This window comes from Salmo salar, chromosome ssa23, assembly GCF_905237065.1.
Source record: "Salmo salar chromosome ssa23, Ssal_v3.1, whole genome shotgun sequence".
Lineage (NCBI taxonomy): Eukaryota > Metazoa > Chordata > Actinopteri > Salmoniformes > Salmonidae > Salmo > Salmo salar.
The window spans coordinates 41,965,169-42,037,257 of record NC_059464.1 but is presented as its reverse complement, the minus strand read 5'-3'; the positions used below and the strand labels follow the sequence as shown (position 1 = coordinate 42,037,257).

Genomic DNA, 72,089 nt, shown 5'->3' with positions numbered 1-72,089 from the left:
TAGACATGAGACATGACATTTTGACTTTCTGTCCCCTTTTCCCCCCATGTTGTAGACATGAGACATGACATTTTGACTTTCTGTCCTCTTTTCCCCCCATGTTGTAGACATGAGACATGACATTTTGACTTTCTGTCCCCTTTCCCCCATGTTGTAGACATGAGACATGACATTTTGACTTTCTGTCCCCTTTTCCCCCCATGTTGCAGGACATGAGACATGACATTTTGACTTTCTGTCCCCTTTTCCCCCTGTTGCAGACATGAGACATGACATTTTGACTTTCTGTCCCCTTTTCCCCCTGTTGCAGACATGAGACATGACATTTTGACTTTCTGTCCCCTTTTCCCCCATGTTGTAGACATGAGACATGACATTTTGACTTTCTGTCCTCTTTTCCCCATGTTGTAGACATGAGACATGACATTTTGACTTTCTGTCCCCTTTCCCCCCATGTTGTAGACATGAGACATGACATTTTGACTTTCTGTCCCCTTTCCCCCCATGTTGTAGACATGAGACATGACATTTTGACTTTCTGTCCCCTTTCCCCCCATGTTGTAGACAAGAGCGATGACCTTTTGACTTTCTGTCCCCTTTCCCCCCATGTTGTAGACATGAGACATGACATTTTGACTTTCTGTCCCCTTTCCCCCCATGTTGTAGACATGAGACATGACATTTTGACTTTCTGTCCCCTTTCCCCCCATGTTGTAGACATGAGACATGACATTTTGACTTTCTGTCCTCTTTTCCCCCATGTTGTAGACATGAGACATGACATTTTGACTTTCTGTCCTCTTTTCCCCCCATGTTGTAGACATGAGACATGACATTTTGACTTTCTGTCCTCTTTTCCCCCCATGTTGTAGACATGAGACATGACATTTTGACTTTCTGTCCTCTTTTCCCCCCATGTTGTAGACATGAGACATGACATTTTGACTTTCTGTCCCCTTTTCCCCATGTTGTAGACATGAGACATGACATTTTGACTTTCTGTCCTCTTTTCCCCCCATGTTGTAGACATGAGACATGACATTTTGACTTTCTGTCCCCTTTCCCCCATGTTGTAGACATGAGACATGACATTTTGACTTTCTGTCCTCTTTCCCCCCATGTTGTAGACATGAGACATGACATTTTGACTTTCTGTCCCTTTTCCCCCATGTTGTAGACATGAGACATGACATTTTGACTTTCTGTCCCCTTTCCCCCCATGTTGTAGACATGAGACATGACATTTTGACTTTCTGTCCCTTTTCCCCCCATGTTGTAGACATGAGACATGACATTTTGACTTTCTGTCCCCTTTCCCCCCATGTTGTAGACATGAGACATGACATTTTGACTTTCTGTCCTCTTTTCCCCCCATGTTGTAGACATGAGACATGACATTTTGACTTTCTGTCCCCTTTCCCCCCATGTTGTAGACATGAGACATGACATTTTGACTTTCTGTCCTCTTTTCCCCCCATGTTGTAGACATGAGACATGACATTTTGACTTTCTGTCCTCTTTCCCCCCATGTTGTAGACATGAGAGATGACATTTTGACTTTCTGTCCCCTTTTCCCCCCATGTTGTAGACATGAGACATGACATTTTGACTTTCTGTCCTCTTTCCCCCCATGTTGTAGACATGAGACATGACATTTTGACTTTCTGTCCCCTTTTCCCCATGTTGTAGACATGAGACATGACATTTTGACTTTCTGTCCCCTTTCCCCCATGTTGTAGACATGAGACATGACATTTTGACTTTCTGTCCCCTTTCCCCCCATGTTGTAGACATGAGACATGACATTTTGACTTTCTGTCCCCTTTCCCCCCATGTTGTAGACATGAGACATGACATTTTGACTTTCTGTCCCCTTTTCCCCATGTTGTAGACATGAGACATGACATTTTGACTTTCTGTCCTCTTTTCCCCCATGTTGCAGACATGAGACATGACATTTTGACTTTCTGTCCCCTTTCCCCCCATGTTGTAGACATGAGACATGACATTTTGACTTTCTGTCCCTTTTCCCCCCATGTTGTAGACATGAGCCATGACATTTTGACTTTCTGTCCCCTTTTCCCCCCATGTTGTAGACATGAGACATGACATTTTGACTTTCTGTCCCCTTTTCCCCCCATGTTGTAGACATGAGACATGACATTTTGACTTTCTGTCCTCTTTTCCCCATGTTGTAGACATGAGACATGACATTTTGACTTTCTGTCCTCTTTTCCCCATGTTGTAGACATGAGACATGACATTTTGACTTTCTGTCCCCTTTTCCCCATGTTGTAGACATGAGACATGACATTTTGACTTTCTGTCCCCTTTCCCCCATGTTGTAGACATGAGACATGACATTTTGACTTTCTGTCCCCTTTCCCCCCATGTTGTAGACATGAGACATGACATTTTGACTTTCTGTCCCCTTTCCCCCCATGTTGTAGACATGAGACATGACATTTTGACTTTCTGTCCCCTTTCCCCCCATGTTGTAGACATGAGACATGACATTTTGACTTTCTGTCCCCTTTTCCCCCCATGTTGTAGACATGAGACATGACATTTTGACTTTCTGTCCCCTTTCCCCCCATGTTGTAGACATGAGGCATGACATTTTGACTTTCTGTCCCCTTTCCCCCCATGTTGTAGACATGAGACATGACATTTTGACTTTCTGTCCCCTTTCCCCCATGTTGTAGACATGAGACATGACATTTTGACTTTCTGTCCCTTTTCCCCCCATGTTGTAGACATGAGACATGACATTTTGACTTTCTGTCCCCTTTCCCCCCATGTTGTAGACATGAGACATGACATTTTGACTTTCTGTCCCTTTTCCCCCCATGTTGTAGACAAGAGACATGACATTTTGACTTTCTGTCCCCTTTCCCCCATGTTGTAGACATGAGACATGACATTTTGACTTTCTGTCCTCTTTTCCCCCCATGTTGTAGACATGAGACATGACATTTTGACTTTCTGTCCCCTTTCCCCCCCATGTTGTAGACATGAGACATGACATTTTGACTTTCTGTCCTCTTTTCCCCCCATGTTGTAGACATGAGACATGACATTTTGACTTTCTGTCCTCTTTCCCCCCATGTTGTAGACATGAGACATGACATTTTGACTTTCTGTCCCCTTTTCCCCCATGTTGTAGACATGAGACATGACATTTTGACTTTCTGTCCCCTTTCCCCCCATGTTGTAGACATGACATTTTGACTTTCTGTCCCCTTTTCCCCATGTTGTAGACATGAGACATGACATTTTGACTTTCTGTCCCCTTTCCCCCCATGTTGTAGACATGAGACATGACATTTTGACTTTCTGTCCCCTTTCCCCCCATGTTGTAGACATGAGACATGACATTTTGACTTTCTGTCCCCTTTTCCCCATGTTGTAGACATGAGACATGACATTTTGACTTTCTGTCCCCTTTTCCCCCATGTTGCAGACATGAGACATGACATTTTGACTTTCTGTCCCCTTTCCCCCCATGTTGTAGACATGAGACATGACATTTTGACTTTCTGTCCCTTTTCCCCCCATGTTGTAGACATGAGCCATGACATTTTGACTTTCTGTCCCCTTTTCCCCCCATGTTGTAGACATGAGACATGACATTTTGACTTTCTGTCCCCTTTTCCCCCCATGTTGTAGACATGAGACATGACATTTTGACTTTCTGTCCTCTTTTCCCCATGTTGTAGACATGAGACATGACATTTTGACTTTCTGTCCCCTTTTCCCCCATGTTGTAGACATGAGACATGACATTTTGACTTTCTGTCCCCTTTTCCCCCATGTTGCAGACATGAGACATGACATTTTGACTTTCTGTCCCCTTTCCCCCCATGTTGTAGACATGAGACATGACATTTTGACTTTCTGTCCCCTTTCCCCCCATGTTGCAGACATGAGACATGACATTTTGACTTTCTGTCCCCTTTCCCCCCATGTTGCAGACATGAGACATGACATTTTGACTTTCTGTCCCCTTTCCCCCCATGTTGCAGACATGAGACATGACATTTTGACTTTCTGTCCCCTTTTCCCCCCATGTTGTAGACATGAGACATGACATTTTGACTTTCTGTCCCTCTTTCCCCCATGTTGTAGACATGAGGCATGACATTTTGACTTTCTGTCCCCTTTCCCCCCATGTTGTAGACATGAGACATGACATTTTGACTTTCTGTCCCCTTTCCCCCCATGTTGTAGACATGAGACATGACATTTTGACTTTCTGTCCCCTTTCCCCCCATGTTGTAGACATGAGGCATGACATGCGGAACATCAGGCTCACCCCGCGAGAAGCAGTGCAGGATCAACACCATCCTGAGCAAGGAGATCTGCTGGAAGTGATGTACTCTCTCACTCTGGGGGTAAGATATAATTTAAACATCACAGATATAATACATTTCCAACGTGCCCATGATAAAGTTAAAGTACATTAATTTAGTTGGCTGCTTTGAGCAAAACTTGAATGTAATATAACCTATTCTGGGAGCCTGGTGTGTGTGAACTATGTGGAATATGTTGGACCATTTGATTCCCTGAAAACAGGTACTGACAGGTGGTGGGACGAGAACGTTGATCCAGTGCCTCCCACCACCCAAAAAACCCCAGATTGGAATAAAACCTCAAGGTAAGAACAAAAACTAATTTGTGCAAAAACTATTTACAAGATATTTTACAGATGTTCACTGTTGCAGTGCCAACTTCGGGAGCATGCGGTCCTTGAACAACTCCTCTAGTCCAGCATTATGAGTCTGCCAGAGGTTGTCACGCTGGATAGGGATGGTGATGGAGGATTTGATGGTCCAACAAAGAAGCAGGTGTCCTTCCAGTGATGTGGAACTACCTGGTGCTAGTAAGGATGGTCTCCACGGAGGCTATAAGACCCTCCCTCTTTGATATAGAAATCCTTTGACTTCACTGCCTCTTCAATGGTCAGGTTCCTTGCTTGCACCATAGGGATACTTCACCTCCACCACTGCTGTGTTGCCCACCAGACCATCCGGTGAGGCACCCGGGATCCCAGACCCTGTGGCCCAAAGCCCTGACCCCTGCACAGCCATCCCTGTAGCCATTTTTAATGCCATCCTCTTTGTTATCTGTGCCCCACTTTACAGACAACACCCCATCCAACGACTAAACACCTTGAAATGCATTTGTTGTAAGAAAGGTGCTATAACCTTTATTTAACTAGGTAAGTCAGTTAAGAACAAATTCTTATTTACAATGACGGCTTACACTGGCCAAACCCGGACGACGCTGGGCCAATTGTGCGCCGCCCTATGGTACTCCCAATCACGGCCGGTTGTGATACAGCCTGAATTCGAACCAGGGTGTCTGTAGTGACGCCTCAAGCACTGAGATGCAGTGCCTTAGACCGCTGCGCCACTCTGCATTACAGCTGAAGAATATTTAAGTGCAGTTTTCCATAAACCTTTAATTGATAACTTGGGATTTTTGATAACTTGACATATCAATTATATATCGGAAAGGATCCTATACATCAAGACTGTGAATGAATGTACCTCTCCGAATAAATAAATACTGTGACTCTGAAGATTTGTCTCTGGCCAATAGTATAAATAAATACTGTGCCTCTGGCCAATAGAATAAATAAATACTGTGCCTCTGAAGATTTGTCTCTGGCCAATAGAGGCTGGATGTCTAAAAGTTCATTCTGAATGTCAATAGATTTTTTGATTCATTCTTATCAATGACAACATTCTAGAACTGAGTTATCACTCATCTAAGTCTGGTATCCTGGGTAATCTGGTTGGTGATTTTATAATTTATTATTAACTGTCTCTTCCCTTGTATAAATGTTGACAGCTGTACAGAACACATTGCATTGCTAAGATGCTCAAACTTAACTTAATAGCTACACTCACCAACACAGGATAAACTATATCCCTCATGCTGGCCCTGACCAAACTGCTAAGTTTCCCCTCACTATAGCTGCACTTCTCCACATGGCCAGACTTGGTAGTGGTCTTCTCACTTTGTAACGCTCTTACGCTCATCCTTGAAAAAATGCCATAAGATCTGAAAGACTCCAAAGACGACAGACATACTGTACAAAACAATTATCTAGGCTAGGTAAGTATCTACTGCTCTGCTAACTGGCTAGCTAACGTGTAGTCTGTGGCTAGCTAACGTGTAGTCTGTGGCTAGCTAACGTGTAGTCTGTGGCTAGCTAACGTGTAGTCTGTGGCTAGCTAAGATGTAGTAATAATGCCTCAAAATGTGCAATACTGGTGTATCTTACTTCAAGCAAAACTAAAACAAAGAAATAAAACTTCTGATGCTTTTTTTATTTTTATTCTTTCAAATCAGCACTTACATTCAATTACAACACATTTCAGACATTGTCCCTATTCTTTTCACTTATATCAAATCAAATGTATTTATAAAGCCCTTCTTACATCAGCTGATATCTCAAAGTGCTGTACAGAAACCCAGCGTAAAACCCCAAACAGCAAGCAATGCAGGTGTAGAAGCACGGTGGCTAGGAAAAACTCCATAGAAAGGCCAGAACATAGGAAGAAACCTAGAGAGGAACCAGGCTATGAGGGGTCTATGAGTCCTCTTCTGGCTGTGCCGGGTGGAGATTATAACAGAACATGGCCAAGATGTTCAAATGTTCATAGATGACCAGCAGGGTCAGATAATAATAATCACAGTGGTTGTAGAGGGTGCAACAGGTCAACACCTCAGGAGTAAATGTCAGTTGGCTTTTCATAGCCAATCATTCAGAGTATCTCTACCGCTCCTGCTGTCTCTAGAGAGTTGAAAACAGCAGGTCTGGGACAGGTAGCACGTCCGGTGAACAGGTCAGGGTTCCATAGCCGCAGGCAGAACAGTTGACACTATACATGAACATAAACTAAGTGTAAGTCTGTGCTGCGTGTTTTTTAGTCTGAATCTAGTTGGAACTTTGATCTCTCTACCTGATCTAGTTGTCTGACACGGTTGTAACTGTCTCTGAGGTGTGTCAGGCTCGTACATACAACACCCGCTCTGCCAGTCACATTCTGTTAAAGGTCCCCAAAGCACACACACATCCCTGGGTCGCACCTCTTTTCACGTTCGCTGTAGCTAGCGACTGGAACGAGCTGCAACAAACACTCAAACTGGACAGTTTTATCTCAATCTCTTCATTCAAAGACTCAGTCATGGACACTCTTACTGACAGTTGTGGCTGCTTTGTGTGATGTATTGTTGTCTCTACCTTCTTGCCCTTTGTGCTGTTGTCTGTGCCCAATAATGTTTGTACCATGTTTTGTGTTGCTACCATGTTGTTATGTTGTGTTGCTACCATGCTGTCTTGCTATGTTGTTGTCTTAGGTCTCTCTTTATGTAGTGTTGTGTTGTCTCTCTTGTCGTGATGTGTGTTTTCTCCTATATTTTTATTTTATAATCCGAGGCCTTTTGCCTTCTGGTAGGACGTCATTGTAAATAAGAATTTGTTCTTAACTGACTTGCCCAGTTAAATAAAGGTTAAATAAAACAAGTGTGTGATCTTGTTAGATTTTGACTGATCATCATTATCATCATCATCCACGAGTGTTTGTGATCCCAGAGTCAGCACTAATCTCTGACTCCGTTTGTGAAAATGCTTGTTCGCCCGTCTTCAGTATATTCTTCCATCCAGCGTACGACAGCTGGTTGCCACGTCTCCTCTCTGGAGCCTGAGGTATGTCTGGTAATTGTCTTGTTTGTCTCTCGTAGTTAAACTTTTCTGTTTAAGCTGTCTGTTCTTCAGCTTGTCGTGGATTTGAACGTTCTCTTCAGGAGTCAGTAGGGTGGTAGAGGTTGGCAACTTGTACTTCAGCCGTCGTCCCTTTAGTAGAAGGGGCTGGTGATAACCCTATGCCCTCTAGTGGTGCATTGCAGTACTCCAGTAGCGCTATGTAGAGGTCACTCTTTGTGCCTTTTTAAGCAGGTTCTTGACAGTTTGCACAGTTCTCTCCAACTGTCCATTTGACTGAGCGTGTCCTGGACTGGAAGTTGTGTGCTCGAACTCCCAGCTTTCAGCAAAACATCTAAACTCGGCGCTTGTATATTGTGGACCATTGTCGGAAACGACAACATCTGCTATGCCATGCCTGGCGAATCTAGACTTCAATGCTGTGACGACACCTCTGCTCATAGTTTCAGTCCGTTTGGTGATCTCTGGATATTTGGAGTACTAGTCGACACAGAAGATACTCTGAGACGTTGTAGTGAAACAGATCAGTGCCGATCTTTTCCCACAGTCTTTCTGGTGGATTGTATGGAAGCAATGGCTCTCTCGGGTTGCTGTTCTTGTTGGCGTTACAGACAGCGCACTGAGACACAATGTCCTCAATCTGTGTTGTTTTATCTGTCCTCAATCTGGGTTGACATACCTGGCCAATATAGAATGTCTTTTGCTCTTTCTTTGCACTTGCCTATTCCCAGGTGTGATTCAGGAACTCTATTCAGCATTTTCTTGTCTCAGTTGATTTGGTACAATGAGTTTTGCAGCTTTGAACATCAGTCCTGATGTATAGCTGATTTTCTCCTTGAAAATGTCCAGCATGGATGGATTTCTTTGGGAACCACACTCTTTCACTGGGCCATCCACTCATCGTTGTTACTCTCAGCAGTTGGATTGTGGGATCTTCTACTGTTGCTATCCTGAACGCTTGTAGCTTCTCCTCTGAGATTGGCAGCTGAGGTGTTATCCAGTTTACCTCCAACTCCTCTCCCAGCAGATCTTTGTGTTCGTTGAAGTAGGCTCTACTCAAAGCGTCTGCTATGTGCATTTCTTTGCCTGGCTTGTAGGTGACAGTGAGACTGTATCTTTGAAGTCGGAGCAACATCCTCTGCAGCCTTGAAGGAGCGTGATGCAGCGGCTTCTTGAATATGCTCTCGAGAGGCTAGTGATCACTTTCAACTTGTACCTCTCTGCCATACACGTACTGATGGAACTTCTCACATCCGTAGACTATGGAAAGTAGTTCCTTCTGGATCTGTGCATATCAACGTTGACAGTCTGAGTGATCGAGAGTCATTTACAACAGCTCTACCATCTTGGAGTATGACTGCTCCCATACCTCCTGAACTGGCATCTAGTGACAGTAATGGGGGTTTATTCATGTTGGCGCGTTTGTTGCCAGTCTTTTCAGTAAAAAATAAAAACGTTTTTATGTTTTTGTTCCCAATGCCATTCAGTGTCACTCTCAAGTAGCTTTCTGAGCAGAGCGTTCACCTCAGACAGGTTGGGAATGAATTTGACAAGATTGGTGTAGAATGCACATGAATCTCTGCAGTGCTTGTTTGTCTTCGTGTAGAGGAATCTGCAGCATGGCCCTCACCTTCTCATCATCTGGTTTCAGACCACTGGCCATTAGCATGTGCATCACGGCCCTCACCTCCTCATCATCAGGTTTCAGACCACTGGCCATTAGCATGTGCACCACGGCCCTCACCTCATCATCAGGTTTCAGACCACTGGCCATTAGCATGTGCATCACGGCCCTCACCTCCTCATCATCAGGTTTCAGACCACTGGCCATTAGCATGTGACCACGGCCCTCACCTCCTCATCATCTGGTTTCAGACCACTGGCCATTAGCATGTGACCACGGCCCTCACCTCCTCATCATCTGGTTTCAGACCACTGGCCATTAGCATGTGACCACGGCCCTCACCTCCTCATCATCTGGTTTCAGACCACTGGCCATTAGCATGTGACCACGGCCCTCACCTCCTCATCATCTGGTTTCAGACCACTGGCCATTAGCATGTGACCAATGTACTTTATCTCTGTCGTTACCATTTTACATTTCTTCCTGTTTAGTTTTAGATTGTACCTGCTCGCTCTCTGTAGCAGCTTGACCAGTCTGCGGTCATGTTCCTCCTTAGTTTCACCCCAGACCAACAAATCATCGATGACGTCGACTACTCCATCCAGGACCTTCAATTATCTGTGCCACGGATCTCTGGAACACCTCAGACGCAGATGAGACACCAAAGGGTAAACGCAAGAATCAGATTCAGATGGTTTAATAGTCACATGTACAGGGTTGCAGGTGTGATTGCAGGGTACAGTGAAAATCTTCAGCTTGGAGCTCCAACATGCAGGACTAACGTGAAGTAAAATAATGACAATGGTCCTAAATAGAATTGAACTAGAACTAATGGGTGTGTTGAAGTTACAGATCTTGGAACTTCTCAAAGTAAAAAGTTTAATCTGTCAGAACTCTTGGTTTGCGACCAATACAGAGAATATCTTGGCGTTTGGCATGTTGGATACAACTTCCTCAACAGTGAGCAGTGGGTAGTGTTCCTGTTTGATCGCTTTGTTTATTTTTTATTTTTTAAATGTATTTAAATTGCAGTCTTCTGTCTAATGTATTTTGCGTTATATGTCGGACCACAGTAAGACTAGCGGTCTCCATTGGCTAATGAGGATCCTAATAAATCACATCAAATCTATACATAGCCGGATCTTGTTAGGTTTGTCCACAGTGACCATACTACTAACCCAGTCTGTCAGTTCTGTCTGCTTAGTGATTCACTTCCATGTGTCCGTTCTGTTTAGTTCCTCAACGATCTTGTCTTTGAGAGGCACTGGAACCTTTCTCGGGGTGTGTTCAACTGGTGGGTCTAACTGTATATGATGTGGTCCTGGCATGCACCCTAGACCACAAAACAGATCCGAAAAGTCTTTCACTATGTCAATGTCTTTGACTGTGACATCATGTGTTCTCTTCACCATGCTTAGTTTTTGACATTGCTGGAGCATCTCTTTCAATAATCTGTAACTCAACCTTGTGTCTATGTACTTTGGGTCCCGTGTGGCTCAGTTGGTAGAGCATGGTGTTTGCAACGCCAGGGTTGTGGGTTCGATTCCCACGTGGGACCAGTACAGAGAAGAAATGTATGCATTCACTACTGTAAGTCGCTCTGGATAAGAGCGTCTGCTAAATTACTAAAATGTAAATGTTTGTACACACCAGTTCATGATTCCTGACCCAACGGCGACATCTGCTGGCTAGAATAGGTAAGCAGTTTTCAGTTGGACTGCTTCAACTTTTCTCTGTCCAAGCGAATTTAAGATATTACTTTACACACAGCACCCGTGTCAAGCGTGTATGTTACATCTTAGTTGTTTATTCTCAGTCCATTTCTTTTTGTCACTGTCCATATCTACTGACACCCTGGTTCGAATCTTGGCTGTATCACAACCGGACGTAATTGGGAGTCCCATAGAGTGGCGCACAATTGGCCCAGCGCGGTCCGGGGTTGGCCGGTGTAGGCCATCATTGTAAAAAATAATTTGTTCTTAACTGTCTTGCCTAGTTAAATAAAAGGTTAAATTGAAACAAAACATTTTTTTTTATATATCTGCAGTGACAGCATCAATGTGTTTTAATTTTCTAGTCATCTCAACTGCAACTGTGCCTAGGAACATACTGCCATTCTCCTCATTCTGCTCAACGGTGTGCATTCTCCTCATTCTGCTCAACGGTGTGCATTATCCTCGGTTGGCTCTAAGATTCTTCTTTTGGCAGGATTTACATACTTGACCATAGGCTGGGCATTTTCTGTGCTCATGCTTGCAACCACATCTGTTGCAATTTACACACATGTTTAGTTCATCTTGAGCTACACTTTTTATATTGTGTACTTCAACTTCCTCATTGACCATTTTTACCTGACTGGACGTGATTTCACTAGCACAACACACATGAATAGCTTTAGCCAATGTGAGATCTGCCTCTTTCAACAGCCTGTCTCCTTTTCTGTTTCAGCACGGCAATCTTGTCTTTCTCGCCTTCCGCAAATTCAAACCTGTTGCATACCTTGATTGCCTCCTCTCCCACCTCTCCTTTTCAGCAATGCCACTCGCGGTCAGAAACAATTCAAACTTTTGTATCCAAATCTTCCAGTCTTCAGACAAAAATGTCCTTGTAGACACAAGCTAGATGTTGGTTGTAACAGAGCCATCTTCTACTTTTCGCGGTTTATTCTGACACCATGTTATGTTGTTACAATATTAATGAGCCGGACAACAAAGATCTGTCTAGAAGTCTTCAGTTTACTGAAGTACAGTCTGCATACACATTAGTCATGTCACTCATTTTCAGCTACAGATACCTGTATAGTACATCACAGGCACAACGGTCTCTGACCGTTTGCTGGTGAACAGTAGCTGACAGTGTCGACTAGTTATGTGCAGGAGCTTCCTGGTGGAATTTGTAACGTTAGTCTTCATTTTATTTTAATTTTTTAGAGTAAATTGAGGCGAATATATTGAGAACTCACCTTGTCCGAGAGAGAATTGCATGGCTATCAAAACTATACACCAGGATAAGCCTACACGAAACTCACGACCTTAAATGAAGTCTTTCTAAAATCCCAGACGCAAAAATGAATGTGGAAAAAAAACCTTTGAAACCATTAACGGGTTTCACCGCTAGATTTATGGGTATTATGACGCGTCCACTGTGCCAGACTATATGATTCCCATCTCCTCAAAAGTACTGTATCTCCAAAATTATCACAAATCTTTAGTATCTCTGCCCCTGCCTGCTTGCCACAGGGTCATTGCTATCCGGGATCCTTTGGACGTCCATACCCGGCATTGAATATGAAATGTAAAATGGTTATGGTTACGGTAGGGGTTTTAGAGTAGGGACAAAGATATGTATAGCCCCGTCTGTCTGTCTCTGTCTGTCTGTCTGTCTGTCTGTCTGTCTGTGTGTGTGTGTGTGTGTGTGTGTTAGGGACGTCCCAATGGTTCCGGATAGCACTGACACTTGCCACAGAGGCTTGTAGCCAATGAAAACTACCTCGGGAGTTTAAATGTCCGTTGAGCAAACCAACGCTAAAATGGGGGAAAGAGGCTTGGGCTGTATTTGAAAATGTGTAAATTATGCAACAACAAAAAAATATTTGCAGTTTATATGATATTAGCATACATTCCTGATATCAATACAACGTTTGATATATACACTAAACCTGTACTATGGATTTCACGATAAGAACGTTTTACTTAACCCCCCCACCATTATCATGTTGGTATCTTCCCATGTCAAAGTTGACGTGCTTCACTGTCATGTCTTTGTTGCTTCAATGCTAGCAAGTCCAGTGCGAAAGTGATTGAACACAATCGTTTTTAAGAAAGAAAAAACAAATTCAACCATTTCTGTAATAGGTATGTATGCATTTTATGAATTACATATGATTTGTATTCATTTGACAACGAACCAGCTCATTGCTAGCTAGCAAGTCATTCATCCATGCTAATTAGCGAAATAGCTAGCTAGCTTGCTTGCTAACATAGTTAGCTAACGTTAACCAGCAAATAGCTATGCTATCTTGACTATCCATAATGACTTTTAATACGCCAAATCCAGTGGGTTAGCCAACATTGATGTTGATTTAAAGTATACAATAGACGAAGTCGGAGTTAGAATGTGTGTTGGCTGTTTACTTTGTTGACAAAGTAGCGCTGGTTGTCTGCTAACGTAAGCTAGCTAGCTGCCAAAGCGCCTCCACTTGTCTAGGACAAATATCCTTTTTGAGTTCTCTCCCCGATACACTGTTGCTAATTCTACAAAGCCAGGCAGTTTACAAGAATGATGTGCTATATCCAAATCAGAATATTAATGTCTCATCAACATGAATATTGATCTATCTAACAAAGTAAATCCAAGATGGAAGAAAAGCTGTATGGATCAGTGCCTGTCCCTTCGGAATATCTTCAACAGTGGTGAGTTCTTACCCCGTCAAAAAAAGAAGCCCAGGACATTTTGAACGAACTCCCCCCCCCCCCTGAATGGCAAAATGTTATGAATCTGAAATAACAGCATGTTTTTGTTTTGTTTGCATCTGATGGATTGTGCTATCTGAATCACCTAAATGCTTTGAATTGAGTTTACCACAGAATGACCTGTCTTTACTTGCAAGCCTAGATAATTGTGAGAATGAATTATGAGAACGAATTATGAGAACGAATTGTGCAATTAATACTATCAAGACAGTTATGATAAAAATGTGTGTGTGTATGTGTACACTGGCCAAACCCGGATGGCGCCGGGCCAATTTTACGCCAACATATATATTTTTTAAATTCTATTTCACCTTTATTTAACCAGGTAGGCAAGTTGAGAACAAGTTCTCATTTACAACTGCGACCTGGCCAAGATAAAGCAAGCAGTTTGACACATACAACAACACAGAGTTACACATGGAGTAAAACAAACATAGTCAATAATATATTAGAAAAATACATCTATATACAATGTGAGCAAATGAGGTGAGATAAGGGAGGTAAAGGCAAAAAAGGCCATGGTGGCAAAGTAAATACAATATAGCAAGTAAAACACTGGAATGGTAGATTTGCAGTGGAAGAAAGTGCAAAGTAGAAATAGAAATAATGGGGTGCAAAGGAGCAAAATAAATAAATACAGTAGGGGAAGTGGTAGATGTTTGGGCTAAATTATAGATGGGCTATGTACAGGTGCAGTGATCTGTGAGCTGCTCTGACAGCTGGTGCTTAAAGCTAGTGAGGGAGATAAGTGTATGTGTATACATACATACATACATACATACACACACTGGCTTTCCAGTCCAGTTCAGCCTCATCTAGGAAACTTTGAACGTGCAGGTGGTATAGGCAATAACTGGTTGCTTCTATGCTGTAGAAGCTGTGTCTACTGTAAGCTACCTTGTGAATATGGCGGAGGCAGGCCTACCTTTTCTGGACCTTCTGGTACCTTTGAGGAGTCTGGGATTCTGAATGTCCTCGAGGGCATGGTGTATTTCTTTTACAGGACTCACAAATATATTTACAATATTAATACTGGGGCTCTCACTGCAATATATTTTGGCTGTAGAATTAATACTGAGGGTCCTTTTCTTTTGTCTTCCTTGTACAGGATTCAGTCAGCTCAACAGCTTCAGGCTCTGCAGGGCCAGTATCCGGGCATCAACCATCACCACAGTCCTCACTACACAGAGGAACCAAGAGAGGAGAGAGTCATGGCGCATGCACATATGGCTGTCAATGATGAGCTCATGGCTCAGCAAGAACCTGCCAACTTAGTGAAAGGTACCCTGCTTCTTCATTTCCACAGAGCTGTATTTCAATAACAATAAGGACATGATCCTCAATGTATTGCTGGCCCAATGGATTTGAAGTTGATTCATTTGTGGGAGAAGTGTTCTTTTTGATGCATTTCCCCACAGATTAAAAACAAATGTAACTCTGTTGTTTGTGTTGAACTGCTTTGCTTTATCTTGGCCAGGTCGTAGTTGTAAATGAGAACTTGTTCTCAACTGGCCTACCTGGTTAAATAAAGGTGAAAAAAAAAATGCCTCATCAACATTGTTGGGAAGGTTAACACCAAGGTGATTGGGAGTTCTCTCTACCTCTTGCAGCTCCAGCGAAAAAGAGAGGGAGAACGGCACAACCAAAGGAACCCAAGCCACCCAAAATGCCCAAGCCACCCAAGGAGCCCAAGGCCAAACCGGGCCCCAAGCCCAAGAAAGGCAAGGAGGGTCAAGAGGCTGACGGCACGCAGGAGAAGATGGACGAGACCGTCCAGAAGGTCAGGAAGAAACGAGACCGATTCAAGGGCATGACGGAGGATGAGGTCATGAGCAGAACTCTGACTGACATCCTTGACTACAACTTGGACTATGTCATTGTGAGTTCTACCAGTGTCACTTTATGCCAGACATTATTATTAATGATATGAGACTGAAAATCAAGCTACCTTGATTTGTCCAATAAGAAATACTCATTTGTTTTCAGCTGCGTGCCCTAACGCAGTGTTTCCCAACACTGGTCCTTCAGTACCCACAACAATACACATGTTTATTGTAACCCTGGACAAGCACACCTGATTCAACTTGTCAACTAATCATCAAGCCCTCAATGAGTTGAATGAGGTGTGTTTGTCCAGGGCTACAGTTAAACTGTCCACTGTTGGTGGGTACTGTAGAACCAGTGTTGGGAAACACTGCCCTAATGAACACAACCCAGTAGCATGATGTGAATCTCTCTCTCTTTGTTCTAGATTGGAATCAACCCAGGACTGGTGGCAGCCTATGTTGGACGATGGTTCCCTGGCCCTGGAAACCATTTCTGTAAGTTGCTTTAGTAGATATTTAGTCATGATTTGGTGTGTGAACAGCTGTCAGGAACTCTTATTTTGAAAATATCTTTCATTACCTCGACACCGTTTATGAATCAACCGAAATCGCAAAACTTTAAATTCAAGGCATCTTAACTGCACTGTTTTCCTATGCTTAGGGAGCAGAGCATTACAAAGTTGACCTCAATTTCAGAATAATAATGGTATGACAAATTGAATGAAAACTTGTCCTCATCAGGGAAGTGCCTGTTCTTGTCTGGATTCACTGATGAGCAGCTCAACCACATGAGCGACACCAGCCTGCCAGCGAAATATAAGATCGGTTTCACCAACATGGTGGCAAGGACAACGCCTGGAAGCAAAGACCTCTCAACGTGAGCTTAGGAAGAAAATAATCAAATCCTTAAGTCAGTCAGCAATGTGCTGAGAAATGACGAGTGAGACAATACAGAGTAAATGTCAAACAGTGGCCACACAGCAAGCTGTATTCACATATAGATGGAATACAATGTTTGACTCGCATCTTATGTTAATTCACAGCAAAGAGCTACGTGAGGGTGCCTTAATTCTTGTCGAAAAGCTGAAGAAGTACAAGCCTCTAATAGCTGTTTTCAATGGAAAATGTAAGTAGCCACAAAAACCCTGCTAGAGAGGAGAAAATGCCAGTTGCAAGACCTTTCCATTGAAATTCCATATTAAGTGTTGAAATTGTTTATTTTCAGGTATCTATGAAATGTTCTGCAGAGAGATGTTTGGAAAAAAACCCAAGAAACTTGACTTTGGTCTGCAGCCACACAAGATACCTGACTGTGAAGTGGTAAGGGATTCTGCTTCCTGGTTGTCTGATGTGGTAAGGGCTCTGCTACCTGGTAGTCTGATGTGGTAAGGGGTCTGCTACCTGGTAGTCTGATGTGGTAAGGGCTCTGCTTCCTGGTAGTCTGATGTGGTAAGGGCTCTGCTACCTGGTAGTCTGATGTGGTAAGGGCTCTGCTACCTGGTAGTCTGATGTGGTAAGGGCTCTGCTTCCTGGTAGTCAGATGTGGTAAGGGCTCTGCTACCTGGTAGTCTGACGTACAAGACTTCCTGTTCGTGGTTTATTGGGGGTGTGGCTTTCAGTTAGTTATTTTTGGCCACCCATCCCATGAAAGTGAATGTCATTCCAGTGCACTGCTTGCTATGAATTCTATATGATGGTGCATGTTTAGGTAAAAAGACACTGACGAGTAGAGCGTAATATCTTTCTTTTTCTTTGGCTCAATCTGATTGGGTGGGCCTGACTCCCCAGTGGGTTGGCCCAGGCCTGTGCGGGTGATTATTAACCCCCAAGAGTTGATTGATGCACCGGTGCATCATAGTAACATAATAAAACAATGGCCATCTAAATCAGTTAGTTTATGGTAGAGAGATGTTGTTGCATTGTTGTTGCATTGGATCCGTCTCAATCCACCGCCGATGTGGAACTTCTGCATCCGCGGTGAAAGGTGGCGGAGCTAGAGCAGTGTTTGTCAGACCATGAGACATCCCGAAAATCACTTCTCACCAAAACGTATGTAGAATATTATTACCACTAATGTGATCCCACTGTGGAAAGGGGAGATTCTCACGAACAGTATGGTGTTCTCCGTTTTGCTCTAAGACCACCACAAGTGTCACGGGACTCGTCTGAAGGTAACCTGGTACCCGTTTATTTTTTTTATTTTTTTTAATGAATGGAAGTATCAATCAAATCAATCATTTATTTATAAATCCCTTTTTACACCAGCAGATGTCAGTGCTTATACAGAAACCCAACCTAAAACCCCAAACAGCAAGCAATGCAGATGTGGCTAGGAAAAACTCCCTAGAAAGACAGGAACCTAGGAAGAAACCTAGAGATGAACCAGGCTCTGAGGGGTGGCCAGTCCTCTTCTGGCTGTACCAGGTGGAGATTGAAGGTACCCAAAAAAGGGGTTAAATATGAGGGGTAAAAACTAAAATATTTCCTGAGCTTTTTTATGCCTCTTAGATATAGGACAAACACTTCAAAACCTTATTCCTTATGATACATTTTTTTACTGTCTTTTTTTGCCACTTTATGAATTCAATGCGTTTCTCTGGCGTATAGTAGTTAAAGCCAAAATCTATATTATCTTTTTTTACATTTTTATTAACTAAATGGGTCTTAAAATGTAAAATCGAATTACTCAATGATCCATAGTATGACCATCTTAAAACAATTCCATATGTCGGCTTTGAACACCTCACGGCTAAGACTTTTTAAAGAATGAACTATGATCATTGGTCATTGGGCATACAGAGGAAGTACAGTACCCTTCCCCTTGTTGAAATGACACCGTATAACCCTGCCCTCTCCCCTACAGGCGTTGTATCTGATGCCGTCGTCCAGCGCCCGCTGTGCCCAGTTCCCCCGTGCCCAGGACAAAGTACACTTCTACATCAAGCTGAGGGAATTAAGAGACCAGCTCAGGGGCGTGGCCAGAACGGACGACATTCAGGAGTTGGAGTACACCTTTGACCTGGGATTGGCCAAGGGTAAGAGAACATACTGCAGAGTGCTCTGAGTATTCAAATACATTTACATGAAGTACATAGTTAACATTAACATTTAAATTATTATAAAAAGGTACAATGTTGAAATGAAAAGCATCACAGTTCTGCCCAGTCTCATGAGCTGTATGAGAACAGTCTTGTTCACCAGATACATGGTAACAGTTTGTTTGTTCCATAGAAATACCTCAAATTTAATTCTGTGTTGTTTCTCCCCCCCCCCTACAGAGGACGCCAAGAGGATGGCGATTAAAGAGGAGGCATACGACCCGGGCTACGAGGCGGCCTTCGGTGGAGCATATGGCGAGGGTGGGCCTGGGCCTGAGGAGGGCCAGAGCAACGGCAACGGGCACTGTAACTTCTCGTCGGCTGAAAACACAGGTCAGCACAGAGATGCCTGGATGGACCATAGAACTAGGATTAGCAGTAACTAGTTCTATGGTATAGGCTCCCCACAGCAGGGTTCTCCTCCAGGATTCTTGATACACACCTCTGCTGAGTACGGCCGGGTGGAGGACCGGAGCGCCCCTCTTTTAACTCATATCTTTTCATTTTTTAACACCTGTAACTGTCATCATCTGCAATCTAGAGCAACAACAACAAATGTCCTGAGATGATAACATAAAGTAATGATTGTGTTCCATTCTTTGGGGAGAACCCTGCCACAGGACACTCGTCTTTAAAAATGGCACTTAACACAAATTACTAAAATATTGAAACATCCTCACCTTGAAATTAGTGTAGATTCCAGGAGGTATTGTGATCCACACACTGGATGTGTATGTACCCTGAATTCCTCCTCCCTGGACACTGTTACCTGTCTGTGTTGGAGAGCTGTCAGTAATATGGCTGATATTCTAGCCAGCCTATCAGAAGGAAACAGTGAAGTGCCATATTGTGTATTCCTGTCCAAGATGTTCAGCAAGTTAGCAAACTAAATGCACAGCTGGAGCCCTGAGATGGATATCATTTATTTGACACATCTTACATAGTTAACTTGTAGTTACAAGCAGTGGCGTAGTGCGCACCCCAGCGAGGTTGGGGGGGATGAAAATCATACCTTCAGTAATACCCTGGTATACGGTATATCGTCCCAGTCTATTAAAGAATAAGAGGACTGCTGTGGTCTGTAATGTACCTAGGAGACACATGCCAGAGACTACAGATGAAAAATGAGCTATCCAGCTAAATCTGGTGCAATGACATGTTGTACATGGTCCCTGACAAATAAACCATGAACACCAGGGTCCAGGGACAACCGTAGTCAGCCAGCCCAATAAACACCAGGGAATACCGTAGTCAGCCAGCCCAATAAACACCAGGGACAACCGTAGTCAGCCAGCCCAATAAACACCAGGGAGTACCGTAGTCAGCCAGCCCAATAAACACCAGGGACAACCGTAGTCAGCCAGCCCAATAAACACCAGGGAGTACCGTAGTCAGCCAGCCCAATAAACACCAGGGAGTACCGTAGTCAGCCAGCCCAATAAACACCAGGGAGTACCGTAGTCAGCCAGCCCAATAAACACCAGGGACAACCGTAGTCAGCCAGGCCAATAAACACCAGGGAGTACCGTAGTCAGCCAGGCCAATAAACACCAGGGACAACCGTAGTCAGCCAGGCCAATAAACACCAGGGACAACCGTAGTCAGCCAGCCAGCCCAATAAACACCAGGGACAACCGTAGTCAGCCAGCCCAATAAACACCAGGGAATACCGTAGTCAGCCAGCCCAATAAACACCAGGGACAACCGTAGTCAGCCAGCCCAATAAACACCAGGGAGTACCGTAGTCAGCCAGCCCAATAAACACCAGGGACAACCGTAGTCAGCCAGCCCAATAAACACCAGGGAGTACCGTAGTCAGCCAGCCCAATAAACACCAGGGAGTACCGTAGTCAGCCAGCCCAATAAACACCAGGGAGTACCGTAGTCAGCCAGCCCAATAAACACCAGGGACAACCGTAGTCAGCCAGGCCAATAAACACCAGGGAGTACCGTAGTCAGCCAGGCCAATAAACACCAGGGACAACCGTAGTCAGCCAGGCCAATAAACACCAGGGACAACCGTAGTCAGCCAGCCAGCCCAATAAACACCAGGGACAACCGTAGTCAGCCAGCCAGCCCAATAAACACCAGGGACAACCGTAGTCAGCCAGCCAGCCCAATAAACACCAGGGACAACCGTAGTCAGCCAGCCAGCCCAATAAACACCAGGGACAACCGTAGTCAGCCAGCCAGCCCAATAAACACCAGGGACAACCGTAGTCAGCCAGCCAGCCCAATAAACACCAGGGACAACCGTAGTCAGCCAGCCAGCCCAATAAACACCAGGGACAACCGTAGTCAGCCAGCCAGCCCAATAAACACCAGGGACAACCGTAGTCAGCCAGCCAGCCCAATAAACACCAGGGACAACCGTAGTCAGCCAGCCAGCCCAATAAACACCAGGGACAACCGTAGTCAGCCAGCCAGCCCAATAAACACCAGGGACAACCGTAGTCAGCCAGCCAGCCCAATAAACACCAGGGACAACCGTAGTCAGCCAGCCAGCCCAATAAACACCAGGGACAACCGTAGTCAGCCAGCCAGCCCAATAAACACCAGGGACAACCGTAGTCAGCCAGCCAGCCCAATAAACACCAGGGACAACCGTAGTCAGCCAGCCAGCCCAATAAACACCAGGGACAACCGTAGTCAGCCAGCCAGCCCAATAAACACCAGGGACAACCGTAGTCAGCCAGCCAGCCCAATAAACACCAGGGACAACCGTAGTCAGCCAGCCAGCCCAATAAACACCAGGGACAACCGTAGTCAGCCAGCCAGCCCAATAAACACCAGGGACAACCGTAGTCAGCCAGCCAGCCCAATAAACACCAGGGACAACCGTAGTCAGCCAGCCAGCCCAATAAACACCAGGGACAACCGTAGTCAGCCAGCCAGCCCAATAAACACCAGGGACAACCGTAGTCAGCCAGGCCAATAAACACCAGGGACAACCGTAGTCAGCCAGCCCAATAAACACCAGGGAGTACCGTAGTCAGCCAGCCCAATAAACACCAGGGACAACCGTAGTCAGCCAGGCCAATAAACACCAGGGAGTACCGTAGTCAGCCAGGCCAATAAACACCAGGGACAACCGTAGTCAGCCAGGCCAATAAACACCAGGGACAACCGTAGTCAGCCAGCCAGGCCAATAAACACCAGGGACAACCGTAGTCAGCCAGCCAGGCCAATAAACACCAGGGACAACCGTAGTCAGCCAGCCAGCCCAATAAACACCAGGGACAACCGTAGTCAGCCAGCCAGCCCAATAAACACCAGGGACAACCGTAGTCAGCCAGCCAGCCCAATAAACACCAGGGACAACCGTAGTCAGCCAGCCAGCCCAATAAACACCAGGGACAACCGTAGTCAGCCAGCCAGCCCAATAAACACCAGGGACAACCGTAGTCAGCCAGCCAGCCAGCCCAATAAACACCAGGGACAACCGTAGTCAGCCAGCCAGCCAGCCCAATAAACACCAGGGACAACCGTAGTCAGCCAGCCCAATAAACACCAGGGACAATCGTAGTCAGCCAGGCCAATAAACACCAGGGTCCAGTGATTTGTAGTGGACGGGTTTATCTATGGCCTAGGTAACATGGTCCAGTCACCTCAGAGGTTATTTTATTCTAGTTTCAGACGCTGTCGACAAGGCAGACACTTCCCAACTTCCTGCCTCCACCGCCGCTGCTACAGAGGGACAACTCCCGGACGGACAGTGGATGATGCAGTCTTTTGCTGATCAGATTCCAGACATTGGTGGCTCTAAAGAGCCCCAGGCATGGGCGGGCAATGTATAAGGAAGGTGATAGGGCTACTAACGAGCCCTATCTGGACGTACAGAGACCTCAACCCACACATCCTTAATCTCCTCCTTCAACAAGACGCTGCACCTCAGTTTGAAGACTCAAATTGTAGCCTTTTCATTATTTGTCAAGTTGTATTAGCCATTTTAGGGATTTACATGTTTAACTACTTGATAGATGGAATTTTCTAAATTGATAATTGAGGATTTTTTGAATATTAGCATATTTTATCCTGTTTTGTCATATCATGTGTGTTTTGATTGCCCTCAAGGCGGTCTTTTAAATATGTGAAATCAGGGACAATGATTCTTGATTGTCTTTGGAGATAGTCACCTATTTAAACCTTTTGGTTATTTTGTCACACTGTACTTGTCCACAGGACGGAGCAGTAGGTGTAAGCAAAGCGGGACACTGTTCTGATAGTACAAATAGCCCTAAATCAGACTTTTACACATGAACAGTCAGTCCCAAATGAACCTGTGGCAAAACACACACTGTATGCTACTGGAAGTCATGCATGGTGAAGTTTAGGATTAGCTAGTATTCTAATTGTATTCATTCTGTGCCTTTTTTGAGGAGAACAGGTACTGAGTGACATGTGAACAAACTAAACATGGTCAAAAAGTGATTCCACAGAGGGATGTTTTAGCAATTTCTTCAAGCCTTTTATAGGGGATTTACAATACTGAAGGAGGGTGCTGTTCTCTTGTTGCTTTATGACCGGTATGTTTAGTATGTTTCTGAACATTTTGTTCATTAAAGCTACACTCCTTAAAACGTTACATACATTTTTGGACTTATAAATGATTTATAGCCATTGATTCTTGAAGTATATAACTTTATAAATGCCTCAGGGGCTTAGTTCAACTGTCGTACCCCACCAGAACCCCAAATATAGGCTTGTTTTACTCCAATGTTCTTAAACACTGTATAGACTCAACCTGGTTAAAACTATAATTGTGATATTATGGATGGTCAGTCCTTGCATCCATAGCTCAGTCTATGAATTTGAGTGGATTCATTTCTTTAGGCCCATCCCTCAGATGTTTTTACCAAAACAGAGGCTGGGTGGACATGTTTTACATTAAGGATTTTTAGATGGAAATGATCCTCATGGACTTTTTCTATTTTACTTGAAGTTGTTTTGTTTAACTTTCCAGCCTGAAAAGATTTGGTCGTCTTGGTTTGGTCGGGTTCTGATGGTTTGACCGATGACCTTCCAGCACATCAAGAACTTTTCATCCGTCTGCATGCTAAATGAGTAAACCCTAGATCGTGCTTAGTTAGGAAAACCTTTTAAATGTGTTTGCAACGGATACATTTTGTTTTTGTTTCTCTTATTGGAAAAGCCAATCAGTTGTCTTCTGTTTGGTGCCTATTTGAACACGACCCTGTTCTTTTTTAAAAAATTGTTTCATATTGTACATTACAATACACTCTTTGCACAAGTTTTAACTTCTGAGATACTGCTCATGATCCCTCTGGGCAAATGTATGGCTACACGCTGTGAGAATAACTGTGTAATATGACTTTTTATTTGAAATGTGTAGCTGATCCAGTATGTCAGAAGTTCTAATACTTTAGCATTACAGTCTACATCAGTAGAAGTTTGTAGGTGTGAAGCTACTACAGCATCACAAGGTTTCTACCGTGAGATGGATTAGGGTTGAAATAGTTGTGGCAGCTACAAGCTACCTTACCTTTAATTTCCTCACCTTTAAAATGTTTTTTTCCTTTTATTCTGGACTGGTTTCATTTTTGTGACCAAAAGTGGATTTAAATAAAAGTGATTTTGCCAAATTGTGTGAATGGAATTGGTCATACATGCAGTTACTGTACGTAAATCCTCTTAGTTAAAGAGACGAAGGCTGGGATTCAATCAGAAACCAGGATTCTAGCTTTTAAAGGACATTTCCATTTGAGACATCTGCAGCATTTACCTTGAATGCGCTCTCCGTAAAAGTGGACAACTACAAAGACCTAGGTGTCTGGTTAGACTGTAAACTCTCCTTCCAGACTCACATTAAGCATCTCCAATCCAAAATGAAATCTAGAATTGGCTTCCTATTTCACAACAAAGCATCCTTCACCCATGCTGCCAAACATACCCTCGTAAAACTGACCATCCTACCGATCCTCGACTTCGGCAATGTCATCTATAAAATAGCCTCCAATACCCTACTCAATAAATTGGATGCAGTCTATCACAGTGCCATCCGTTTTGTCACCAAAGCCCCATACACTACCCACTACTGCGACCTGTACGATATCGTTGGTTGGCCCTCGCTTCATACTCGTTGCCAGACCCACTGGCTCCAGGTCATCTATAAGTCTTTGCTAGGTAAAGCCCCGCCTTATCTCAGCTCACTGGTCACCATAGCAGCACCCACTCGTAGCACGCGCTCCAGCAGGTATATCTCACTGGTCACCCCCAAAGCCAATTCTTCCTTTGGTCGCCTTTCCTTCCAGTTCTCTGCTGCCAATGACTGGAACAAACTGCAAAAATCACTGAAGCTGGAGACTCATATCTCCCTCACTAGCTTTAATCACCAGCTGTCAGAGCAGCTCACTGCACCTGTACATAGCCCATCTGTAAACAGCCCATCTATCTACCTCATTCCCATACTGTATTTATTTTGCTCCTTTGCACCCCAGTATCTCTACTTGCACATTCATCTTCTGCACGTCTACTATTCCAGTGTTTAATTGCTATATTGTAATTACTTCGCCACCATGGCCTATTTATTGCCTTAACTTACCTCATTTGCATTCACTGTATATAGACTTTTTGTTTTCTTTTTTCTACTGTATTATTGACTGTACGTTTGTTTTTTCCATGTGTAACTCTGTCGTTGTATGTGTCAAATTGCTATGCTTTATCTTGGCCAGGTCGCAGTTGTAAATGAGAACTTGTTCTCAACTAGCCTATCTGGTTAAATAAAGGTTAAAAAATGTAATTTAAAAAAAATATATTTTAAAGCTGCATTTCGTCTTTCCTGATGACGACCCACAATTCTTCTGTTGCTCGATGTTCGTTACACACTTCAGTCTGAGACTGCCATCGTTGAAGTCGTTTGTGGTGACGAGGGGTCTGAGGGGGGGGTTGTACAAAACAAAGTCAGCAGTTGTATTGTATGACGGCTGCATGGTCCCATGGTGTTTACACTTGCGTACTATTGTTTGTACAGATGAACGTGGTACCTGAAGGCGTTTGGAAATTGCTCCCAATGATGAACCAGACTTGTGGAGGTCTACAATATTTTTTCTGAGGTCTTGGCTGATTTTCCCATGACGTCAAGCAAAGAGGCACTGAGTTTGAAGGTAGGCCTTGAAATACAACCACAGGTACACCTCCAATTGACTCAAATGATGTCAATTAACCTATCAGCAGCTTCTAAAGCCATGACATCATTTTCTGGAATTTTCCAAGCTGTTTAAAGGCACAGTCAACTTAGTGTATGTAAACTTCTGACCCACTGGAATTGTGATACAGTGAATTATAAGTTAAATAATCTGTCTGCAAACAATTGCAGGAAAAATTACTTGTGTCATGCACAAAGTAGATGTCTTAACAGACTTACCAAAACAATAATTTGTTAACAGGAAATTTGTGGAGTGGTTGAAAAACAAGTTTTAATCACTCCAACCTAAGTGTATGTAAACTTCTGACTTCAACTGTATGGGTTGTATTTACAATGGTGTTTGTTCTTCACTGGTTGCCCTTTTCTTTTGGCAACAGGTCACCAACCTTGCTGCTGTGATGGCACACTGGTATTTCACCCAGTAGATATGGAAGTTTATCAAAATCGGGTTTGTTATTGGAATTCTTTGTGGATCTGTGTAATCTAAGGGAAATAAGTGTCTCTAAAATGGTCATACATCTGGCAGGTTAAGTAGTGCAGCTCAGTTTCCACCTCATTTTGTGGGCAGTGTGGACACAGCCTGTCTTCTCTTGAGAGCCAGGTCTGCCGATAGCAAGGCTATGCTCACTGAGTCTGTACATAGTCAAAGCTTTCCTTAAGTTTGGGTCAGTCACAGTGGTCAGGTATTCTGCCACTGTGTTCTCTCTGTTTAGGTCCAAATAGCATTCAAGTATGCTCAGTTTTTTTCGTTAATTCTTTCCAATGTGTCAAGTAATTATCTTTTTGTTTTCTCATTATTTGGTTGGGTCTAATTGTGTTGCTGTCCTGGGGCTCTGTGGGGTCTGTTTGTGTTTGTGAACAGAGCCCCAGGACCAGCTTGCTTAGGGGACTCTTCTCCAGGTTCATCTCTCTGTAGGTGATGGCTTTGTTATGGAAGGTTTGGGAATCACTTCCTTTTAGGAGGTTGTAGAATTTAATGTCTCTTTTCTAGATTTTGAGAATTAGCAGGTATCAGCCTAATTCTGCTCTGCATGAATTATTTGGTGTTTTACGTTGTACATGAGGGATATTTTTTCAGAATTCTGCATGCATTCTCAATTTGGTGTTTGTCCCATTTTGTGAATTCTTGGTTGGTGAGCGGACCCCAGACCTCACAACCATAAGGGGCAATTGATTCTATAACTGATTCAAGTATTTTTTCCCAGATCCTAATTGGTATGTTAAATGTTATGTCCTTTTTGATGGCGTAGAAGGACCTTCTTGCCTTGCCTCTCAGATCGTTCACAGCTTTGTGGAAGTTACCTGTGGCGTTGATGTTTAGGCCAAGGTATGTCGTTTTTTGTGTGCTCTAGGGCAATGGTGTCTACATGGAATTTGCATTTGTGGTCCTGGCAACTGGACCTTTTTTGGAACATTGTCGTACTGAGATTTATCAGGGCCCAGGCCTGGCAGTATCTGTGCAGAAGATATAGGTGCTGCTGTAGGCCCGCTTTCTCTCTCTCTCTCTGTCTGGAGTAGCAGCTCCACACAGTCCACAGTACCTCGTCTCCTCCAGGACTCCAGTCCACAGTACCTCGTCTCCTCCAGGACTCCAGTCCACAGTACCTCGTCTCCTCCAGGACTCCAGTCCACAGTACCTCGTCTCCTCCAGGACTCCAGTCCACAATACCTCGTCTCCTCCAGAACTCTAAAAAGGTAAGGGGCTGTTGCTCTGCTCGTGGCTGGGAAAGGATGCTCTAAGCTGGGGGGTTTCAGAGTGGTTCTTTGCAGGATATAATAAAATATGAAAGAGTTGTGTGTAGGACTAGGACAATCAGTGTTTGTTTTGTGTGTGTAGCTATGTGAGAAGGCAAATACTTGTTAGAAGCGGGGTGTTTTTTAAATCGGTTTAGTGAAAACAGCACCAGTCCCACTACCTTATTCTAACTCTGCCTTGGCGCCTAATGTTTGACAGTGCTGTTAGATGTGTACACACAGACAGCGCTGTTAGATGTGTACACACAGACAGCGCTGTTAGATGTGTACACACAGACAGCGCTGTTAGATGTGTACACACAGACAGCGCTGTTAGATGTGTACACACAGACAGCGCTGTTAGATGTGTACACACAGACAGCGCTGTTAGATGTGTACACACAGACAGCGCTGTTAGATGTGTACACACAGACAGCGCTGTTAGATGTGTACACACAGACAGCGCTGTTAGATGTGTACACACAGACAGCGCTGTTAGATGTGTACACACAGACAGTGTTGTTAGATGTGTACACACAGACAGTGGCAAACTACTTCACACACCAGTAAATTTGATAGCTAACCAAACCATTATATAATTTATGGGGAACTGTCCAGCTGTTCTGTGGGATGTTGGATTAAGGAAATGAAAATGAAACCTTGTGTAAATCTTTAACTGACTAGGGTGTGTGAGTTATGGTTCCTTCCCATGGTAAATGGGTATAGTAAAGGTCAGGGTTGGGGTCAATTTGAATTTAAGTCAGTCAGTTCAGGCCCATAGGGTAGTGTACTACTGTTGACCATTGCCCATAGGGTAGTGCACTACTGTTGACCAGGGCCCATAGGGTAGTGTACTAGTGTTGACCAGGGCCCATAGGGTAGTGCACTACTGTTGACCAGGGCCCATAGGGTAGTGCACTACTGTTGACCAGGGCCCATAGGGTAGTGCACTACAGTTGACCAGGGCCCATAGGGTAGTGCACTACTGTTGACCAGGGCCCATAGGGTAGTGCACTACTGTTTACCAGGGCCCATAGGGTAGTGCACTACTGTTGACCAGGGCCCATAGGGTAGTGCACAACTGTTGACCAGGGCCTATAGGGCTCTGGTTTAAAGTAGTGAATGACAGTATATGGGTAATAGGGTGTTCCCTCAAATGTTTTCATCCCTGAGCAAACTTCAGGTCTGCTGAGCACAAACTTCAACATTCTGTGCAACTTCTGGCGTGCGTTTACTGTGACCACTCAGACTGTACCCACTTTAAGTTAGTTCTAACCAGGGGTGCAAATTTCACTGGGGGCATGCCCCCCCCCATTCTGAAATTAAAATGTGTCCCCCCAGTTGTATCATTGGAATGTGATACAAAACGAGGCAACGGTGTGCTTTAGGACCATGCGGACCCCTCCGAGCGGTCAGGAAGGCTGTTTGGAGTGTTTATCTGAGTGGATAAAAATAATACGATTATGCCCCCCCCCCCTCCACTTCTAAAACCAAAGTTGCTCCCCTGGTTTTAACAGTGATCTAGTAGACTACTGTGTCTATGTGTTCATAATGTAGACCTGCCAGAGTAGTCTACCATCAAAAACATTGGTGAAAATGCATCCGTTAACATTGTAACATGGAAATAGCTGTTCTATCATTCAGCCTACAGTAGCAGCCAATGTGTGGTGTTCAATGTGGCCTACATTCCATGAGACTTCTGAAAAGAACATTCAGGGCTTGACATTCATTTGTTTATCCACTTGTCCTTACAACAAGGAGGTGACTGAAAATGTTGTTGAGTCATTTGATGCAAGAAACCATTTTATTACCATACCATTATTACAGAGAATCAGACAAATACAACACTGCCCCTTTAAGACAAAAAAAGCTCTTTACCCGACTCCCTTTTCAAAGATGTCTAGAAATGCACAGACGTTGTGCTTTTGTAGGAAGCAAACACTGCACTATTGCTGACTACAACTGATCTGTAACTGGGCTAATTACTCACTAACTATCAAAAGGATATGAACAAATGTGAACACGTTGCTACATGCCGCTCTCGCTTTGATCTCAAAACAAGCTCATCTACTACCGACGGCTGATTCTGTAAAGACAGTCACGTTCAAAGTGAACCGCACATATATGGCAATGGTTTATCTGCATATAGGCCTACTGCAGCTCTGATTGGTTATGGCGCACCGGTCTGTTTAGACTAGAGTTGTGCATGTCAATGCAACTGAATCACACTCTGATGCCTACAACAAAGTCTCTTGAATAGTTGGTTTTGCATTCTAAGTCTTGCATAGTTCGTTTTGTTTCGGTATGTTGCATTGAAAGTGACTAATATTGTGTTGATTCGATCACAATTCCCACAGTAAAGGGAAACGTTGATAGTGTTAAATAACGGGATAAAGTCTAAGAAGTTGAGTGAAGTTCAATCTCGTGCTTCTCTGCGCAGGCTGACATTTCTTCTGCGCAGCAGCAGTCCTCCACAACACACACACACACACACTCACACACACACACACACACACACACACACACACACACACACACACACACACACACACACACACACACACACACACACACACACACACACACACACACACACACTAAACAACTCTACTTCACTTCCTCATGATCCCGTGGCACAAAGTCCCACTGATAAGCCTTTGTTCCATCTTCACAACACCGCCATTGCCAACTACATGATGCTGTATAACATTTACTCATAGGTTTATATCCCAAATGGCAGCCTATTCCATATTAGTGCACTGCTTTTGACCAGGGCCCATGGGGAATAGGGTGTCATTTGGGATGTAGAAATACAGTGCATTCGGAAAGTTTTCAGAACCCTTGATATTTTACACATTTTGTTACATTACAACCCTATTCTTACATTTATTACATCGTTTTTCCCTTCATCAATCTGCACAAAATACCACATAATGACAAAGCAAAAACTGGTTTATAGAAATGTTAGCAAATGTATAAAAAACAAACAAATAAAAATATCACATTTACATAAGTATTCAGACCCTTTACTCAGTACTTTGTTGAAGCACCTTTGGCAGCGATTACAGCCTCAGGTCTTCTTGGGTATGACGCTACAAGCTTCGCACACTTGTATTTGGGGAGTTTCTCCCATTCTTCTCTGCAGATCCTCTCCAGCTCTGTCAGGTTGGATGGGGAGCGTTGCTGCATAGCTATTTTCAGGTCTCGCCAGAGATGTTCGATCAGATTCAAGTCTGGGCTCTGGCTGATATTCAGAGACTTGTCCCGAAGCCACTCCTGTGTTGTCTGGGCTGTGTGTTTCGGGTCGTTGTCCTGTTGGAAGGTGAACCTTCACCCCAGTCTAAGTTCCTTAGCACTCTGGAGTAGGTTTTCATCAAGGATCTCTCTGTACTTTGCTCTGTTCATCTTTGCCTCGATCCTGACTAGTCTCCCAGTTCTTGCCATTGAAAAACCGTAGGGTTGGTGCCAGGTTTCCTTCAGACGTGACAATTGGCAATCAGGCCAAAGAGTTCAATCTTGGTTTGATCAGACCAGAGAATCTTGTTTCTGATGGTCTCAGAGTCCTTTAGGTGCCTTTTGGCAAACACCAAACTCCAAGTCATGTGCCTTTTACTGAGGGTCTTCCACCTGGCCATTGTACCATAAAGGCCTGGTTGGTGGAGTACTGCGGAGATGGTTGTCCTTCTGGAAGGTTCTCCAATCTCCACAGAAGAACTCTGGAGCTCTGTCAGAGTGACCATTGGGTTCTTGGTCACCTCCCTGACCAAGGCCCTTCTCCTCCGATTGCTCAGTTTGGCAGGGCGGTCAGCTCTAGGAAGAGTCTTGTTGGTTAAAAACTTCTTCCATTTAAGAATGATGGAGGCCACTGTGTTCTTGGGGACTGTCAATGCTGCATAATTTTTTTGGTACCTTTACCCAGATCTGTGCCTCGACACAATCCTGTCTCGGAGCTCTACGGACAATTCCTTCGACCTCATGGCTTGTTTTTTGCTCTGACATGCACTGTCAGAGCAACTAAGCTTTAACTTCCTGACTGATGTCTTGAGATGTTGCTTCAATATATCCACATCATTTTCCTCTATCATGATGCCATCTATTTTGTGAAGTGTACCAGTCCCTCCTGCAGCAAAGCACCCCCACAACATGATGCTGCCACCCCCAGTGCTTCATGGTTGGGATGTTGTTCTTTGCCTTGCAAGACTCCCCCTTTTTCCTCCAAACAACAATGGTCATTATGGCCAAACAGTTGTATTTTTGTTTCATCAGACCAGAGGACATTTCTCCATGTGCAGTCGCAAACCATAGTCTGTCTTTTTTAGGGCCGTTTTGGAGCAGTGGATTCTTCCTTGCTGAGCGGCCTTTCTGGTTATGTCGATATAGGACTTGTTTTACTGTGGATATAGATACTTTTGTACCTGTTTCCTCCAGCATCTTTACAAGGTCCTTTGCTGTTGTTCTGGGATTGATTTGCACTTTTCGCACCAAAGTACATTCATCTCTAGGAGACCAAACGCGTCTCCTTCCTGAGCGGTATGACGGCTGCGTGGTCCCATGGTGTTTATACTTGCGTACTATTGTTTGTACAGATGAACATTGTACCTTCAGGCGTTTGGAAATAGCTCCCAAGGATGAACCAGACTTGTGGAGGTCTTCAATTTCTTTTGAGGTCTTGGCTGATTTCTTTTGATTTTCAAAGAGGCATTGAGTTTGAAGGTAGGCCTTGAAATACATAAACAGGTACACTTCCAAATGACTCAAATGATGTCAATTAGCCTATCAAAAGCTTTGAAAGCCACAACATCATTTTCTGGAATTTCCAAGCTGTTTAAAGGCACAGTCAACTTAGTGCATGTAAACTTCTGACCCACTTGAATTGTGATACTGTGAATTATAAGTAAAATAATCTTTCTGTAAACAATTGTTGGAAAAATTATTGTGTCATGCACAAAGTAGATGTCCTAACCAACTTACCAAAACTATAGTTTGTTAACAAGAAATTTGTGGAGTGGTTGAAAAACAAGTTTTAATGACTCCAACCTAAGTGTATGTAAACTTCCGACTTCAACTGTGTGTACATGTAAACTCTGCAAAAAAAGAATCAGACCTTGTTTCAGGACCCTGACTTTCTAAGATCATTTGTAAAAATCCAAACTTCACAGATATTCATTGTAAAGGGTTTAACCTGTTGGGGCTAGGGGGCAGTATTTGCACGGCCGGATAAAAAACGTACCCGATTTAATCTGGTTACTACTCCTGCCCAGTAACTAGAATATGCATATAATTGTTTTATTTGGATAGAAAACACCCTAAAGGTTCTAAAACTGTTTGAATGGTGTCTGTGAGTATAACAGAACTCATTTGGCAGGCCAAAACCTGAGAAGATTCCAAACAGGAAGCGCTCTCTCTGACCATTTCATGGCCTTCTTGATCATCTCTAACCAAAACAGGGGATCTCTGGCATGACCTGACATTTTCTAACGCTCCCATAGGCTCTCAGAAGGCGCCAGAAAGCTGAATGGAGGCTTTGCAGGCCATGGCTGAAAAACATTAACGCATTTTGTAAGTGGTCGATCTGAGAACAATGAGACTGGGGCGCGCATGCCCGAGCTGACACCATGTTTACTTTCTCTCTCTTTGAACGAAAACAACCACTCCCGGTCGGAATATTATCGCTTTTTTACGAGAAAAATGGCATAAAAATTGATTTTAAACAGCGGTTGACATGCTTCGAAGTACGGTAATGGAATATTTAGAATTTTTTTGTCACGAAACGCGTCGGGCGCTATTTGGATATAACTATGGATTATTTGGGACCAAACCAACATTTGTTATTGAAGTAGAAGTCCTGGGAGTGCATTCTGACGAAGAACACCAAAGGTAATCAAACTTTTCTAATAGTAAATCAGAGTTTGGTGAGTACCACACTTTGTGGGTGTCAAAATAGCTAGCCTGTGATGGCTGGGCTATCTACTCAGAATATTGCAAAATGTGCTTTCACCGAAAAGCTATTTTAAAATCGGACATAGCGAGTGCATATAGGAGTTCTGTATCTATAATTCTTTAAATAATTGTTATGTAACAACACCTGCACAGGATCAGTACATCTGAACATCACACCTGCGGGACAGGTACAGGATGGCAACAACAACTGCCCGAGTTACACCAGGAACGCACAATCCCTCCATCAGTGCTCAGACTGTCCGCAATAGGCTGAGATAAGCAGGACTGAGGCTTGTAAGCCTTTTGTAAGGCAGGTCCTCACCAGACATCACAGGCAACAATGTCGCCTATGGGCACAAACCCACCGTCGCTGGACTAGACAGGACTGCCAAAAAGTGCTCTTCACTGACGAGTCGTGGTTTTGTCTCACCAGGGGTGATGGTCGGATTCGCGTTTATCATCGAAGGAATGAGCGTTACACCGAGGCCTGTACTCTGGAGCGGGATCGATTTGGAGGTGGAGGGTCTGTCATGGTCTGGGGCTGTGTGTCACAGCATCATCGGATTGAGCTTGTTGTCATTGCCGACAATCTCAACGCTGTGCGTTACAGGGAAGACATTCTCCTCCCTCATGTGGTACCATTCCTGCAGACTCATCCTGACATGACCCTCCAGCATGACAATGCCACCAGTCATACTGCTCGTTCTGTGCGTGATTTCCTGCAAGACAGGAATGTCAGTGTTCTGCCATGGCCAGCGAAAAGCCCGGATCTCAATCCGATTGAGCACGTCTGGGACCTGTTGGATCAGAGGGTGAGGGCTAGGGCCATTCCCCCCAGAAATGTCCAGGAACTTGCAGGTCCCTTGGTGGAAGAGTGGGGTAACATCTCACAGCAAGAACTGGCAAATCTGGTGCAGCCCATGAGGAGGAGATGCACTGCAGTACTTAATGCAGCTGGTGGCCACAACAGATACTGACTGTTACTTTTGATTTTGACCCCCCCTTTGTTCAGGGACACATTATTCAATTTCTGTTAGCCTGTGGAACTTGTTCAGTTTATATCTCAGTTGTTGAATCTTGTTATGTTCATACAAATATTTACACATGTTAAGTTTGCTGAAAATAAACACAGTTGACAGTGAGAGGACGTTTCATTTTTTGCTGAGTTTAGTTAGAAGACCAAAGCTACAGTAATATGAAGTTGGGAGGAACACAAGAGATGCTTCATGTGACCATTTCTAATAAATAAACATTTGACTTGCATGAACACCTGGTTTTGTTGAGGCATTTTAGTTTGTTTGACAAAAAATATATAGTGAAAAATAATTCAACTCTGTTTCCAACTGCAGCTCATAATTTACCAGATTAAACTCCACTCCATGGTGAAGGAGGTTTCCCATCAAAATCACATCAAATTGTATTGGTCACATACACATGGTTAACAGATGTTAATACGAGTGTAGCGAAATGCTTGTGCTTCTAGTTCCGACAGTGCAGTAATATCTAACAAGTAATCTAACAAATTCACAATGACTACATAATACAAACAAATCTAAAGGGATGAATTAGAATATGTACACATAAATATATGGACGAGCCATGGCCGTGCAGCATAGGCAAGATGCAGTAGATGGTATAGAATACAGTATATACATACTATTCCAACTACAACTCATAACTTACCAGATGAAACTCCATGGTGAAGAAGGTTTCTGATGCAGTTCATTAGAAAATTACTTCTACATTGAGTGGAGTTTAATCCTCTACTCACAACTCTGTCTGAAAACACCCTAATATATCCAGATCAGTGATTCTGCACTTTGCCTTGCTCAATCTGATCCCCTTAAACTGATGTCTGTTTCTCACTATAGAGCAAGAGTCAAGAGTCAAGCCAAGCAGGGCCAAACTGGCCTGGTTACACATCCACCATAGTTTCTGGAACTAAAATATAAAATATCAGAGCCAGTACAGTTGGGGCCCTATTGTGTGAATCAGGATTGATTGTTGTTGTCCCCTGCAGGTGATGAGAACAGCAGTACCCTGAGGTCTCTGTATTACCCCCCGGTGAGGAGTGACAGGGTGAAGGAGGGCAAGGAGAACACTGACTACAGCAGCATCACCCTGGTCTTTCAGAGCCAAGAGGGTGGCCTGCAGGTAAACAAGACACCACTGAATCCTCTGGTCTTCTAGAACCAAGAGGGTGGCCTGCAGGTAAACAAGACACCACTGAATCCTCTGGTCTTCTAGAACCAAGAGGGTGGCCTGCAGGTAAACTAGACACCACTGAATCCTCTGGTCTTCTAGAACCAAGAGGGTGGCCTGCAGGTAAACAAGACACCACTGAATCCTCTGGTCTTCTAGAACCAAGAAGGTGGCCTGCAGGTAAACTAGACACCACTGAATCCTTTGGTCTTCTAGAACCAAGAGGGTGGCCTGCAGGTAAACAAGACAACTGAATCCTCTGGTCTTCTAGAACCAAGAGGGTGACCTGCAGGTAAACAAGATGCCACTGAATCCTCTGGTCTTCTAGAACCAAGAGGGTGGCCTGCAGGTAAACAAGACACCACTGAATCCTTTGGTCTTCTAGAACCAAGAGGGTGGCCTGCAGGTAAACAAGACACCACTGAATCCTCTGGTCTTCTAGAACCAAGAGGGTGACCTGCAGGTTAACAAGACACCACTGAATCCTCTGGTCTTCTAGAACCAAGAGGGTGGCCTGCAGGTAAACAAGACACCACTGAATTCTCTGCAGCTTCTATTAGGGCCAGGAGTTTTCCAGGCTACGTCTCCTGGCAGGAAAGACTTTGTCTCTAGTTATATTATTGTTCACAGTGAGTCCATGTAACTTAATATGTGACTTAAGTACATTTTTGCTGGACTATGTATGTTAACAGGATGTGTTCACCCCAATAGCAAAGTTTGTCAACAAAAACCTCAATATCTCGAAATACCATCTTATTAGATTTAGCCATTTCCCCCCATTAGTATGGGATTCAGACCTGCAGACATCTTGATTTCAGACCACTTTGGAGAAATGTTTCACAGGCAGTAAATCTATTGTAGAATAAATGGAACCTGGATCCATTTCATTCTATTAACATGGTTTATGTGTGTTATAGCAGTGATGGGGTTAAACTGATATTAAAATGACAACTCCATAGGTAGTACCAGGTCAGGGGAGTTCATCTCTGCTCCCAGCATCCCTGGGACAGTACTGATCAACATAGCTGACCTGATGCAGAGGTGGACCAGTGATGTTTTCCTCTCAGTGGTGAGACTTGCCTTTCCATTTGAAACACCTTTACCTGATAAGATCATACAAGATGTTACAGGCTTATTGTATGTGGAAACGGATCTGCGTTCAAATACTATTTAAAATAATGTTGAATACTTAATAAGCAGTGATTGATTCAGTTTGTTGTAATGGAACCAATAGAAGCGTCCTAAAAGTGCAAACATCGAAAACATTTCTTGCTCAGTTAGTCCCTCCCTGTTTCAGTTAATTTTCTTCAGTTTGGTGCCTAGTGAATATGACTCAGGTCTCTGTGGAAACATCAATGTAAATTCACCTTTGATTTTTACTCCTCACTTTCCCTTTCAGGTCCATAGGGTTTTACTGCCCCCTGCTGGAGAGTGGAGAACACTGCAGTCCCTGACTTTCTTTGCTGAACGATGAGGCCCTCATCACCTGTTGTTTAGGAACCAACAAATATCCCCCAGTGAAGGCAGGGTCCTATTTCATCCAACACTTCAATTACTCTTATAGGAGGGAGGGAGAATTTCCCATGTTAAGCTATGGAACTGTACATTTTATGGTGAATTTTAATACAGATTTACTTTAATACAATAATAATTCCTTGAATGTAATTAGTTTGTTTATTGTAATTATGTTGGTGAGACAGAATAAGTCAGTAATGAGAGAATAAATAAGTCCAGTCCAACCATTACCTCTCTCCTCTTTCACATCCCTCTATCATCTCTCCATGGGGGAGTACAACCATTACCTCTCTCCTCTTTCACATCCCTCTATCATCTCTCCATGGGGGAGTACAACAATTACCTCTCTCCTCTTTCACATCCCTCTATCATCACTCCATGGGGGAGTACAACCATTACCTCTCTCCTCTTTCACATCCCTCTATCATCTCTCCATGGGGGAGTACAACCATTACCTCTCTCCTCTTTCACATCCCTCTATCATCTCTCCATGGGGGAGTACAACCATTACCTCTCTCCTCTTTCACATCCCTCTATCATCTCTCCATGGGGGAGTACAACCATTACCTCTCTCCTCTTTCACATCCCTCTATCATCTCTCCATGGGGGAGTACAACCATTACCTCTCTCCTCTTTCACATCCCTCTATCATCTCTCCATGGGGGAGTACAACAATTACCTCTCTCCTCTTTCACATCCCTCTATCATCACTCCATGGGGGAGTACAACCATTACCTCTCTCCTCTTTCACATCCCTCTATCATCTCTCCATGGGGGAGTACAACCATTACCTCTCTCCTCTTTCACATCCCTCTATCATCTCTCCATGGGGGAGTACAACCATTACCTCTCTCCTCTTTCACATCCCTCTATCATCTCTCCATGGGGGAGTACAACCATTACCTCTCTCCTCTTTCACATCCCTCTATCATCTCTCCATGGGGGAGTACAACCATTACCTCTCTCCTCTTTCACATCCCTCTATCATCACTCCATGGGGGAGTACAACCATTACCTCTCTCCTCTTTCACATCCCTCTATCATCTCTCCATGGGGGAGTACAACCATTACCTCTCTCCTCTTTCACATCCCTCTATCATCTCTCCATGGGGGAGTACAACCATTACCTCTCTCCTCTTTCACATCCCTCTATCATCTCTCCATGGGGGCGTCCCAATAATCTCTCCTTCCTCCTGAAGTGTAGCATTCCTTCACTACTCCTCACAAATGTAAAGGCCTTGGATTGGTGTTGGCATGGGGTAGAGGGAGTTCGCATATACCAGTCATTTCCTTTAAATCCATGAAGGGAAGTGGACAAGTTCACACTTAGAAAGGAGATATAATTGGGACACACCCCATGTGTTCTGATAACTACAGGAATGAAACCATATTGAGGTTGTCTGCTTTCTATACGGTTTAGAGAGAGACAGAACAACAGGTAAAGTTGTAGAGATTTTTACAATTTACCCTCCCATCCTCCCTTTACATTATATTCTATCAGCCACACCACTAGCTCACCTCCACACAATCCATTTACAAGTTAAAGACACACCTTGGAATAAATAACAAAGGACAACTATTACTAGATGAAGTTTAGTGTTGTATTTTTTATTTCCCATCACCATAAATCATATTTAATCACTGAACAGTAGCAGACCTAACTTCATCTGTTCCTGACTCTGGATAGTGGATTAAAAAGACCATCAATCTCCAATGATATTAAAGTACTATTCTGAACATTACTGATATACTGAGTGGCAAGTCAAGATATCTGCTGGTTTTATTGTTTGGTCAATAGCACCACCTGCTGGACAGGTTTAATGTTGCTGGACTGAGCAGTATGGGAGGATGAAAGATGACACATTTAGGGCCGGTTTCCTGGACATCTACATTGACCATACTTTTTAGTCCAGGACTAGGATTAATCTGTGTCTGGGAAACCAGTCCATATAGTTTAGTTAGTTAGTTAGTGATACTACCTGTTGAATGCCACTGAGGAGAATTACTTAGAGACAGAGAACCAACTGAGAAAACATATCAATGGTTCTGAATGACAACCAATATACATCAACACCATACATCATGATTCATGGAAATGTACAAGATTAAAACATTGTATTTGATTAAAATAAGTATATTACATTTTAATTCAACTATACAGTCAGACAAATTATTGAACAGAAAAACAAACCATTATATCTGGTGACCATCACCACCAGCATGACTAGTATCTATGTGGACCCTACTACAGTTTAACCAGCTCAGCTATAGACTACACCAGCATGACTAGTATCTATGTGGACCCTACTACAGTTTAACCAGCTCAGCAGTATCATTAGAATAATTGAGCCAAAACCCAGGATAGAGAGGCTGAGTGAATGTGGCCTGGACTCTGTGGAGGAGGGTCATTGTGTCTGAGACACTGTAGAAGGACAGACTACCTGCATTGTGATCCAGGTACACTCCCACTCTGGAGGACTGAGGGCCTGATACTTTAGTCTCAACATGATTGTGTCTGAACCAATAATCACCACTATAGTACTGTAAACTCCAGGACTTGTTATTGAATCCAAATCTAATATCTGTCTCTATTCTGCTGATGTTTTTATATGAGACTGCTGTAATAACCCACTGCCCACTCCACTCCACCTCCCAATAACAGCGTCCAGACAGACCCTCTCTACATAGAACCTGGTAGATGTTTGTGAATCTGTCTGGATGATCAAGATATGGTTGGACTTTGTATGTATAGGTCACCTTTCTGTTCCCTTCAGACAGAGAGAGGCGTGTGTGTGCTGTGTTTGGGTCCAGTGTGAGCTGACAGGAATCTGGGAGAAGAGCAGAGCAGAGACCAATGAGGGGAGTTAGAACAATAAGTTAAGTCAGATACTGTATCTACCCTGTCTTTGATTAGAGCACAGCAGAGATCAAATCAGAGAAATATGAGGAGTCAGATACCCAGTCTTTGATTAGATCTAATATTGCTATATATTTCTAGAGGGATTGTTAGGAGTGTCAGTAAAAAGAGACTGTTAGTTACTTTACAATAAAGAGACTCACATTGTAACAACTGTTCTCTGGTCTTGGGCTCTGGAGGCAGTACAACATCCACTATATTCACTACAGACACACAAACACATTGACAGAGAGAGGGAATGTTATCATCATACCATATTCCACATGTATATGACTAGTAGGGAACTTTCAATGGTCTAAAGTTGATGTTCTTATTATTTTCAACACACCTGTAGTGGAGATCTTGGTCCATTCTCCTTTAAGGAAGTCTTCTAGTTTCTCTCTCAGTTCAGACACAGTCTTACTCACATCTCCAAAGTACTGAAGAGGACGGACAACGATGCTGGGTAAGTCTGAAGATACACTGGTATTGGAGACAGACTGATAACTCTGGAGAGAGAGAGAGACAAAGAGAGAGAGACAAAGAGAGAGAGAGACAAAGAGAGAGAGACAAAGAGAGAGAGACAAAGAGAGAGAGAGAGAGAGACAAAAACAGAGAGACCAAGAGAGAGAGACCAAGAGAGAGAGAGAGACAGAGAGAGAGAGTTTAATTGCAGTTTAATGATGTGGTGGTAGTAGTAGTAGTAATGATGATGGTAGTAATAGTAATGATAATGGTAGTAATAGTAATGATGATAGTAGTAGTAGTAGTAATGATGATAGTAGTAATAGTAATGATGATAGTAGTAATAGTAATGATGATAGTAGTAATAGTAATGATGATAGTAGTAATAGTAATGATGATAGTAGTAGTAGTAGTAGTAGTAGTAGTAGTAGTAATGATGATAGTAGTAGTAGTAGTAATGATAGTAGTAGTAGTAGTAGTAGTAATGATGGTAGTAGTAGTAGTAGTAATGATGGTAGTAGTAGTAGTAGTAATGATGGTAGTAGTAGTAGTAGTAGTAGTAGTAGTAATGATGATAGTAGTAATAGTAATCATGATAGTAGTAATAGTAATGATGATAGTAGTAGTAGTAGTAGTAATGATGATAGTAGTAGTAGTAGTTGTAGTAGTAGTAGTAGTAGTAATGATGATAGTAGTAGTAGTAGTAGTACTAATGATGATAGTAGTAGCAGTAATGATGGTAGTAGTAGTAGTAGTAGTAGTAATGATGGTAGTAGTAGTAGTAGTAATGATGATAGTAGTAATAGTAATGATGATAGTAGTAGTAGTAGTAGTAATGATGATAGTAGTAGTAGTAATGATGATAGTAGTAGTAGTAGTAATGATGATAGTAGTAGTAGTAATGATGATGGTAGTAGTAGTAGTAGTAATGATGATAGTAGTAGTAGTAGTAATGATGATAGTAGTAGTAGTAGTAATGATGATAGTAGTAGTAGTAATGATGATAGTAGTAGTAGTAGTAGTGATGATGGTAGTAGTAGTAGTAGTAGTAGTAGTACTGAAGGCAGTAGTAGTCATAATGATGATTGTAGTAGTAGTAGTAGTAGTAGTAATGATGATAGTAGTAGTAGTAGTAATGATGATAGTAGTAGTAGTAGTAGTGATGATGGTAGTAGTATTAGTATTAGTAATGATGATGGTAGTAGTAGTAATGATGGTAGTAGTAGAAGTAGTTATGATGATAGTATTAGTAGTAGTGGTAATGGTGGTGGTAGTAGTAGTGATTATGGTAGTAGTAGTATTGATGGTAATAGTAGCAATAATGATAGTAGTAGTAGTAGTAGTATTAATGATGATAGTAGTGTTAATGATGCTGGTAGTAGTGCTTTGGGTAGTAGTAGTAGTAATGGTAATGATAGCAGTATTAATGCTGAAGTTAGTAGTAGTAGTAGAAATGATTGTGGTAGTAGTAGTAGTAGTAATGATGAAGGTAGAAGTAGTAGTCGAAATGATTGTGGTAGTAGTAGTAGAAGTAGTAGTAGTGGTAAAATGGCGGCAATAGTTGTAATATTGGTATTAGTAGTAGTTGAAATGATAGTGGTAGGAGTAGTGATGATAGTAGTAGTAATAGTAATGACGGTAGTAGTAGTAGCAATGATGGTAGTGATGGTAGTAATGATGAAGGCTGTAGTAGTAGTAAAGATGGTGGTAGTAGTAGTAATTATGATGATGATAGTAGTAGTAGTAATGATGATGGTAGTAGTAGTACTGATGGTAGTAGGAATAGTAATGATGATAGTAGTAGTAGTAGTAGTAGTAGTAATGATGATAGTAGTAGTAGTAGTAGTAAAGACGGTAGTAGTAGTAGTAGTAATGATGGTAGTAGTAGTAGTAGTAATGATGGTAGTAGTAGTAATGATGATAGTAGTAGTAGTAATGATGATAGTAGTAGTAGTAGTAGTAGTAGTAGTAGTAGTAGTAGTAGTAGTAGTAATGATGGTAGTAGTAGTAGTAATGATGATAGTAGTAGTAGTAGTAGTAGTAATGATGATAGTAGTAGTGGTAGTAGTAGTAATGATGATAGTAGTAGTAATAGTAATGATGATAGTAGTAGTAGTAGTAGTAATGATGATAGTAGTAGTAGTAGTAGTAATGATGATAGTAGTAGTAATAGTAGTAATGATGATAGTAGTAGTAGTAGTAGTAGTAATGATGATAGTAGTAATAGTAATGATGATAGTAGTAATAGTAATGATGATAGTAGTAGTAGTAGTAATGATGATAGTAGTAGTAGTAATGATGATAGTAGTAGTAGTAGTAGTAATGATGATAGTAGTAGTAGTAGTAATGATGATAGTAGTAGTAATGATGATAGTAGTAGTAGTAATGATGATAGTAGTAGTAGTAATGATGATAGTAGTAGTAGTAATGATGATAGTAGTAGTAGTAGTAGTGATGATGGTAGTAGTAGTAGTAGTAGTAATGATGGCGGTAGTAGTAGTAATGATGATTGTAGCAGTAGCAATGATGGTAGTAGTAGTATTAGTAATGATGATGGTAGTAGTAGTAATGATGGTAGTAGTAGAAGTAGTTATGATGATAGTATTAGTAGTAGTGGTAATGATGGTGGTGGTGGTGGTAGTAGTAGTGATTATGGTAGTAGTAGTATTGATGGTAATAGTAGCAATAATGATAGTAGTAGTAGTAGTAGTAGTAATGATGATAGTAGTGGTAATGATGCTGGTAGTTGTAGTAGTGCTGTGGGTAGTATTAGTAGTTATGGTAATGATAGTAGTATTAATGCTGAAGTTAGTAGTAGTAGTAGAAATGATTGTGGTAGTAGTAGTAGTAGTACTGATGAAGGTAGAAGTAGTAGTAATGATGATAGTAGTAGTAGTAGTAATGATGATAGTAGTAGTAGTAATGATGATAGTAGTAGTAGTAATGATGATAGTAGTAGTAGTAATGCTGATAGTAGTAGTAGTAATGCTGATAGTAGTAGTAGTAGTAGTAGTGATGATGGTAGTAGTAGTAGTAGTAATGATGGCGGTAGTAGTAGTAATGATGATTGTAGTAGTAGCAATGATGGTAGTAGTAGTATTAGTAATGATGATGGTAGTAGTAGTAATGATGGTAGTAGTAGAAGTAGTTATGATGATAGTATTAGTAGTAGTGGTAATGATGGTGGTGGTGGTGGTAGTAGTAGTGATTATGGTAGTAGTAGTATTGATGGTAATAGTAGCAATAATGATAGTAGTAGTAGTAGTAGTAGTAATGATGATAGTAGTGGTAATGATGCTGGTAGTTGTAGTAGTGCTGTGGGTAGTATTAGTAGTTATGGTAATGATAGTAGTATTAATGCTGAAGTTAGTAGTAGTAGTAGAAATGATTGTGGTAGTAGTAGTAGTAGTACTGATGAAGGTAGAAGTAGTAGTAATGATGATAGTAGTAGTAGTAGTAATGATGATAGTAGTAGTAGTAATGATGATAGTAGTAGTAGTAATGATGATAGTAGTAGTAGTAATGCTGATAGTAGTAGTAGTAATGCTGATAGTAGTAGTAGTAGTAGTAATGATGGTAGTAGTAGTAGTAGTAGTAGTAGTAGTAATGATGGCGGTAGTAGTCGTAATGATGACTGTAGTAGTAGTAGTAGTAGTAGTAATGATGATAGTAGTAGTAGTAGTAGTAGTGATGATGGTAGTAGTAGTAGTAGTAATGATGGCGGTAGTAGTAGTAATGATGATTGTAGTAGTAGCAATGATGGTAGTAGTAGTATTAGTAATGATGATGGTAGTAGTAGTAATGATGGTAGTAGTAGAAGTAGTTATGATGATAGTATTAGTAGTAGTGGTAATGATGGTGGTGGTGGTGGTAGTAGTAGTGATTATGGTAGTAGTGGTATTGATGGTAATAGTAGCAATAATGATAGTAGTAGTAGTAGTAGTAATGATGATAGTAGTGGTAATGATGCTGGTAGTAGTAGTAGTGCTGTGGGTAGTAGTAGTAGTTATGGTAATGATAGTAGTATTAATGCTGAAGTTAGTAGTAGTAGTAGAAATGATTGTGGTAGTAGTAGTAGCAGTACTGATGAAGGAAGAAGTAGTAGTCGAAAAGATTAGGGTAGTAGTAGTAGAAGTAGTAGTAGTGGTAAAATGGCGGCAATAGTTGTAATATTGGTATTAGTAGTAGTTGAAATGATAGTGGTAGGAGTAGTGATGATAGTAGTAGTAATAGTAATGATGGTAGTAGTAGTAGCAATGATGGTAGTGATGGTAGTAATGATGAAGGCTGTAGTAGTAGTAAAGATGACGGTAGTAGTAGTAATTATGATGGTAGTAGTAGTAATGATGGTAGTAGTAATAGTAGCAATGACAATGGTAGTAGTAGTAGTAAAATGATAGCGGTAATATGAGTAATGTTGATGGTAGTAGTAGTAGTAGTGGTAATGATGGTGGTGGTAGTAGTGGTAATGATGGTGGTGGTAATGATGGTAGTAGCAGTAATAGTAGTAGTAGTAGTAGTAGTAGTAATGATGATGATAGTAGTAGTAGTAGTGATGGTAGTAGCAGTAATAGTAGTAGTAATGATGGTGGTGGTAGTAGTAGTAGTAATGATGATGGTAGCAGTAGAAGTAATGCTGATAGTAGTGGAAGTAATGATGGTAGCAGTAGTGGTATTGATGATAGTAGTCGGAGTAATGATGGCGGTAGTAGTAGTAGTAATGATGATGGTAGTAGTAGTAATGGTGGTGGTAGTAGTAGTAGTAATGATGATGGTAGTAGTAGTAGTAATGATGATGGTAGCAGTACTAGTAATGATGATGGTAGCAGTAGTAGTAATGATGGTAGTAGTAGTAGTAGTAGTAATGATGATGGTAGCGGTAGTAGTAATGATGGTAGTAGTAGAAGTAATGCTGATAGTCGTAGAAGTGATGATGGTAGCAGTAGTGGTATTGATGATAGTAGTAGGAGTAATGATGGCGTTAGTAGTAGTAGTAATGATGATGGTAGTAGTAGTAATGGTGGTAGTAGTAGTAATCATGGTAGTAGTGGTAATGATGGTGGTGGTAGTAGTAGTAGTAGTAGTAGTAGTAGTAGTAGTAGTAGTAATGATGATGATAGTAGTAGGAGTAGTGATGGTAGTAGTAGTAGTAATGATGGTGGTGGTAGTAGTAGTAGTAATGAGGATGGTAGCAGTAGTAGTAATGATGATGGTAGCATAAGTAGTAGTAATGATGGAAGTAGTAGTAGTAATGATGGTAGTAGTAGAAGTAAGGCTGATAGTAGTAGAAGTGATGATGGTAGCAGTAGTCGTATTGATGATAGTAGTAGGAGTAATGATGGCTTTAGTGGTAGTAGTAATGATGATGTAGCAGTAGAGGTATTGATGATAGTAGTAGGAGTTATGATGGCGGTTGTAGTAGTAGTAATGATGATGGTAGTAGTAGTAATGGTGGTGGTAGTAGTAGTAGTAATGATGATGGTAGTAGTAGTAGTAATGATGATGGTAGCAGTAGTAGTAATGATGATGGTAGCAGTAGTAGTAATGATGATAGTAGTAGAAGTATTGCTGATAGTCGTAGAAGTGATGATGGTAGCAGTAGTGGTATTGATGATAGTAGTAGTAGTAATGATGATGGTAGTAGTAGTAATGGTGGTAGTAGTAGTAGTAGTAATGATGCTAGTAGTAGTAATGATGGTAGTATTAGTAATCATTATGGTGGTGGTAGCAGTAGTAATGATGGTTGTGGTAGTAGTAATGATGCTAGTAGTAGTTGTAATGATGGAAGTAGTAGTAGTAATTATGATAGTAGTAGTTGTAGTAGTAGTAGTAATAGTAGTAATGATGGCGGAAGTAGTGGTAATGATGATAGTAGTAGTAGTAATGATGCTAGTAGTAGTAGTAGTAGTAATGATGGTAGTAGTAGTAGTAGTAATGATGATGGTAGGAGTAGTAATGATGGTAGAATTAGAAGTAGTAATGAAAATGGTATTAGTAGTAGTGGTAATGATGGTGATAGTTGTAGTAGTGATGATGGTAGCAGTAGTATTGATCATAGTAGTAGCAGTAATGATAGTAGTAGTAGTAGTAGTAGTAATGATGATAGTAGTAGTAGTAGTGGTAATGATGTGATGGTTGTAGTAGTGATGATGGTAGTAGTAGTATTGATCATAGTAGTAGCAGTAATGATAGTAGTAGTAGTAGTAGTAGTAGTAGTAATGATGATGGTAGTAGTCGTAGTAATGAAGATGGTAGTAGTAGTAATGATGATAGTAGTAGTAGTAGTATTAATGCTGAAGGTAGTAGTAGTAGTAGTAGTAGTAGTGATGATAGTAGTAGTAATAGTAATGATGGTAGTAGTAGCAATGACGGTAGTAATAGTAGTAATGCTGATGGTATTAGAAGTAGTAGTAATGATGGTGGTAGTAGGAGTAGTAATGATGATGATAGTAGGAGTAGTAATGATGATGATAGTAGTAGTAGTAGTAGTAGTAATGATGGTAGTAGTAGTGGTAGAAGTAATGATGATGATGATGATAAAAGTAGTAGTAGTGGTAGTAGTAATGATGGTGATAGTAGTAGTAGCAGTAGTACTAGTTACTAGTGGTAGTAGTAATGATGATGAGAGTAGTAGTACTAATGATGGTGGTAGTAGTAGTAGTAATTTTGGTGGTAGTAGTTGTAGTAGTAATGATGGTGGTAGTAGTAGTAGTTAATTTGGTAGTAGTAGTAGTAATGATGATAGTAGTAGTAGTAATTATGGTAGTAGTTGTAATACTAATGATGGTAGTAGTAGTTGTAATGATGCTGGAAGTAGTAGTAATAATGCTAGTAGTAGTTGTAATGATGGAAGTAGTAGTACTAATTATGATATTAGTAGTAGTAGTAGTAGTAGTAGTAGTAATGATGGTGGTGGTGGTAGTAGTAGTAATGTTGATAGTTGTAGTAGTAATGATGCTAGTAGTAGTAGTAGTAGTAATGATGGTATTAGCAGTAGTAGTAGTAGTAATGATGATGGTGGTAGTAGTAGTAATGCTGCTAGTAGTAGTAGTAATGATGGTAGTAGTAGTAGTAGTAGCATTGATGGTAGTAATAGTAGTAATGATGATGGTAGTAGTAGTAATGATGATGGTAGTAGTAAAATGATGGCAGTAATAGTAGTAATGATGATGGTAGTAGTAGTAGTAGTAATGATGATAGTGGTAGTAGTAGTAGTAGTAGTAGAAGTAATGATGGCGGTAATATTAGTAATGTTGATGGTGGTAGTAGTAGTAGTAATGCTGATGGTAGTGGTAGTAGTAGTAATGATGATAGTAGTAGTAATGATGGTAGTATTTGTAGTAATTATGGTGCTGGTAGTAGTAGTAATGATGGTAGTAGTAGTTGTAATTATGGAAGAAGTAGTAGTAATTATGATAGTAGTAGTAGTAGTAGTAGTAGTAGTAATGAGGCTAGTAGTATTAGTAATGATGCTAGTAGTAGTTGTAATTATGGAAGAAGTAGTAGTAATTACGATAGTAGTCGTAGTAATGATGGTGGTGGTAGTAGTAATAATGCTAGTATTAGTAATTGTAATGATGGTAGTAGTAGTAATGATGGTAGTAGTAGTAGTAGTAGTAGTAATGACGATGGTAGTCGTAGTAATGATGGTAGAAGTAGAAGTAGTAATGAAAATGGTATTTGAAGTAATGGTAATGATGATGGTAGTAGTAATAGTAATGATGATGGTAGTAGTATTAATGCTGAAGGTAGTAATAGTAGTAATGATGAAGGTGGTAGTAGTAGTAGTAGTTGAAATGACTGTGGTAGTAGTAGTAGAAGTAGTAATAGTAGTAATGATGATGGCAATATTAGTAATATTGGTAGTAGTAGTAGTAGAAATGATGATGAAGTAGTGGTAGTAGCAGTAGTATTAATGATGGTGGTAGTAGTAGTGATGATAGTAGTAGTAATAGTAATGATGATAGTAGTAGTAGCAATGACAGTAGTAATTGTAGTAATGCTGATGGTAGTAGTAGTATTAATGATGGTAGTAGTAGTAGTAGTAATGATGATGATAGTAGTTGTAGTCATAATGATGGTAGTATTAGTAGCAATAGCAGTAGTAATTGTAGTAATGCTGATGGTAGTAGTAGTATTAATAATGGTAGTAGTGGTAGAAGTAATGATGATGATAGTAGTAGTAGTAGTAGTAGTGGTAGTAGTAATGAGGATGATGGTAGTAGTACTAATGATGGTGGTAGTAGTAGTAGTAGTAATGATGGTGGTAGTAGTAGTAGTAATGATGGTGGTAGTAGTAGTAGTAATGATGGTAGTATTAGTAGTAGTAGTAGTAATGATGGTAGTAGTAGTAATGATGGTAGTAGTAGTAGTAGTAATGATGCTAGTAGTAGTAGTAATGATGATAGTAGTTGTAACGATGGTAATAGTAGTAGTAGTAATGATGAGTGTAGTAGTAGCAATGATGGCAGTAGTAGTAGTGATGATAGTAGTAGGAGTAATGATGGTGGTTGTAGTAGTAGTAATGCTGATGGTACTATTAGTAGTAATGATGGTAGTAGTAGTAGTGATGATAGTAGTAGGAGTAATGATGGTGGTAGTAGTAGTAATGGTGGTGGTAGTAATAGTAATGATGGTAGTAGTATTAGTAATGATGGTAGTGGTAGTAGTAATGATGGTAGTAATAGTAGTGATGGTAGTCGTAGGAGTAATGCTGGTGGTAGTAGTAGTAATGCTTATGGTACTAGTAGTGGTAATGATGGTAGTAGTAGTAGTGATGATATTAGTAGTAGTAATGATGGTAGTTGTAGTAGTAATGATGATGGTAGTTATAGTAGTAGTAATGATGATGGTAGTAGTAATGATGATGGAAGAAGTAGTAATAATGGTGGTAGTAGTAGTAGTAATGATGTTTGTAGTAGTAGTGGTAGTAATGATGATGGTAGTAGTAATGATGATGGTAGTAGTAGTAATAATGATGGTAGTAGTAGTAGTAATGATGGTGGTAGTAGTCGTTGTAGCAATGATGATGGTAGTAGTAATGATGATGGTAGTAGTAGTAATAATGATGGTAGTAGTAGTAGTAATGATGGTGGTGGTAGTCTTTGTAGCAATGATGATGGTAGTAGTAATGATGATGGTAGTAGTAGTAATAATGATGGTAGTAGTAGTAATGATGGTAGTAATAGTAGTAATGATGATGGTATTAGTAGTTATAATGATGGTAGTAGTAGTAGTGGTAGTAATGATGTTGGTGTTAGTAGTAGTAGTAGTAGTAGTAGTAGTAGTAGTAGTAGTGTTGGTTTTAGTGGTAGTAGTAATGATGATGGTAGTAGTAGTAGTAATGATGGTGGTGGTAGTAATAGTAATGATGATGGTAGTAGTAGTTATAACAGGGGTCGTATAAAGGTGACCAAGACGCAGCGTGTAGAGTGCTCATTTCTTGACTTTAACCTCTTCACTATAGGGGGCAGTATTTTCACGGCCGGATTAAAAACGTTCCCAAATTAAATGGCCTTCTACTCGGGCCCAGGAACTAGAATATGCATATTATTAGTAGATTTGGATAGAAAACACTGAAGTTTCTAAAACTGTTTGAATGATGTCTGTGAGTATAACAGAACTCATATGGCAGGCAACAACCTGAGAAAAATCCGAACAGGAAGTTTGACCTCAGATGGCTGTAGTCATTTGAAATGATTTTCTATCTAAACTACAGTGTCTGTGATGTCATATTGCACTTCCTAAGGCTTCCACTAGATGTCAACAGTCATTAGAACCTCGTTTGAGGCTTCTAGAATACAATTTGATTGAATAATACCCGGAAGAGTAAATGTTCTGGCTGGGGTCATTGCCTTACCTCGCACGCACTCATGAAGGATTAGCCATTTTTATTTTTATTTTGTAATGAATCTGCTATTGTCCGGTTGGAATATTATCGCAATTCTACGATAATACTCTAAAGATTGAATGTGAACATGTTTGACATGTTTCAGCAAACGCTGAGGGAACTTTATAACTTTTCGTCGACGGTGGATAGATGCATTTTGGAATGGGGATCTGGACGCGCCATCAAAACGGATTTATTTCGACATAAATGATGGACTTTATCGAACAAATGAACATTTCTTGTGGAAGTGGGAGATCTTCCGAGTGCATTCAGCCGAAGATCAGCAAAGGTAAGATAATATTTTTTACATATTTCAGCGTTTTGGGGATGCCGTGGCTGGATGGCTAACTGAATAGCATGGTGCTCAGTACTCAGAATATTGAACAATGTGCTTTCTACGTAAAGTTATTTTGAAATCTGACAAAGCGGTGCATAAAAGAGTACTATAATTCTTAAAATAATTGTTATGTATTTTGTCAACGTTTATGATGAGTATTTTTGTAAATTCACCGGATATTTTGGGGTGAATACATTTTCTGAACGTCACGCGCCAATGTAAAATGGGTTTTTTGGATATAAATATGAACTTGATGGAACAAAAAAATGCATGTATTGTCTAACATAATGTCCTGTCATCTGATGAAGATCGTCAAAGGTTAGTGCATAATTTTAGCTGGTTTTGTGCTTTTGGACGACTAACCTTGCTTTGAAAATGGCTGTCCTTGCTAAGAAAATGGCTGTGTTGTTTTTTGGTGTGGTTGTATCCTAACATAATCGCCATGCAATCCCATTGGCTGTTGGCTAGGGGTTCCGCTGGCGGAACGAGGTGCCGCTAGCGGAACGTCTAAATGCAAGAGGTTTTAATGAAGACACTTAAACAAAACAACAAAACGACAGCCAACAGTTCCGTCAGGTACACTTGACAAAACGGAAAACAAATACCCACAAAACCTCATAGACAAACCCCAACTTAAATATGATCTCCAATTAGAGGTAACGAGGACCAGCTGCCTCCAATTGGAGATCAACCCCAAACAACCCCAACATAGAAATAGAAAAACTAGAACTAAACATAGAAATAGAAAACAGAAAAACACAAAACACCCCCTGTCACGCCCTGACCTACTCTACTATAGAAAATGACATCTTACTAGGGTCAGGACATGACAGTAGTAGTGATGATGGTAGTAGTAGTAGTAGTAATGATGGTGGTAGTAGTAGTAGTAGTAGTAGTAGTAGTAGTAGTAGTAGTAGTAGTAGTAGTGTTGGTTTTAGTTGTCGTATTAATGATGATGGTAGTAGTAGTTGTAATGAGTTTGGTTTTAGTAGTAGTAATGATGACAGTGGTAGTAGTAGTAATGATGGTGGTGGTAGTAGTAGTAATGATGGTAGTTGTAGTGTTGATGTAATGGTGAAAGTGAGTTATTTAGTTGTGTTATAGTTTCATTTTCCATGTTTAGCTTTTTATATTTATTACATTTCTATAAAAAATTACATATATTGTTGTTATTTTTGTATTTAATTTTGTGTTATTATTTACTACCATTTTAAATTATTATTTGTTATTGTTTATAATTTTATTACAATGTATATTGTATACATTGTTGCTTTGGCAATATTGACACAATGTTTAACATGCCAATAAAGCAGCTTGAATTTGAATTTTAAAAGAATTTGAGAGAGAAAGAGCCAGAGAGAGAGAGAACAACACACAGAGAGAGAGAGCCACACACAGAGAGAGAGAGACACACAGAGAGAGAGCCACACACAGAGAGAGAGAGACACGCACAGAGAGAGAGAGCCACACACAGAGAGAGAGAGCGACACACAGAGAGAGAGCGACACACAGAGAGAGAGACACACACACACAGAGACAAACACAGAGAGCCACACAGAGAGCCAGAGAGAGAGCCACACAGAGAGCCAGAGAGAGAGCCACACAGAGAGAGCGAGAGCCACACACAGAGAGACAGAGACAAACACAGAGAGAGAGAGAGCCACACACAGAGACACACACAGAGAGCCAGAGAGAGAGCCAGAGAGAGAGCGCGCCAGAGAGAGAGAGAGAGCCAGAGAGAGAGCCACACACAGAGAGACAGCCACACACACAGAGAGACAGCCACACACAGAGACACACACAGAGAGCCAGAGAGAGAGATAGACCGAGAGAGAGAGAGAGAGAGAGAGAGAGATACAAAGAGCCACAGAGAGAGAGAGAGAGAGAGAGATACAAAGAGCCAGGGACAGAGAGAGAGAGTGAGGGAGACATACAAAGAGCTAGGGAAAGAGAGAGAGAGAGGGAGACACATACAAAGAGCCAGGGACAGAGAGAGAGAGAGGGAGACACATACAAAGAGCCAGGGACAGAGAGAGAGAGAGAGAGAGGGAGACACATACAAAGAGCCAAGGACAGAGAGAGAGAGAGAGAGAGGGAGACACATACAAAGAGCCAGGGACAGAGAGAGAGAGAGGGAGACACATACAAAGAGCCAGGGACAGAGAGAGAGAGAGGGAGACACATACAAAGAGCCAGGGACAGAGAGAGAGAGAGGGAGACACATACAAAGAGCCAGGGACAGAGAGAGAGAGAGGGAGACACATACAAAGAGCCAGGGACAGAGAGAGAGAGAGGGAGACACATACAAAGAGCCAGGGACAGAGAGACACACAGAGAGAGGGAGACACAGAGAGAATGACAAACAGATAGGACAAAATAATGATTGAGATCAATAGTTTCACATTAAGTTAATTTCATATCACATGTAACAAGACAGTTTAGTTACCTGGAGGAAATGGATGTGATCCTCTGTGTGTGAGAGCTGCTCCAGCTCAGTGCTTCTCTTCCTCAGCTCAGCTATCTCCTGCTTCAGTTGCTCCAGGAGTCCTTCAGCTTGACTCACTTGAGCCTTCACTTGGGCTCTGATCAGCTCCTTCACCTCAGAGCTCCTTCTCTCAATGGAGCGGATCAGCTCAGTAAAGATCTGATCACTGTCCTCCACTGCTGCTTGTGCAGAGCGCTGTTTCAGAGAGAGAGATGGAGAGAGAGACAGTAGGTACAGTAACCTCTCTGCTGCTTTGAGTCAGAACGCTGCCACCCTGCTCTCCAGGTCCACCAGGCCTTGTCCTCCCTCCTGGACAGGCAGGTACAGAACACTGCTTGGCCCTGCTCTACTTTCCTCCCTCCTGGTCCCCCCTCCAGTAGCCTGCCCCGTAGCAGAGCTAGACCCAGCCTCTGCCCCCTGAGTCCTAGTAGGCTGGACAATAGAACGAGTCAAAACGTCCAAAGAACATTGGCTGAGCTGGAACACTAGCGAGGCCATAGCAAATGAATTGAAACGAGTCTCTTCTGACTGGAATGATTCTTAGAATTCAATTTTCCCTAAATGGCACCATTTAAAACCCGTTCTTAGGACGAAAATTTAAAATAACAACTGGTGTAGAAAGTGAACATCCGCACCACGATGGTGCCAAGTGTGTTTATATCTGCATTACCAGGAAGTAGCAAAGAAATGGCAACTTCTGACTATTTCTGGTCTAGCGATCGATGACAGCAGAGGACGCTGTCCAACCTTATGTCATTAGAAAGAGGAGATTCTCCTGATTAAAATGGTGTCTGACATGAATACATCTAAATATACACATTGTGAGATATTTAGTGAAATAAACAGACATACCTATATTTCCCCTCTAGGAAACAATGGGACGACCTCAGAGTTTCAGGAGTATTTTATTATATACGTATTAACTATTATCAATTGGTTACAGCATTGTCCGCTGCCCAAACTTACATCATTAGAAATAATAGGTTATCCTGATTAAAATGGTGTAGAACTTCAAACCATTAAAATAAATACATCTATTAGAGATCATTGGAGAAATAGACAGACATGTCCCTATTTCCCCAAAACAATGGCAGTCTGAAAGTTATAACAGCAGTCTTTTATTTAATCTAACCACATTGTCCGATTTCAAAAAGGCTTTACAGCGAAAGCAAAACATTAGATTATGTTGGTAGAGTACATAGACACAAATAATCACACAGCCATTTTCCAAGCAAGGGTATATGTCACAGAAACCGAAAACACAGCTAAATTATGCACTAACCTTTGACGATCTTCATCAGATGACACTCCTAGGACATTATGTTACACAATACATGTCTGTTTTGTTCGATAAAGTTCACATTTATATCCAAAAACAGCATTTTACATTGACGCTTGATGTTCAGAAAATGTATTTCCCACCAAAAACTTCCGGTGAATTTACAAAAATACTCATCATAAACGTTGACAAAATACATAACAATTATTTTAAGAATTACAGATAGACTACTCCTTTATCCTGTTATGGATAGGGGGCAGTATTTTCACGGCCAGATAAAAAACGTACCCGATTTAATCTGATTATTACTCCTGCCCAGAAACTAGAATATGCATATAATTATTAGCTTTGGATAGAAAACACTCCAAAGTTTCTAAAACTGTTTGAATGGTGTCTGTGAGTATAACAGAACTCATTTGGCAGGCCAAAACCTGAGAAGATTCCAAACAGGAAGCGCCCTCTCTGACCATTTCTTGGCCTTCTTGATCATCTCTATCCAAAACAGGGGATCTCTGCTGTAAAGTGACACTTCCTACGGCTCCCATAGGCTCGCAGAAGGCGGCAAAAAGCTGAATGATGTCTTTGCAGGCCCTTGCTGAAAAACACTAGCGCATTTAGATAGTGGTCGATCAGAGAACAGAGACTGGAGGTGCGTGCACGAGCCGACTCCATGTTTTTATTCTTTCGTCTTTGAACGAAAACAACGACTCCCGGTCGGAATATTATCGCTTTTTTTACGAGAAAAATAGCATAAAAATTGATTTTAAACAGCGGTTGACATGCTTCGAAGTACGGTAATGGAATATTTAGAAATGTTTTGTCACGAAACACGTCGGGCGCGTAACCCTTCGTCACCCTTGGATAGTGTCTTGAACGCACGAACAAAACGCCGCTATTTGGATATAACTATGGATTATTTTGAACCAAACCAACATTTGTTATTGAAGTAGAAGTCCTGGGAGTGCATTCTGACGAAGAACAGCAAAGGTAATCCAATTTTTCTTATAGTAAATCTGAGTTTGGTGAGGGTCAAACTTGGTGGGTGTCAAAATAGCTAGCCTGTGATGGCGAGCTATCTACTCAGAATATTGCAAAATGTGCTTTCACCGAAAAGCTATTTTAAAATCGGACTCCTCGATTGCATAAAGGAGTTCTGTATCTATAATTCTTAAAATAATTGTTATGTTTTTTGTGAACGTTTATCGTGAGTAATTTAGTAAATTCACCGGAAGTGTTCGGTGGGAATGCTAGTTCTGAACGTCACATGCTAATGTAAAAAGCTGGTTTTTGAAATAAATATGAACTTGATTGAACAAAACATGCATGTATTGTATAACATAATGTCCTAGCCGTGTCATCTGATGAAGATCATCAAAGGTTAGTGCTGCATTTAGCTGTCTTCTGGGTTTTTGTGACATTATATGCTAGCTTGAAAAATGGGTGTCTGATTATTTCTGGCTGGGTACTCTGCTGACATAATCTAATGTTTTGCTTTCGCTGTAAAGCCTTTTTGAAATCGGACAGTGTGGTTAGTCATATGTTTAAAAATTGAAGTTTGGGGATTTTTGAGGAATTTGTAATTCGCGCCACGCCTATCATTGGATATTGGAGCAGGTGTTCCGCTAGCGGAACGTCTAGATGTAAGAGGTTAGCAACCGCTGTGTCAGATTTTAAAATAGCTTTACGGAGAAAGCACATTTTTCAATATTCTGAGTACATAGCTCAGCCATCACGGCTAGCTATTCAGACACCCGCCAACTTCGGGGTCACCTAAACTCAGAATTAGTATTAGAAATATTGTATTACCTTTGCTGATCTTCATCAGAATGCACTCCCAGGACTGCTACTTCCACAAGAAATGTTGTTTTTGTTCGGAATAATCCATAGTTATGTCCAAATACCTCCGTTTTGGTCGTGCGTTCAGGTCACTATTCAAAGGGTAATGCGCGAGTGCAATTCGAGACACAAAAAGTAAAAATGTTCCATTACCCTACTTAGAAGCATGTCAAATGCTTTTAAAATCAATTTTTATGGTATTTTTTTACATAAAATTGCAATGATATTCCAACCAGACAATAGTGTATTCATTCAAGCAGGAAAAGAAAAAAAGTGTGCTCTCGTGACCGCGCATATCCAATCTCTTTGTCCTCAGCTAGACCACTCAGTAACTGAGCTCCTATTATCTGCCCAGAGACAGGAGAAGGCTCAAACCACGTTCTTAAGGCTTTAGACAGCCAATGGAAGCCTTAGAAAGTGCCACGTGACAGCACAGATACTGTAGTTTCGAAAGGGACTAGAAAGAAGAACTACATTTCTCAGATCATTCACTTCCTGGTTGACTTTTTCTCAGGTTTTTGCCTGCCATATGAGTTCTGTTATACTCACAGACACCATTCAAACTGTTTTAGAAACTTCTGAGTGTTTTCCATCCAAGTCTACTAATAATATGCAAATATTTGACTCTGGGCCCGAGAAGTAGGCCATTTAATTTGGGTACGTTTTTCATCCGGCCGTGAAATACTGCCCCCTATAGCTAAGAGGTTATTAAGTTACCACGTTCATCTGTACAAACAATAGTACGCAAGTACTGTCACGGCTGGAGACAACAAGGACCGGCTGCCTCTAATTGGAGATCATCCCAAAAACCCCAAGATAGAAATAGAAACCTAGATTAAACACATAGAAATAGATAACATAGAAACCCACCCCAAAACACCCCCTGTCACGCCCTGACCTACTCTACAATAGAAAATGACATCTTAAAAGGGTCAGGACGTGACAAGTATAAACACCATGGGACCACGCAGCCATCATATCGCTCAGGAAGGAGACGCGTTCTGTCCCTAAAGATGAACATACTTTGGTGCGAAAAGTGCAAATCAATCCCAGAACAACAGCAAAGGACGTTGTGAAGATGCTGGAGGAAACAGGTACAAAAGTATCTATATCCACAGTAAAACAAGTACTATATTGACATAACCTGAAAGGCCGCTCAGCAAGGAAGAAGCCACTGCTCCAAAACCGTTTGACAATAATGACCATCGTTATGTTCGGAGGAAAAAAGGGGAGGCTTGCAAGCCAAAGAACACCATCCCCACCATGAAGCACGGGGGTGGCAGCATCATGTTGTGGGGGGTGCTTTGCTGCAGGAGGGACTGGTGCACTTCACAAAATAGATGGCATCATGAGGCAAGAAAACTATGTGAATATATTGAAGCAACATCTCAAGACATCAGTCAGGAAGTTAAAGCTTGGTCGCAAATGGGTCTTCCAAATGGACAATGACCCCAAGTATACTTTCAAAGTTGTGGCAAAATGGCTTAACTTTTTAAGGTATAGGGGGCAGTATTTTCATTTTCGGATGAAAAACATGCCCAGAATAAACTGCCTAATACTCGGGCCCAGAGTCAAATATTTGCATATTATTAGTAGATTTGGATAGAAAATACTCTGAAGTGTCCAGAGCTATTTGAAAGATGTCTGTGAGTATAACAGAACTCATATGGCAGGCAAAAACCTGAGAAAAATCCAACCAGGAAGTGGGAAATATGAGATTTGTAGTTCTTCTTTTGAATCCCTATCAAAACTACAGTGTCTGTGTGGTCTCGTTGCACTTCCTAAAGCTTCCATTGGCTGTCAACAGCCTTTAGAAACGTGTTTCATCCTTCTCCTGTTACTGGGCAGAAAATAGGAGCTCAGTCAATGAGTGGACTGCCTGGGACCAGTGAGTTGTTTACTGCGCAGGCACGTCTGGTGCGCCGCTGCTTCTTTTTCTTCTTGAATGAATACGCTATTGTCCGGTTGGAATATTATCGATGTTTTATGTTAAAAAGACCCTAAGGATTGATTGTAAACAACGTTTGACATGTTTCTACAAACGGTAATGGAACTATTAAACTTTTCGTGTCTGGATTTACGCTCGCCTTTGGATAGTGATCTGAACGCACGAACAAAGCGAAGGTATTTGGACATAAATATGGAGTATTTCGAACAAAAATAACATTTTTTTGTGGAAGTAGCAGTCCTGGGAGTGCATTCTGACGAAGATCAGCAAAGGTAAGAGAATATTTATAATACTAATTCTGAGTTTAGTTGACCCCAGAACTTGGCAGGTATCTGTATAGCTTGCTTTGATGGTTGAGCTATGTACTCAGAATATTGCAAAATGTGCTTTCTCCGTAAAGCTATTTTAAAATCTGACATAGCGGTTGCATTAAGGAGAAGTATATATATAATTTTTTCAATAACTGTTGTAAATTTTATCAACATTTATGATGAGTATTTTTGTAAATTGATGTTCACATTCACCGTTAGTTTTGGTGGGAATACATTTTCTGAACATCACGCGCCAATGTAAAATGGGGTTTTTGGATATAAATATGAACTTTATCGAGCAAAACATACATGTATTGTGTAACATGAAGTCCTATGAGTGCCATCTGATGAAGATCATCAAAGGCTAGTGAATATTTTAGCTGTTTTTTTGGTTTTTGTGATGCATGTCCTTACTTGGAAAATGGCTGTGTGGTTTTTCTTGTGAAGTTTATGTCCTAACATAATCTAATTTTATGCTTTCGCCGTAAAGCCTTTTTGAAATCGGACAATGTTGTTAGATTAACAAGAAGTTTATCTTTAAAATGGTGTAAAATAGTTGATTGTTTGAGAAAATGAAATTATGAGATTTCTGCTGTTTTGTATTTCGCGCCATGCTATTTCACTGGCTGTGTGTCCCGCAGGTCCCACCTAGCCCATAGAAATTAAGGACAACAAAGTTAAGGTATTGGAGTGGCCATCACAAAGCCCTGACCTCGATCCCATAGAAAATTTGTGGGCAGAACTGAAAAACGTGTGTGAGCAAGGAGGCCTACATACCTGACTCAGTTACACCATCTCTGTCAGGAGGAATGGGCCAACATTCACACAACTTATTGTGGGAAGCTTGTGGAAGGCTACCCGACATGTTTGACCCAAGTTAAACAATTTAAAGGCATTGCTACCCAATACTAATTGAGTGTATGCAAACTTCTGACCCACTGTCACGTCCTGACCAGTAGAGGGTGTAGTTGGGTCAGGACGTGGCAGAAGAGAATGTGTGTTTTGATTGTTTCGTTTATTTTGGCCGTGTGACTTCCAATCAGGCACAGCTGTAGAGGGTTGTGGCTGATTGGGAGTCACACATAAGTAGCCTACTTTTCCTTTGGGGGTTGTGGGTAATTGTTCTTGTTACAGTGTTTGTACTTGACAGGACTGTGTTGGCTGTCAGTTTATTGTTTTTGTAATTGTATAGTGTTCCGTTTCATTAAATATATCATGAACACTAACTCCGCTGCATTTTGGTCCAGTCTCTCTAAAGGCAGCCGTTACACCCACTGGAAATGTGATGAAAGAAATAAAAGCTGAAACAAATAATTCTCTCTACTATTATTCTGACATTTCACATTCTTAAAATAAAGTGGTGATCCTAACTGACCTAAGACAGGGAATTTTGACTAGAATTAAATGTCAGGAATTGTGAAAAACTGAGTTTAAATATATTTTGCTAAGGTGTACGTATACTTTCAAATTCAACTATATATATATATATATATAAATATTCTTCTTTGGAGTTTAACGGCGGTTGGCATCCAATATGTTGCATTACCGCCCCATACTGGACTATAATATAAATATATTTTACTTTGCGAAACAAAATGTGAAAAGGGGAAAAAAACATTTAATACAATTTTTACAAATGATACTAAAAAACAGCCTTCCAACTAACCCTACATTCATTAAAAACCCACTACCCCATTCCACTACTTTGAATCTTTTAATTGAGAGAGAGCTCCATGTTAATGTATAGGGGACATGAGTCAGTCATGGTTACTCATGGTTATGTGATGAGGTAGCCCCGCCTGCGACTTCAAAATCAGTGTCGGCCCAATAGGGAATGTCCTCTTGGTGTAACGGTCAAGATGTTGGTTTCTCCTGCGGTAGACCAGGGTTCATATCCCGTTGGTTACATTAAACAGTCTATTTTCTGAAAGACAGCCTGTTCCCAACAGTGGGGTCAGTGGGATTGGAGAGGGGCCCTTCCCTCTCTGACTGGAGGAGAGAAGTGAAATGGTGTGTCTCCTCTGGTCAACAATACTCACCTTGAGAGACTCCACAGCCTGTTGGAGCTCCTTCAGCTCCTTCTCTCTCTCCTGGAATCTCTGCTGGACCTTCTGCTGACTCATCCCCAGCTGCCTCTGTGGAGAATCACTCTTCAATGAGCTATCAAGCTTTATTAGTCCAGTTGATCAATAGTATAGTAATGTGACATAGGTCCCATAGAAGATAGGGATACAAAGATTGAGGAAGTGTCTGCGGGAAATTATATCATTATGTTGTTATGTGAAAGATTATAGTTTTAACAGTACACAAATCAGGGAGCTGATTGGGTGTTTGATAACGAATGATAATGGAGTTCGATAGCGAATGATAATGGTATTTGATAACAAATGATAATGGTGTTAGATAACAAATGATAATGGTCTTTGATAGTGAATAATAATAATAATTTTTGACTTGTTGGATTCTAACTTGAAATATACTTATTCATGTTACCATACTAGAATGTATTGATGACTTTACATGTATAATGAATGTATATGTTGGGGTCAATGAAGGGTGGATAGGAACTTGGTGTATGGAAAGTTACTGAGTGAGACAAGGGGAAGTGCTGAAATATTCTGTTCAAACATGTTGTTGTTGAACATTAATGTTCCTAAAGAGGGAGACCAAGGGCAACTAGTTTCAGTCTCTGATAAGGCCAGTTTCAGAACTAGGGAGGAGCCAGGAATTCAACAGTCTAGTTAGTCTCTGATAAGGCAGGCCAGCTGCAGAACTAGGGAGGAGCCAGGAATTCAACAGTCTAGTTAGTTTCTGATAAGGCAGGCCAGCTGCAGAACTAGGGAGGAGCCAGGAATTCAACAGTCTAGTTAGTCTCTGATAAGGCAGGCCAGCTGCAGAACTAGGGAGGAGACAGGAATTCGTTACGAGGTCAAGTCAACAGATGAAGTGAGAAGAAACCTCTGGGAGGGGGGCCACAGTGGCCCACCACAATGACCCTCCTACTACAGTCCTATCTCACACACATACACTTCCCCGCCCACCAAGGTTCTAGCATCAGACAGGGCCATGACTACACCAGTGAGAGGAACCAATTAAGTTCCTGCCTAGCAACAGAGGTATTGGCTGTCTGGATGTGTAAGGAGTTGATCCCACCTAGTATAAAGTTATAAATATATGTGCTTGTGTAATCATACATTGTCTTTGCAGCTGTATGACCCTGTGGGTGAATAATGAGTTTTCACTCTGTCTGTTCAGAACCTAACAGACTTTAGAAAATGGTGATACATTTGAAGAATCTGGGTTAACATATCTATAAACTCAATGTTTGTGTTCATATTTGTTCTGATAAGGATCTATTTCATTTGAATGATCTCATTTTCAAACAGCCTTAGTTCCTACTGCATGTTTAATTCTTTGTTTATCAGACAGTCACCAACAAGTTGTTCTGGTCTTACCTGTTTCTCAGTCCTCTCTGCTGCAGCTGACACTGTATCATGGCCTTTATGTTCATCCATTGTACACAGCAGACAGATACACAGCTGATCGGTACGACAGTAAACCTCCAGCAGTTTGTCATGATGAGAGCAGATCTTTTCCTGTAGTTGTGTGGTGGCTTTGACCAGCTTGTGCTTCTTCAAAGCAGGAGATTCATAGTGAGATTGGAGGTGAGTCTCACAGTAAGAGGCCAGACACGCCAGACAGGACATGAGGGCTTTCTGCTTTCTGGTCCCAGTGCAGACATCACACGCCACATCTCCAGGTCCAGCATAGCACAGAGCAGGAGGGGGAGCAGCCTGGAGTCCTGTCTTCTTCAGTTTCTCCACAATCTCAGTCAACATGTTATTTTTCCTCAGAGTAGGCCTTGGGGTGAAGGTCTCTCTGCACTGAGGACAGCTATATACCCCTTTTAGAACATCCTGATCCCAGCAGCCCTCAATGCAGATTCTACAGTAACTGTGTCCACAGGGAATAGCCACCGGCTCCTTCAGTAGATCCAGACAGAGAGAACAGCAGAACTGGTCCTGGTCCAGCAGAGCTCCCTGCTGAGCCATTTGGACTGTTGTTCACTCTCACACAGACAGACGACACAGAGACTCAGATCAGTTTAGTTTCCTCAGAAGAGAGTTTGTGGGAGGGGGGTGGACTTCCTGGTTCTGTCAGAGGGGTGGGGTTAAAGAGAGGGAGGTAGGGGTTAGAGGAAGGGAGGAAGAGAGAGAGGAACTGCATGCAACATCAAGAGGGAGACAAATAGTTTTTTTCCTTGGTTAGAGCCCTTAATATGGAATAAATGACATAATGAATATTAAAATGTGAGTTGTTTGAATTTATAAAGGGTAACAGTTTCTATGAAGTACATATTATAATCATTTTTAATGACCTTTATAATGCCTTATAATACACCTATGTGTATCCACCCGGCATAGCCAGAAGAGGACTGGCCACCCCTCATAGCCTGGTTCCTCTCTAGGTTTCTTCCTAGGTTTTTGGCCTTTCTAGGGAGTTTTTCCTAGGGAGTTTTTCCTAGCCACCGTGCTTCTTTCACATGCATTGCTTGCTGTTTGGGGTTTTAGGCTGGGTTTCTGTACAGCACTTTGGTATATCAGCTGATATTAAGTTTATTAAACAAAAAGTTTATTAAACATTCTGACTTGTAAAGGGACGGTTTGCCATTATTGAATGTATATGTGCACAGTGTTTGCATGATAAATATATATATTTATTTATGTATTTATTTATACTCCTGGACTCCAACATTGCTCTTCCTAATATTTTTATGTTTCTTAATTCCTTAACTTTTTACTATAGTGTGTATTGTTGTATATATATATATACAGTGAGGGAAAAAAGTATTTGATCCCCTGCTGATTTTGTACGTTTGCCCACTGACAAAGAATGATCAGTCTATAATTTTAAAGGTAGGTTTATTTGAACAGTGAGAGACAGAATAACAACAACAAAAAATCCAGAAAAACGCATGTCAAAATTTTTATAAATTTATTTGCATTTTAATGAGGGAAATAAGTATTTCACCCCCTCTCAATCAGAAAGATTTCTGGCTCCCAGGTGTCTTTTATACAGGTAATGAGCTGAGATTAGGAGCACACTCTTAAAGGGAGTGCTCCTAATCTCAGTTTGTTACCTGTACAAAAGACACCTGTTCACAGAAGCAATCAATCAATCAGATTCCAAACTCTCCACCATGGCCAAGACCAAAGAGCTCTCCAAGGATGTCAGGGACAAGATTGTAGACCTACTCAAGGCTGGAATGGGCAACAAGACCATTGCCAAGCAGCTTGGTGAGAAGGTGACAACAGTTGGTGCGATTATTCGCAAATGGAGAAAACACAAAATAACTGTCAATCTCCCTCGGCCTGGGGTTCCATGCAAGATCTCACCTCGTGGAGTTGCAATGATCATGAGAACGGTGAGGAATCAGCCCAGAACTACACGGGAGGATCTTGTCAATGATCTCAAGGCAGCTGGGACATAGTCACCAAGAAAACAATTGGTAACACACTACGCAGTGAAGGACTGAAATCCTGCAGCGCCCGCAAGGTCCCCCTGCTCAAGAAAGCACATAGACATGCCCGTCTGAAGTTTGCCAATGAACATCTGAATGATTCAGGGGACAACTGGGTGAAAGTGTTGTGGTCAGATGAGACCAAAATGGAGCTCTTTGGCATCAACTCAACTCCCCGTTTTTGGAGGAGGAGGAATGCTGCCTATGACCCCAAGAACACCATCCCCACCGTCAAACATGGAGGTGGAAACATTATGCTTTGGGGGTCTTTTTCTGCTAAGGGGACAGGACAACTTCACCGCATCAAAGGGACGATGGACGGGGCCATGTACTGTCAAATCTTGGGTGAGAACCTCCTTCCCTCAGCCAGGGCATTGAAAATGGGTCGTGGATGGGTATTCCAGCATGATAATGACCCAAAACACACGGCCAAGGCAACAAAGGAGTGGCTTAAGAAGAAGCACATTAACTTCTATGGGCTACGTGGGACACAGCCAGTAAAATATCAGGGCGGCAAATTCAAAACAACAAAATGTCATAATTCAACTTTCTCAAGCATACAACTATTTTACACCATTTTAAAGATACACATCTCCTTGATGTAACCACATTGTCCGATTTCAAAAAAGCTTTACAGCGAAAGCAAAACATTAGATTATGTTAGGAGAGTACATAGACACAAATAATCCCACAGCCATTTTCCAAGCAAGGACATGTGTCAATAAAACCCAAAACACAGCTAAATGAAACACTAACCTTTGACGATCTTCATCAGATGACACTCCTAGGACATTATGTTACACAATACATGTATGTTTTGTTCGATAAAGTTCATATTTATATCCAAAAACAGCATTTTACATTGGCGCGTAATGTTCAGAAAATGTATTTCCACCAAAACCTCTGGTGAATGTGCACATCAATTTACAAAAATACTCATCATAAACGTTGACAAAATATATAACAATTATTTAACCTCTTCACTATAGGGGGCAGTATTTTCACGGCCGGATAAAAAACGTACCCGATTTAATCTGGTTACTACTCCTGCCCAGAATATGCATATAATTAGTAGATTTGGATAGAAAGCACTCTAAAGTTTCTATAACTGTTTGAATGGTGTCTGTGAGTATAACAGAACTCATATGGCAGGCAAAAAACTGAGAAGATGTCAACCAGGAAGTGGACTGTAATCCAATTTCTTGCCCTTGTTTTACCTATCTATCGAATTTACACCATCTAAGCTGTCCCGTTACACTTTCCAAGGCTTCCATTGGTTCTCTAAAGCCGGCAAAAAGTGGATTGGGGTGTCTGCTGTCTCTGGGCAGATCACAGGAGCTCACTTTGTGAGTGGTCAGCCTAGTGGCTCAGAGACAGGAGATGCACACGCACGAGAGTACTCCATGTTTTTCTTCACCTGTTTGAATGAATACAAGGTTGTCCGGTTGGAATATTATCGCTATTTTACGAGTAAAATCGCATAAAAATTTATTTTAAACAGCGTTTGACATGCTTCTAAGTACGGTAAAGGAACATTTTGAATTTTTTTGTCACGAAATGCGTCCGCGCGTCACCCTTCAGATAGTCACCTGAACGCACGAACAAAACAGAGGATATTTGAATATAACTATGGATTATTTGGAACCAAAACAACATTTGTTGTTGAAGTAGAAGTCCTGGGAGTGCATTCTGACGAAGAACAGCAAAGGTAATCCAATTTTTCTAATAGTAATTATGAGTTTTGTGAGCCCCGGTGTTTGCGGGTGTCTGAATAGCTAGCCGTGATGGCCGAGCTATGTACTCAGAATATTGCAAAATGTGCTTTTGCCGAAAAGCTATTTTCAAATCTGACATAGCGGTTGCATAAAGGAGTTCTGTATCTATAATTCTTAAAATAATTGTTATGTATTTTGTGAACGTTTATGCATAGTAATTTAATAAATTCACAGGAAGTTTTCGGTGTGTATGCTAGTTCTGAACATCACACGCCAATGTAAAAAGCTGGTTTTTGATATAAATATGAACTTGATTGAATAAAACATGCATGTATTGTATAACATAATGTCCTAGGAGTGTCATCTGATGAAGATCAAAGGTTAGTGTTGCATTTAGCTGTGGTTTGGCTTTTTGTGACATATATGCTTGGTTTGAAAATGGCTGTGTGATTACTTTTGGCTGGGTATTCTCCTGACATAATCTAATGTTTTGCTTTCGCTGTAAAGCCTTTTTGAAATCGGACAACGTGGTTTGATTAATGAGAGTCTTATCTTTCAAATGGTGTAAAATAGTCATATGTTTGAGAAATTGAAGTTATAGCATTTAAGGGTTTCGTATTTCGCGCCACGGTCTGCCATTATAATTGGCGAGGTGTTCCGCTAGCGGAACGTCTGTCCACGTCTGTCCGTAAGAGGTTTAAGAATTATAGATAGACTACTCCTGCATGCAACCGCTGTGTCAGATTTTAAAATAGCTTTACGGAGAAAGCAAATTTTTCAATATTCTGAGTACATAGCTCAACCATCAAAGCAAGCTATACAGATACCCGCCAAGTTCTGGGGTCAACTAAACTCAGAATTAGTATTATAAATATTCTCTTACCTTTGCTGATCTTCGTCAGAATGCACTCCCAGGACTGCTACTTCCACAAGAAATGTTGTTTTTGTGCGAAAAATTCCATATTTATGTCCAAATACCTTCGTTTTGTTCATGCGTTCAGAGCACTATCCAAAGGCATAACGCGTGAGCGCGGACCAGAGACGAAACGTCAATATGTTCCATTACCGTACTTAGAAGCATGTCAAACGCTGTTTAAAATCAATCTTTATGGTATTTTAACATAAAATTGCGATAATATTCCAACCGGACAATAGCATATTCATTCAAGAAGAAAAAGAAGGAACGTCGCGCTTGCGGGATCGCGCATATCCAATCCCTTTGTCCACAGGCAGTCCACTGATTGACTGAGCTCCTATTTTCTGCCCAGTAACAGGAGAAGGATGAAACACGTTTCTAAAGGCTGTTGACAGCCAATGGAAGCCTTAGGAAGTGCAACATGACCCCACAGACACTGTAGTTTCGATAGGGATTCAAAAGAAGAACTACAATTCTCATATTTCCCACTTCCTGGTTGGATTTTTCTCACGTTTTTGCCTGCCATATGAGTTCTGTTATACTCACAGACATCATTCAAAACGTTTTGGGAAACTTCAGAGTGTTTTCACTGTGGCTCAGTTGGTAGAGCATGGTGCTTGCAACGCCAGGGTTGTGGGTTTGGTTCCCACGGGGGGCCAGTATGTAATAAAAATGTATGCACTCTACTGTAAGTTGCTCTGGATAAGAGTGTCTACTAAAATGAAAATGTAAAACATTTTCTATCCAAATCTACTAATAATATGAAAATATTTGACTCTGGGCCTGAGTATTAGGCAGTTTGCTCTGGGCACGCTTTTCATCCGAAAATGAAAATACTGCCCCCTATACCTTAAAAAGTTAACCAGTAGTTTCACTGTTATGACACCGTTCTCCACTAACCCATTAGACTGTGGGTACAGTGGGCTGGAGGTGACATGCTTGAACCCCTACAGCTGATCAAAATCACTGAAAGATGAACAGCTGAACTGTGAGGCGTTGTCCGTACAGACTACCTCTGAGACCCCATGACGAGCAAAGAATGACTCAATGTGAGTTACCAGCTGACTAGCAGTGGTGTCCTTCAGCAAAGCTCTCATCCCTGTATTGACTGTAATGGTAGGGTATAGGTCAACTCCCTCCAGTACAGATGTCTCATCCCTGTATTGACCATAATGGTAGGGTATAGGTCAACTCCCTCCAGTACAGATATCTCATCCCTGTATTGACCATAATGGTAGGGTATAGGTCAATTCCCTCCAGTCCAGATATCTCATCCCTGTATTGACCATAATGGTAGGGTATAGGTCAACTCCATCCAGTACAGATATCTCATCCCTGTATTGACCATAATGGTAGGGTATAGGTCAACTCCATCCAGTACAGATATCTCATCCCTGTATTGACCATAATGGTATAGCTTGTACAGACCACCTGCATGTTATGGCTTCAATCACTTTTAACCTGTCTGGGCGAGTCAACAGCCAGTGGAATCGCGTCGCGCGAAATACAAATACCTCATAAATGCTATAACTTCAATTTCTCAAACATATGACTATTTTACACCATTTTATAGATACACCTCTCCTGAATCGAACCACGTTGTCCGATTTCAAAAAGGCTTTACAGCAAAAGCAAAACATTAGATTATGTTAGGAGAGTACCCTGCCAAAAATAATCACACAGCCATTTTCAAAGCAACTAGCATGCATCACAAATACTAAAAACACAGCTAAATGCAGCACTAACCTTTGACGATCTTCATCAGATGACACTCCTAGGACATCATGTTACACAATACATGCATTTTTTGTTCGATCAAGTCCATATTTATATATAATAACAGCATTTTACATCGGCGTGTGACGTTCAGAAAATATTTTCCCTCAAATACTGCCGGTGAATCAGCGCCACAATTTACAAAAATACTTGCCATAAACATTGATACAAAATTAAACTGTCATTCAAAGAATTATAGTGGAACATCTCCTTTATGCAAACGCTATGAAAGATTTCAAAAAAGCTTCACGAGGAAAGCACTCTTTGAAATAATCTGAGTACTGAGCTCAGAAAAATACACTAGGCTATACAGATAGCCGCCATCTTGGGGACATCTAAAATCATACATTGCATTAGAAATATTCCCTTACCTTTGATCATCTTCATCAGAAGGCACTTCCCGGGAATCCCAGGTCCACAACAAATGTTGTTTTGTTTGATAAAGTCCATAATTTATGTCCAAATAACTCCTTGTTGTTCCTGCGTCCAGTAAGCTACTCCAAGTGTAGAAAGCGTGTGGACAAAGTAAAAAAAGTTGTATTTACGTTTGTTCAAACATGTCAAACGTTGTAAAATATCAATCTTTAGGGCCTTCAGAACGTGAAGATTCAATAATATTTCAACCGGACGGTTCCTGTGTCTTGATAAAGGTTTTGGAACGGGAGGATCCTCGCTCGTGAACGCGCCCCAAGAAGTGATGTCATCCCCTGCCTCAACAACTTCCCCTCCTTGTCATTCGGTCTCTGTTCATCGTAGACGCTTCAAACAACTGTCGACATCTAGTGGAAGCCGTAGGAAGTGCACAATTATTACTACGTCACAGTGTATTCAATAGGAAACGACTTGAAGGGAGCCCATGCATCCAGATTTCCACTTCCGGGTAGGATTTCTCTCAGGTTTTTGCTTGCCATATGAGTTCTGTTATACTCACAGACACCATTCCAACGGTTTTAAAAACTTCAGAGTGTTTTCTATCCAAATCTACTAATACTATGCATATCCTTGCTTCTGAGTCTGAGTAGGAGGCAGTTTAATATGGGCACATATTTTTTCCGAAATTGTCAATACTGCCCCCTAGCCCCAAACACTCATCTTCTACAGCAGCATGTGAAATAACTGTCCACATTTCATCTGAGACTGGGCAACTCTTTCTGATAAGGTTTACATGTATGGTGTCGTCCTGCTCCTAAATCTGGTTTGGTTCTGAGCTGTCAAAGCTCTGGACAATGTGTCTGCCACTAACAATTCTTTCCCTGGCCTGTACTCCAGTTGCAAGTTATATTTGTGGAGTTTTAGAAACAGTCTCTGTAGCCTTGGTGGTGTGTATGTTAGACCCTTCTTTACAATAGTAACCAAAGGTTTATGATCTGTTTCTGCTCACACTGTTATATAGATAAACACATGGAATTTATAACATGCATATGACAGTGTCAATGTCTCTTTGTCAATCTGATCATAGTTCCACTCAGAAGTTGTCAGAGCCCTGGAGTCATATGTGACTGGGCTTCATCTAGTGTCATACTGCTGTAACAACACTGCACCTAAACCTGCTTTAGAGGCATCTGCTGAGATGTTGGTGTTGAGCTTTTCATCCCAGAACCTCAGTACTGGAGCATGCATGATCAATGCCTTGAGCTGCTCCAACTCTTTCTGCTGATTACTGTTCCAACACCACTCTGTACTTTTACACAGTACACTTCTCATCTGACTCGTGGGAGTTGACAGACTAGGTACACATTTACCCACATATTTAACCATATCTAAGAACCTTTGTACATCCTCTTGATCGGTAGACGGTGGCATGTTCTTGATGGTTGAAACTTTGCTCTGGTCTGTCTGAACAACTTCACATGTTAGTTTTTCACCCAAGAAGGTTATTTGTGTCTTTCTGAATTCCCATTTGTCTGTGTTTATCTTTAGTCCGTTATCTCTGGTTAGATCAAGTGCTGCTTTCAACCTGGTGTTGTGTTCTTCAACAGTCTGACCCCATATTAACACATCATCAATGGACACTGTGGTTCCTGGCACACTCTCAAATATCTGTTGGACTGTCCTATGCAAGACTTCTGGTGCTGAAGTCCAAACGGGAGCCTTTTAAATGAGAACCTACCAGAAGGAGTATTGAAAGTAGAAAGCCTTGTACTCTCCTTGTCTAGACTGATCTGCCAAAACCCTGATGAGGCATCTATCTTTGAGTAGTATTTATCCCCCGTTATATCCCTGAATGTCTCCCCTCTGGTAGGCAGCTGGAAGTGTTCCCTTTTTACATGCTTGTTTATCTCTGTTGGATCCATACACAGTCTGATAGAGCCGTCTTTCTTCTCCACTATTACTAGTGAGTGGACCCATTCAGGAGGCTCTTCTACTTTGTCCAGGATATCTAAGGCCTCTATCCTCAGTATCTCTGCTTTTAGCTGGTCTCTTAGTGATAATGGGACCTTTCTAGGTACATGGATCACTGGTCTACAGTATCTCTGCTTTTAGCAGGTCTCTTAGTGATAATGAGACCTTTCTAGGTACATGGATCACTGGTCTATCTGGCTGTTCTAACTCCATGTTGTGCTGCCCCTTGAGTTTTCCTCTTCCCTGAAAAACATCAGCATCTGCATCCTCAACATGAGTCACTTCACCATATGAACCCGTCTCACTAGACCCAGTAAGTTACATGACTTTAACCCAATGATGGCTGTTTTTCCTCCCTTTACTATGACAACCTGAACCTTGTGAGATGTATCATCTACCTCCAGCACCAATGTTCATGTCCCTGAAGTGACAATTGCTTCACCACTGTAATCTTTCAGTCTTACCCTTTGTTTTGTGTTCACCACTGGTTTTACCTGTAACCGTAACAATTCAGTCTCTGGAATGATGTTGACCTGTGATCCAGGGTCACGTTCCATTAGTCTTGTAGGTAGCAGTCCAGTCCTCGTCTGGTCCTGTAAGTGTGACTGTTCCCACAAAGAGGTCACCCAAAGACCCCTGACTGTACTCATTGTCAACGCTGTTGTCCTGGTCCTAGTTGACACAGTGTACTGTATTTTGTTGTCTCCGCTGCCTGCATTTGAGTGAGAAGTGGTTCTTCATGCCACAGTTGTAACACTGTTTTCTATATGCTGGGTACTGGTGAGGTCTGTGTTCTCCTCCACAGTTGTAACACTGTTTTCTATATGCTGGGTACTGTTGAGGTCTGTGTTCTCCTCCACAGTTGTAACACTGTTTTCTATATGCTGGGTACTGGTGAGGTCTTGTGTTCTCCTCCACAGTTGTAACACTGTTTTCTATATGCTGGGTACTGGTGAGGTCTGTACTCTCCTCCACAGTTGCTGCAGGAGCACTGGTCCCCTTTATTGTGCTGCTGTCCTCTGCAGTTAGCCGTTTATCTGTAGCTCTTCCTTTGCTAACAT

At 41.6% G+C, this 72,089-nt stretch overlaps 2 protein-coding genes and 1 long non-coding RNA gene across 4 annotated transcripts; 2 read left to right on the top strand and 1 right to left on the bottom strand.

Moving 5' to 3' along the window:
- Positions 1–13,065: 13,065 nt before the first annotated feature.
- Positions 13,066–24,358, top strand: LOC106584663 (G/T mismatch-specific thymine DNA glycosylase). 2 transcript variants are annotated; one of them, XM_014170164.2, is made up of 11 exons: positions 13,066–13,213; positions 13,706–13,771; positions 14,940–15,112; positions 15,442–15,710; positions 16,083–16,152; positions 16,399–16,534; positions 16,701–16,783; positions 16,883–16,977; positions 18,521–18,692; positions 18,936–19,088; positions 22,386–24,358. In XM_014170164.2, the coding sequence occupies exons 2-11, from the start codon at positions 13,716–13,718 to the stop codon at positions 22,550–22,552; spliced, it is 1,374 nt and encodes a 457-aa protein (XP_014025639.1). In that variant the 5' UTR covers positions 13,066–13,213; positions 13,706–13,715; the 3' UTR covers positions 22,553–24,358. The 2 variants fall into 2 exon arrangements, with proteins under 2 accessions (XP_014025639.1, XP_014025640.1); XM_014170165.2 differs by lacking the exon at positions 13,706–13,771 and having other exon boundaries at positions 13,074–13,213.
- An 11,246-nt stretch (positions 24,359–35,604) lies between these two features.
- LOC123729848 (uncharacterized) lies at positions 35,605–37,610 on the top strand. The gene is made up of 3 exons (XR_006761518.1): positions 35,605–35,748; positions 36,756–36,865; positions 37,196–37,610. It is a non-coding gene; the product is annotated as an uncharacterized lncRNA (long non-coding RNA).
- A 1,457-nt stretch (positions 37,611–39,067) lies between these two features.
- On the bottom strand, positions 39,068–62,886 carry LOC106584665 (tripartite motif-containing protein 16). Its single transcript, XM_014170166.2, has 6 exons — positions 62,213–62,886; positions 60,797–60,892; positions 53,345–53,578; positions 40,557–40,716; positions 40,372–40,431; positions 39,068–40,139 (listed from the first exon to the last, which is right to left on the bottom strand). Exons 1-6 carry the CDS (start codon positions 62,807–62,809, stop codon positions 39,619–39,621), a joined length of 1,668 nt encoding a protein of 555 aa, XP_014025641.1. The 5' UTR covers positions 62,810–62,886; the 3' UTR covers positions 39,068–39,618.
- Between the last annotated feature and the right edge of the window lie 9,203 nt (positions 62,887–72,089).

Excerpts from the sequence above, each read along its gene's own strand:
- LOC106584663 (XM_014170164.2), top strand. The coding sequence starts at position 13,716 with ATGGAAGAAAAGCTGTATGGATCAGTGCCTGTCCCTTCGGAATATCTT. Across the intron at positions 15,113-15,441 it reads ACCTGCCAACTTAGTGAAAG|CTCCAGCGAAAAAGAGAGGG; the intron begins GTACCCTGCTTC and ends TACCTCTTGCAG. Across the intron at positions 15,711-16,082 it reads ACAACTTGGACTATGTCATT|ATTGGAATCAACCCAGGACT; the intron begins GTGAGTTCTACC and ends TCTTTGTTCTAG.
- LOC106584665 (XM_014170166.2), bottom strand. The coding sequence starts at position 62,809 with ATGGCTCAGCAGGGAGCTCTGCTGGACCAGGACCAGTTCTGCTGTTCT. Across the intron at positions 60,893-62,212 it reads CAGAGAGGACTGAGAAACAG|AGGCAGCTGGGGATGAGTCA; the intron begins GTAAGACCAGAA and ends GATTCTCCACAG. Across the intron at positions 40,140-40,371 it reads CAGAGAACAGTTGTTACAAT|ATTCCTGTCAGCTCACACTG; the intron begins GTGAGTCTCTTT and ends CTCTTCTCCCAG.